Genomic DNA, 72089 nt, shown 5'->3' with positions numbered 1-72089 from the left:
ACCAGGAGAAACTCGAAGTCAGAAAATCCAATCTACACATTGTTTTTCATTGTAACGAGATCCTTACAAATATCAAATTTAATAGTCAATAAGTTGACATATGCTGTGATTTGCAGCGATGTCAGTAAACATTTTAAGATTCTGATTTCACAATTTCCAGAGTTTGGAAGCATACCATTTCTTTCTTTTTTCCCCAGGTCTCTGATATTTTAATTGGCTCTCGAAATGTTCTTGCGGCTAGCCTAGGCACCATGTCGATAAAGCTTAATGTGCAGAGCAGCCTGGCTCGCTCAAAGTCCTAGAGGCAAGTGCAATCAAGCTTTATGCTGAATATGGCAAATTTATTTTCCCTGTTGAAGCCAAGTATTTATGTGGAGGATTAGTTGGTTCCCTTCCTAAGGGAACCAGATGTTTTTATAAGTAAATGCCTGTTGCAGAAAGAACAAAAAAAACCTATTTCGATTGGGAGGTGGGGCAGGAGGGGAGACATCGCTCCTCTCATCCGCCAGGGACGCCATATGCCCTCATTTCAGCTCCATGTCTATTAACGCTCAACACCAGATACCAGATCCAAGATCAAAACTACTATTTTCTGTTGCAAGCCAGTTCTCACACCTTTTCCAGAACAAATGTCCCAGCCTCTTTGGCACATACCTTAGACCCTTTTCTTTTTCACCCCCAGGTCTCTCTTGTGCCAGATGGCACGTATCACCACCCTTCGGACAGGCTGAAAGGTCTTATCTTTGAATGATGAACAGGAAAAGGTAAAAATAGACCGAGTTGAAAAACATCACTTAACCTGAACCAGGTGTTGGGAAAAGAATGCTAGAAGGGACTATCCCGCTGGATATGGACATCACTTTTGGCAGCCAGTTATACGAACGGCCCCATTAGAAAGGAAGAAGGATTGGTGTTTCGCATAACTCTTGGGGGGGTAACATTCACATGTGGAGTTGTGCAATCTTGTGGGCCTGAGAGCAGTGATTACATGCTCCTCATTTCCAGGGAAATGAGAAGTAAAATGGTCCAGGAGAAGAGAGAGAATATCCCACCAACTTGCCTGTATGCTACAAGCATTCCAAAACTGCCAATTGATTTCATGCCCAACTCTTGCTACACCTAAGATTTGCATAACCTGGTCCTGGGGAGGTTTGGGGGGAAAACCAAGATTCCACCCCTGAACCCACGCCAAGCCTTCAATGACTGGAGACTGGGAAAACGGCCTTTTTTTTTTTTTTTTTCCCAATTTTAATCTAGTTTCTCTTTCCCAATAGCATTTAGAGGACAAACATGTTCTGTTCTGCAGCCCTGGAACTCACTCTTCATGGTAAGTCATTATCTGTGAGGACTTTATAAGGGTTATTGGAAGCTGAGCTTTACAGTAAGTGCAGTGTAATTTACACAATAAAATGCAGTCCCTTTGCTTAATTACTTACCTCACCTATTGGGAGTTTTAACTTGTTTCTCAGGTCAAGGTTTTTACTCAGGGCCATAACTATGGCGTTGACATGGCTATGAAATACTTTTGAACCCCTCCGAATAAGACTTCTTGACTACATCTAAAGAGTAACTCGCCAAAAACAATGCATGGTGTTTCACAATCCGAGTGGGTGTACTTCATCGAACTAACGTGTAAACAAAGGAGTGGTGAGTTAACAGCTCGGGACTGGGGGCGGGGGGCGGGGGGGCTTGCGAGCAAGCTCAGCTGCGGGAAACTAAGGGCAGCTTCGCTCAAATCCTGTGACAGTGCAGGACGTCGGCACAGCGAGGTGGCTGGGTCTGGACCAAGGGGAGGACAAAAGCCTCCTTTCTCTCTCCGGAGCTCACGCATGTCCATTAGCATGAGATGCCAAGAGGTGGGACTCCAGAGCCGATTCTGAATCCTCCCGCGTAGTTTTTATCCCAGACTTTTTGGTGTGTTGCTTTCTGTTTCAAACCACCGGAGAATGACAGGAAGTCCCAGGGAGGAAAGGGCCAATGCTGCTCTTTGATCTTGCCCTCTGGTTAATGTCAGGGTGAGAGCCCAGGAGGCCAGCATGACTTCAGAGAGCAGAACCACCCAGGCCCAACCAGACAAAGGAAAACAGAAACCTTGGAAGAAGAAAAATCGTATTTGAAGGTACTAATAGGAATCACTGTAACAAGAGCGATTCACACGTCTGCAGCTCGCGCTTGCCCACACTTGTTTAAACAGGGACCTCAGAGCCTAGCAAATGCTGCCCACTTTCCGAGGTGTTCCGGGAGTCCCCAGCTGATGTTCCTTAGGTATTTGTTTTCCGTTCCAGCCTCTGTGTTGATGATGTCCAGTTCCCAAGATTCCCTCCACGGTCTCCGTGACAGTCCCGGTGTCTGGGCTAAGGCTGTCCCATGCTGCAGCCAGAGCCACTAATCTGAAAGGGGCCAACCTGGGACCATCTTTTCACCTGGGCCTGAAAGTATCCCAGGTCTTCTGGAGCCCCTTCGTGAAAATACCTCCTTCTCCTTCTCCTGCATTCTTCTCTCTCAAAGAATTCAGACAAGACTCCCAAGGGGTCACACTGGTTCCTGTGGGAACTGGTATCTCAGACAGACGTGATTCTTTTCTCTGCCTTTCTTACCCCTTCTTCTCCCCCAGCCCTCCCTCCACTCATTTCAATATATCAGAGTGAACCCCCATAATCTGCATTTTAATGAGTCCCCACAGAGGCCAGAGACGACCTTCTGAGAGACAACACTTGTGTTCACGAAAAGCCTGGTTAGCCTGGTGGGTCAAGATGAGTCGGTCATATCTAGATCTGAATGCAGGCTCTACTACCCACTACGGCCTTCAGCAAGTGACTTAATCTCTTTGTGACCCAGTCTCCTCAGTTATCAAATGGAGCTAATAGGACTTAGCTCATAGGGTTGTGGTTAGAATTCCACGAGATCTTTCATTTATGTATTCCTTGTATAAATACTTTATTGAGGGCCTGTCTTGTTCCAAGCACTGTTCTAGATACTAAGAATACAGCACAGGAAAAAAACAAAATCCCAAACCTCTGTACTCATGGAGCTTAAATGCTAGTTGGGGGCACAAAGAGTAAGCAGAAAAATAAATTCTATAAAGCATAGAGCCTGATTGGGGTATGGAGAGTGACGGGGGCTGTCTGAGATAGTGTGGTCAGAAAAGGCCTCTCTGAGGAGGTAGCCTACGGACAAAGATTGCAATGTAAACTATTTAGCATAGGTCAAGCATAGAGGACGCAATCAATGAGACCATTCACAGTATAACTGTCCAGGTTCTTATCCTTGAGAAGCTCATGGACTATGTGCCTGGAAATATGGCACGTAATTTATTTTTAAACTCCATCTCTAAACAACATTAAAAATGTGTCAGCTCATTTCACGAACACAGCCACTCATATTTTAATTATTCTATCTCATTAATTCTTAGTCTCCCACCCCCGGTCACCTTTCTACTGGGCACCAGAGCAAGGCCCAGAGCTGGATATCTTGACCACTGGTCCGCATGACCCCACAAAAGTCTGTCAGTGCCTGAGAGGGGTAGCAGTACATTTTCCAGAACAGAGCCACTGTTGGCTCTTATGGAATCTAGACTGAAGATGAGGAAAGAAGGGATGGGGAAGGGAGGGAAGGACATTTAGGAGACAGCTCTGTCTATCACTGAGGAATGAAATTCTGTTGGTGGTGGGAAAGTCAGTGTGGATGCTGTCACTGTGGTATTATCTCAAATTTCTCAGGAACCTTTGAAACCTCGTATCGCAGACTTTTCCAAAGTGTGTTCCTGGAAACGTTTGTTCTGTGGGGTTCCATGTTCAAAATCTTTGGTAAAACTGCAGACTAAATTTCTCTCCTGGAGATTCACAAGGCATAGTAACAGAGTAGACTAAAGGACTGGAGAAGGTCTGTGGTAAATCTTTTTTTTTTTTTTTTTTTTTTTTTTAGGTTTTTACTTATTTATTTGACACAGAAAGCGAGAGAGAGCACAAGCCAGGGCTGGGGCAGCAGCCAAAGGAGAGGAAGAAGCAGGCTCCCCACTGAGCAGGGAACCCAACATGCGGCTCAATCCCAGGACGTGGGGATCATGACCTGAGCCGAAGGCAGACGCTCAACGAACTGAGCCATCCGGGTGCCCCTGTGGTAAAGAAATTTTAACTGACCTAAAATTCTCTGGCCACAGAACCGCTTTCTTTCTCATTAACCTGCACTTTTTATAACACGAATATAAAGTAAGGGCAGTAAATTTTAAACAACTTCTCCCAACTTACCCTTCTAAAGTCTTAGAAATAGCGCCAGAGTAGGCAATCAGTAAATATGGGGTGAGTGATTCCATATACAGGGGTCATGATAGGCGAGGCTGCGTCAAATACGCATGCAGCTTACATTCAAACTTACGTACACGAAGGAGTGCTCTTGCTTCAAGTATCACAGTGATGCTTGATGCTATGGAAAGGTTTTAGAACTCCTTTTGGGGGGATCCATTCTCAGAATTTAAAAATTTGGCGGTGGAAAGTAATCTTAAAGAGCATTCGAAGCCACCAGTTCTGAACCATGTTGTCAAGACATTGTGAAATTTGTTGAAAGTAATTTTTAAAACACACGATAGTATTATAGATTGTGAATGATGTTTCAAGAAACAAACCACAACGGTGCCACGGTTATTCCTACCACAATTACCCCCCTTTTACTGCCTTGCATTCCAATATTCTTTTTTGAGTGGGAGGAAGGGGTGGAGTTACAGCCAGCCTGCTGGGAATTGCCCATAACCCGCAGCCTCTCTTACTGGTGCCGAGGGACACACCCGTGGGAGTGTGTCATGCACGTAAATCTTATCTGTCTGTTATCTGATGGCAGAAGCTAAAAAAATGCTGACCTAACACAAACCCCACACTTTATGTACAAGAACATGGAGGCCTAGCGCGGCAGAAAACATGCCTAGACCATTCGGTCAGGAGAACAGTCTATAGAACTAAGAGCGAAGTGTTCTATCTTCTGGCCCTGGATGACTTAGTCTCTTTGGAAGACGCTGTCTCATGTCAGGTCCCTTAGAAGGAGGGCCTGAGGTGGGAATTATAGTATTAGAGATTTATTGACTTATGTTATGCATTCCGTAACATAAATATCTTGTTCACTCAATCCCCACGGGATCCTACCGTGTCACCCAGTAAATGGCCCCATATTCCGGTGTGGAATATACTACTTCCTAAACCCAACGAGGCCATCAAGCACTATGCCTCTTTCTTTGTTGTATAAGGTACAAAGCATGAGAACTTGACCTTTACCTTGGATATGATAATCCCAGCATGGATTTGATATTCTATCCAAATCATTGGATCCCTAAAAACTTCACCAATATGGCAAGTCCCTGAATTCTCGAAGCACACGTATCTTGTCAAGTTATCCAAAGAATTTGTCACCTCTCATCAGGTTTGGTTAATATGATGTTGTCAATATAGTGGACAAAGGTGATGTTCAGCACAATCATCAGGTGGTCTGCATCCCGTCGGACGACGTTGGGACAGACGGGAGGAAAATGAATGTGGTCTTGAGGTAAAATTGTGAAGGTGCTTTGTTGGTCATCACATACGCATGTCAACTGCTTCTGGCCCTCCTTTCTGATGGGTATTTAAAACCACATATTTGCCAGGTATAGTGGAATGCCATACACATGAGGATGTGTTCATCTGCTCTAGCAAAATTCAGCTGAAGTTGGGGGTATCCTCGGTGTTCAGCAGTACACAGTTAGACCCCATGATTCAGTTTTTCAGGGGCCAGACTGGTAAATTCAATGATGATAGAATGGGGACTACCACTCCGACATCCTTTATGTCTTCGAGGGTGGCAGCAATCTGCCATTCCCCCTACGAGCAGAGTGTCCGGATATACTAAATTCCACTGAAAGGTGTAGTTTGTGAGACTGACACATGGTCTTTCTTACTATAATTGCTTTTATTCTACAGGTCAAAGAACGAGTATAAATATTCTTCAAATTGCTAAGAATGTCCTTCCATTTATACATTTGGGAGCTGGGAAAATGACCACTGGGTGGATTCATGGGCTCCGTTTACCAACTGTGAGACAAACCTGGGTCAGGGCTCAACTTATTACCTGGCTTGCATATGTCTCTACTCTAAAAGGGGTCCTGATGGCACTGGGTAATCTAGTATCAGGATCACCTCTGAACTTGTATCCAACACACTTGAAAGAACTGGATATTTCCCTTTCCCCAGTGTATAATTACCTGTGTAAAGACCTACAGGTCTTTTTGGAGAAGGACCTGGTAAATCACTACAGTACATACTCATTTGATGTTTCCATTCCTTCTCACATGGGGATCCAACTTCTTGTGCAGTCAGTGGGTCCTGGATCTGAGAATTGACTGAGGTCTGGAGCTTGGGCAAGAAATCCTGGTTTTCTTTTGGAAGGTTTGACCTTAGGCTTCTGTTCATCCATTCTTGTTCTCTTTCGACTTCATGTGTTAAGTAAATGTTCTTATGCGCTATAATCTATCTTGGCTCTAGGGACAATATGACCTATTAGCCACCTTCACAGGTAACTTCAGGTTGACCTGTCTGGGTGCCATTCCAATGCTGCTGCCCATTGCAGGAATTACATCCACCCTGGCTGGCTTCTGACAGTCAGGCGTTACCATCTGGCCTCTGCTTTTCTGGGACACCATTATTATCATTGCTACTAGGGAGCCTGGTTCTAGAACAGCTTCTTCTGTTATCATCCCCGGCCTAAAGAGAGCAGCCTCTACAGAGCTTCTCAATAGTACTGGTACCTTCCCTCAGCCCCACCCAATGCGTTCTTTTTCATGTTGGTGAGTGGAGGACCAAAGGCAGCTTTGGGATTTTCAGGGCCATGTAGTTGACCTAGTCTAGCATGCTTAGTTCTCTGAGACTTTTCATCTCTTCCCTGTAGTCTACCAAGCAGTCTGGCATCTCTATCTCATGCAACCTACCACTTATTCTAAGATAGTAACAACTCCTACAGCTGAATATTAGACATGTCTCCTGAGGCCCTTAACCCATATTAACAAGTACTGCGTTATGCTCCCACCTCCCAGCATCCTCGTGACCCACTCCTCAGCATGCCCACCCAATTCCTGCTCATACACAGTAACCAGTTCTCGAGCCCTCTTTGGTGTATAACTTCTCTCTTTGCAGGCTTGGAACTTCCCCAGTGGCATTATGCTGAGATTTGACCCTAATTATAGGTCTGGTGGCCAGGAGGGAGCAGGTGGTAGATCTTAAGATCTTAAGAAGGGCCAGTCTTGCCTTATAAGGCACTAGCCTCATTTGAGGCTCAGTATTACCTTCAAGAAAAAAAGGAAGGGGGAATCTATCTTCTGACAAGGGGACATGGGGCCATTTATGCATGCTAAGGGGTTCAAGGTTGTCAAGTGCATGTCCCCAGATATCCGTATTCCAAGTATTAGGATCCTACTCTTTTCCTATCAGGGTCCTGTCTTTGGCATACGACAGTCACCTAAATTCTGAATTCCACCTGCTTTGAAGTCCTGCTATCCTTGTAATTAAGCTCTGGGCTTCCTCTTCAGCTTCACCTGCCCTCTGGCTGCAGAAGATGAGGTCTCTAAGTGTCACCCCAAAGGCTCTCGGCTTTAAATCGCTGACTTATAATTAATCCTTGCATTTCCTCTCTTCAATGAATCAAAGGCACTTAGCACCAGTCCTCCAATTCTACAATCTCGGATTTACTCTTTGCGCCATACCTCTCCGATGCCAGAGACATTGCACTGCCGAGTGCAGCCCCAGCCCCCCGCGAGTGGAACTCTTAGCCACCGGATGCTATGGCAAGCCAGACATTATCAATACACACCTCCTGCCAGGGAGGATCTTTGCTCGCCTCCAGTCCGTGATGGTCCCCATCTTTAGAGTCTATTTCTCATGACCCCTATCGGTACCAACGGTCCCCTGTAGACCTCCCTGAAAGCAGGGCCGAAGGTGGGGATTCCCATGAAAGTAAGTTATTGAAAAAATGCTCTCAGGAGAAAAGAAATGAGGAAAGCTAAGGAGGACAAGAGAAAAAGCCGTGTATGGATGTGGTCTCAGCTAAAGCGTCTGGTCCCACAGAAAGCTCTGGAGCACAAACTGTACCACATGGTTGGGTCTCTCTTGAGGCCAGGATGTCAGCCTTTCGTATGTCCATGTCAGTCATCGGCTACTGGCTGTCTCGGGGGAGGAGGGGGTACCTAACCTGCAGGCTTGCCTACTCTCGTTCAGAGAATGCTCTGAGGCGGGGGCAGCTGTTGGGTATTAGCCGCCTTTGCTCACAGCCCCTGGAGACGGGCGCACCAGCTGGGCGAAGGGGAGTTAGACAAGACCAACAGTGTCCACTACACGTAACTTCTGTCATAACTCCTGTCCTCTGAGAGAAGACTTGGTATTAGCAGACAGCCAAAAAGTTGCTTGGCTCCAACTTGGTAAATAAGCTTAGTAAGCAATATATCGTGTTGTGGGTTAAAACAACAACAAATCACATTTTTTAAAAAGTGTTAATAATGCTTTCTACAAGGAATTTCCTCTTTCCTCTGTGCCTTATAAGGACTTTGCAAGCACGTCCCATAGGGAGTTTGGATATTTTCTATCAAGTGATACTATTATCAGATCAAGTCTCTAAATGATAACTGATGTTGGCAGCACTCACTTTGGGGGCATAAGCTCAGGAATGTGTGGATAAAAATCGGGTTCATCTCATTAGATAGAAATAGATCACAGAAAATGAACAATTTATACTAGAATAAATTTAAATGGCCAAAACACATTTTAAATGGGTGTTCAGCTTCCCTTGAGATTAAAGCAAGGGGTTCTCTTTCCTCTATCATGTTTGCAAAAATATTAGTGAGGATGAAGTGAGAAAAGCAGTCTTGAAGTATTTGGGGTGGACGTGTGCATGGGTATAGACTTTTTGGAATGTAATTTGGCAGTATGTATCAAAACTGTGGAAAAATTGATACCTCCCCCAACCCAATAAGTTCATTTCCAAGAACTGATTACGAGGAAGTAATCAGGGATCCCGACAAAGCTGTGTGTTCAGGGATACTCATCTAGTATTATTTTATGTTCATGAAAAATTGAAATCTTAAATGTTAAAAAATTATAAAATGAGTACATAAATGCTGGAACATTCGAATGATGAAATACCGTGCTTTAGGATTACCTAGGTGTGGATTCCAAATCTAGTCTGTCTTTCCCTAACTTTATAACCCTGGGTGAGTTAATTAACATTAATTAATTTTCTTAAAATAGAAATTATCATAGCTCCTATCTCAAAGGGTTGCTGTGTGCAGTACTTAGAACGGGGCCCTGCTCCCAGCAGTGCTGGTAGTACTGCTTAGGAGATACGACATAAAAGATATGTTAATGTCTTATATAAATATTTATATACAATATATTAACTAATTGAAAAAGTAGAATACAAAGTATACCTATGATATGGTGCCAGTTTTTTATGATTAGCCATATTCATGGGCCAAAGGCTGGAAAAACTAAGTCTTTAAACCATAAACATTTTGCGCTCAGGACTCCTTTATGTTCTTGGAAGTTGTTGAAGATCACAGACAGCTTTTGCTCATGTGAGTTATAGTTATAGATGGTTATTATATTCAAAATTAACATTAGAAAACGGAAAAGCATGGTTCTGCACAAGCACGTTAGCTGTTAGAACAAGGATGTCATCGCGCGTCACATACCTTCTGGAAAACTCCGCTGTATACTCATGAGAAAGAGTGACGCGAACAAATAATGGTTTGGAATTATTATGAAACGAAGTCGGACTCTGTGGACCCCCTAAAACTGTCTCAGGGACCACTCTGAATATGTTACACTAAACCATTAACTCTGAGTATAAATCATTTCTATATTTTCTTTATTGTCTTCCCTATTTTTCAACCTCTCTATAATAAGCACACATGAATTTATAATTACAAAATGTAAGAACGATTTCGAAATACAGTTATGATAGTTACTCCGCAAGAACACACATTCAGTTGGATCCGAAATTCTTCTACCTAAATGGGAGTCCTGCATTTTCCAGAGCTCTGAGACGATTCTTTGCGATGTCCCACAGTGCAGGAACGAGTGGTTCTATGCGGTTAACCTTACTTTGGGGGCTTTTCATAGACACACAATCACCAAAGAAAACGCTCTAGAAACTCTCAGGAGGAAGCTCGATCATAGACGGAGGATTGGCTAATGGCTAGTGTTTTTCTTTTTCTTTTTCTTTTTTAAAGATTTTATTTATTTATTTGACAGAGAGACAGCCAGCGAGAGAGGGAACACAGGCAGGGGGAGTGGGAGAGGAAGAAGCAGGCTCATAGCAGAGGAGCCTGATGTGGGGCTCGATCCCACAACGCCAGGATCACGCCCTGAGCCGAAGGCAGACGCTTAACCGCTGTGCCACCCAGGCGCCCCAGCTAGTGTTTTTCTGACATGGCTTATGCACGGACCAGGGGAGTTGTTCCTCGTAAACATCTAGCCACGGAGCAAAGAAGCCTGTTCTGGACATCTTCACACATAGTGATTGCATGGTCTCCAGGATGGTCACCTTGTTTGCCTCATTCCTGGGCGCTCAGGGCAGAGCACAGCATGTGACACACAGGAGACATTCAAACTTTCCTAAACGAACCGATGTGCGAGCAAGAGCAGGCGACAAGCAGCCCACAAGCTGCCGAAGGCTGCTGGAATAATAGTCTCCATGCCGGGTCCTACGCATGTATGGTCCCCGTCCCAACCTCCGGCAACTCTCTGAGGTGGAGCTTTTATCTTCTCTGCCTTCCAGACCAGAGTACAGAAGCTCAGAGAGTATCAGTCGCCTGCTCAGAAACACCCAGCCAGGAAAGAGCAGAACCCAAATTCGAACTCTGGTTGGTCTGAGTGCAGAGCCATCGTCCTCATTCTCTACAGTACCATCTTCGTATCGGGCTGGTACGATTTCAGGGGCCAGAAGAGGCTCCCACTCCAGGAGATGCTGAGGGAAAGATCACCTGAAATCCTGATATTAAAACCCCACCCTTATGGGGCGCCTGGGTGGCTCAGTCGGTTAAGCATCCGACTCCTGATTTAGACTCAGGTCACGGTCTCAGGGTTGTGAGATTGAGCCTATGTCAGGCTCCACAGTCAGGAGGGGGTCTGCTTTTCTCCCCCTTCCTCTCCCTCTGCCCCTCCCCCTCATGCTCTCTCTCTCTCCCAAATAAATAAATAAAATCTTAATAAATAAAAAAAATAAAAAATAAAACCCTACCCTTAGAAATCCTTGCCTCTGACTGAAAGCTGTGAGATGTGGTTTCCTGAGTAGAGGCTACAAGGTGTGTGGGGCTAGGGGTTGGCAGGAGGAGGGAAGAAGGAGGCTGGAATAAGTTGAAAAAGGGAACTCGAGAGGTTGGGACCCACCACAGGTGTGGAGAAACCACAGCAACAGGCAGCTGGAGGAATTAAAGACCCACACAACCACCAGGTGGTTTCCTGGCAACTGAAATCTGGGCCAACAGGAGGCAGAGCTCTCTTAACAGGCCGAGCTGACACCAGAGCTTCCTGGAAACTGTGTTTGGGAAGGATGGAGGACGCGGATGGGCTCAGCCTTCCTTTAGCAGGTCCAGGTCCCTGCGAAGACCTCACTCACTCAAGATGGCAGCTTTTATCCCCCTAGATCTCAGCAGAACCTCAAGCAGAACCACACGCATTTGGCTTCAATGGAACACAAGCAAGATGGAGTCTGAGAACCAAAGTGTCTCCTGGTGAGAAGGAACATTCTCCATAAAGAAACTAGGGAGGGGATGGAAGAGGTAGAAGTGGGAGCCAGGCCAAGGCAGGTGAAAAAGTCAAGAAGAACGTGATTGACAAATCAGCTGAGTGACTGGAAAGGTTTTTTTTCAGGCTCTATAGGCGGAGAACGCATTAATTTGGTGAGAAATGTTTGCTGAGTGTGTAGCAGAATGCTACACGAGAGCCTTATTTTGGCCCTACTTCCTGTCCTTTGCATATGCCATGTCCTCTGTCTGGAATGCCTTTTCCACTCTTGCCACTTACCTCAAATTAACTCTTTAAGACCAAGCTCAGAAATTGTCCCCTCCAGGCAGCCTCCTATGATTCCTTCCACCCTCCTATCCTTAAATGCCCAGCCAGGTATGGCTTATGCTCCTGGGTAACCATATGTCCTATGCTGAGTAGCCATAATGTTTGCTCTGAATGAACTGACTCAAAGTAATTTGCATCTGTGACTATCTTCCTGGCTGATCTGACCTTCCTTGAAGGCCTGTGTCTTACTCACTTTTGTGTCCCCAGTGCTTGGCACTTAGTAGAGGCTCAGTAAATATTTGTTCCATTAATTTCGTTGATTCTCCCCCCCCCCACACCATTGTCTAATCATACACATTTAAGGGAGAAGCAACTCTTACAGCACAAAGAACCAAGTCTGGGAAAGAGAACAGAATTTTAGTCCTGACTCCACCACTTTCAAGATCTCTACCCTTCTGGAAGTTACTCAACGTCTCTGAGTGTAAAAGGTCACACAAGAGCTGGAGGGGCTAGGCAGTTGTCTGGGCCTTGGTAAGGAACAAAGTCTATCAATCGTGGGGGTTCCATAGTGCTCTATGTTCAACTCTGAGCTGCAATCCTTAGTGGTCCCTGAAGGGGACAGCAGGGAACGTGTCCTGGAACATAGCTGAGAATCCACCATGTCCCTCTGGGGCAGGCACGCATCAGGGCAGGCTAACGAGGGGGGGCTTTTGTCAAAAGTACCTCGAGGTGGAGAAGACTCTGAGATGGCCTTGCAGGGCAACAGGAGTGCCTACCGGAGGCAGCTCCCATGCAGCTGGCTCCTCCGTGTCTGAGGAATTCTGACCTCTGGGGTCCAGTTTCCCTCACCCCCTCCTCTCGGGACCATGGCCATCCTAAGGGAAGATGACCACAACCCTAGAAACCTAATGATAAAGAGTGGCTGAACAAGCAGACTTAAAGGCCAAGGAAGGGAAAAGGCGGAATGAGGAAAAGAGTAGATGGGTTTAAGGGGTCCAGGACCCATGGGGGCTCTGTGATTAAGAGACTGCCCAGAAGACGGTGGTTCCCTAAGGGTCCAGGAGAGAAGCCCTTCGACAGGTGGCTCAGTCAGAATCTGTTCCAGATTTCAAACCAAAGGTGGACTCTGAGGGACCACAGTGAGCAGCTTCAGGCCAAAGGAGAGAACAGTTCTATATCTCCTTCTGGATTCACCATTAGTTATCAGTGAAATACTTTGGGTAATGGGCTGTGCCTCCCTGCCCTTCCAATGTTAAAAGCAAAGTCAGGACGATGGATAAAGATGGCTAATTGTCCTCTTAGAAGGGATAGTTCCTTCTCTCCTTCCTCTTAAGCAATAGACTACCTTCCATATTTCGGCTGAACATGCAGCTACCCTGAATAAAGACTGCATTTCTCAGCCTCTCTTGAAGCTAAGCTTAACCATGAGACTAAGTTCTGGCCCAAAGGATGGATGCAGAAGCAAACGTGCAACTACCATGAAATGGTCTTTAAGGTAGAGGTTGTGTCCTCCTCCTTCCAGTGGGCTTGGAATGCAGATGTGATGGCTGGGGCTAGAGCCCCTATACTGGGCCCATAAGGTAGGACCTTCATGTTAATGATAACAGAGCAATAACCTGGAATTCTTGGTCTTTGAAGCCTGTGGAGCTGCCATACTAGCTGGCAATGCATACCACGAAAGGAAATAAACTTCTACCTCCTACTTCGGGTCTTTTGTTACTCACAGTCAAGTTTAATCTTAACGGATACAGGGGGCTCCACAATAGTTTCAAAAACCAGAGTCCTCTATTTCCCTGGGGAAAAAACCATGCAAGGTAATGAAATTGAGTAACATCCATTGAGTGTTTACTATGTCTGACACTGTCCTAAGCACTTTACATGCATTAGTTCATTTAATCCTCACAATAATTCCGTGAAGTAAATGTCACAATATTCTTAGTTGATAGATGAAGAAACAGGAATGAGGCAAATTAACTAGCTTGCTCAAGTTCACACGATGAGCAGTAGAACTGGTATCTGAACCCTGATAGCCGGGCTCCAAACCCAGACTCTTAACCACTGTGTTAACTAAAATTTAATCATATCAGAAGTCCAAATCCAATCAGTTTTGGTTGTTCCCTGTCCTGCTTAGGATCCCCCTGGCCTTGGTGCTCATAAACCCATTTCCTTCCCCGTTGTGACATTTATCACACTTGTGATAACTTGTTTTCATGACTATCTTCTCAATAGACTGACAGTCAATGAAGTCCAGTTCTGTGTCCATCCTGTTCATTACTGTATATTTGATCCCTAATCATTCCTGGTACTCAGTAAGTGCTCAACAAGCATTTGTTTACAGGGAAGGATAGAGGGAGAGAGCGGGGAGAGGGAAGAGGGAAGGACAGAGAGAAGACAGAGGAATAAGGATGGGAAAAGGAAGAAAGGGAGGGTGAGGAGGATGTATGGGAGGGAGGGGGAAATGGAGTGGGAGGGGGAGGCTTGATCAGAGCCCTTATTCCCCTGTCCCCCACCCCCAGCTCCCAGCAGTATATACCGGCTGAGCCCTTTCTGAACAATTTCAGTCCAGCAGCCCCAGGGCTGCCTTGAACCTGGCGAGCCCTCCATGGGGAGTATAGAAGTAGAATGTATCCATTAGTTCATCAGCAGATCAATAGGACTTACCATGGATCAAGCAACGTGCTCTGCTCGGGGGGATACTAAGGTGAGTGAGAACAGACAATGTCGCCGACCTTGTGCAGCTTAGAGCACGGGGGTGAACCTAATCAAACAGGAGGACAGAAAAATATTGGCCAACTAAGATAAGTACGCTAAAGAGAGAAGGGCATGCCCTGAAAATGGCAGAGTCTGGTATACATCTGGTGTAGTGGTCGGGGGCGCCGGGGGGTGAGGATGGCAGCAAAGCTCCATCAGGATGGCTTCCCTGGGGGAAGAAGTGATGCGTGCGCTACAGCTAGCGGGTCTGGTGAACTGGGGCAGCGTATGTCAACCTCAATATTATTGGCATTTGGGGCCAGTTAACTCTTTGTCTCGGCGGTGGGGGGTGGGGGGAGAGGGGGGCGGCTGTCCTGGGCACTCTAGCGTCTGTAGCAGCAGCCGTGCCCTCTACCCACTAGATACCAATCGCACCACCCCAACGGCCCAGCTGTGACAATCCAAGTGTCTCCAGACATTGCCAGATGTCTCCTGTGGGGCCGAATCACCCCCAGATGAGATCCACTGAACACCGGGAAGAGGCCAGGTGCTTGGGGAATGGAAAGGGGCAGGAAGGGGAAAGGTGCGTCCACAGGAAGAAGCCGCACCTGCAAAGGCCCAGGGTGGGAGAACAGGGCAGCCGGAGGGGCTGCCCATGCACTTGCAGGTGCAGGCAGGGCCAGACCCCGTAGGCTGAGAAAGAAGGAAATGAATGGTCTCCTCCCTGGTAAAGAATGCAGGGAGAGGGCGGGAGCCTACAGGGTTCGTGACAGGATCTCTTGACTCTCATCGCTGGGATCGCAAAAGAAAGAAGCCTCCATAAATCTGGAGCCCTGTGACAATATTAATGGAGCTGGGTTAGCACATGCCGTCCGTCCACCCAGCTCCCGAGGCTGATGAGGGTGACAGATGAACCCAAGTAGGGCATGCGGCTGTGCCAAGGGCTCCATTTAATCAGTCAGCTGACACTCCCCTGCATTTGCATTGCTAATGGCGATACCTAAGCCCCACGTGTTGCTGCACAAACTTGTCTGCGGTCTCCCCATCTGTGACTTCCCAAGAGCGTTGGCAGAGGGCAGCCAGGTGCTGGGAGGTTAGGTCGGAAACACATTTTAAAATCAGCCTGGGGCTGGAAGGTAGGTAAACTGTCCAAAAGCGCTGGGCACAGATGTGCAGGCTTGGTGTCCTAAAGGGTGACTCGAGGCGGAGTCACAGGGCCCCTGAGGCAGAGCCAGCTTGGAATGGGACACCAGGGCATCCAGCTCCCAGCTGCGTCCTTTGTTCTGGTCCTTGGGCCACCAGGCATTCCCCCAGGAATTCATTCGTTAACTAGTAAGTCAAAGTTCACCGTTTTGGATCTCAGTTTTTTCTAATACATGCTGAAATTTTTCTTTTGCTTTTTTTTTGGGGGGGGTGTGCGGTGGGGGGATGGGATGGGGCAGAGAATGCTGAATATCAGAATCATCTAGGAGCTTTTCAATATTTCAATATTGGGCTTGATCCCAGGACCCTGAGATCATGATCTGAGCTGAAGGCAGATGCTTCCCCGCCTGAGCCACCCAGGCGCCCCTCTTTTCTCTTCTTTTTAAAGTAGTAGCCATCCTAATGGGTATGAGGTAGCAGAACTCCTTCCATTTTGCACGGAGAAGGCATCTCCCTCACCTCCCTACGGTCCCGCCCTGCCCCCTGGTCACAAAGTGACTCTAGTGAGCCTCTGATCTTGACAGGTGTGTTTTACAATCCCACAGGTGGGCTGGCTGGGAGAGAAATGCGGTGCACCCGATTAGAAGCCTGGCTCTACCCCATGCGTGGTAGCCGTGTGACCTTGAGCAAGATACTTCCACTGCCTGTGCCTTACATTCCTCATCGATAAAACGAGGTCAACAATTTTATTGCCACAAAGATAGTTCTGATAGAATTGTCACAAGGATCTATAAAATTCTTAGACACAGTAAGCCTCCCATGTGAATGAGAGCTACTATAGTCATAGCTCTCCTCTGGATGTAGCTAGGTTTTTAAAATACACTTACCACTTTGGAATAATTTCAATTTGCCAAAAAGGTTGCAAAGGTAGGATAGACAGTTTCCATGTACCTTCACCCAACGCCCTCGAATAGTAACATCTTACACAATCGCAGTGCACTTGCTAAGTTAACATCGGCGCATTCCTATAAGCTAAACTGCAGACTTTATTTGCATTTCACTGGTTTTTCCACAAACATCTTTTTTCTGTTCCAGGATCCAAGCCAGGATAGCATATCGCATTTAAGGTGTAGCTATTCCTATTTGCTTAGTTTGCTTCGTTCCTGAGTCTGCTTTTTTGCCTAAAGAGTGTTTTCAAACGCTGGAATTTGAAAGTCTTTGAAGAGGGGGCTGCTTCTCTTGCTGCCGTAGTCAGTCCCCCACCCCCAAGACATAAGATGGGTAAGTGTAGCCTCCATACCTGGCCAGCCTGCCCTTAGAGATGTCTCTCCAATCCCCATCACCTTCTGACTTCCCGACACTCCTTCCCTGACTATTCCCATGAGGCTTTGCTCTCTATCAACTAACTTCTGCTAAGATGTTTATCTGTGAATTGCTTTACGCGGACTCGCTACCTGACTGTCCTTGAATTCTAGTAGAAGACCTTTGGAGATCCAGGAGAATTAATCATTCAGTTACAGTCTCTCAGAAGGGAAGGGCCAAGCCATCATCACCTAATCCAGAGGTTACAGGCTCTCAAGTCCGGGGCATGCAGGTGAATGCAGACTGCCCAAGCAGGCACATGACATTAGGGGGGAGGGGAGGGGGTGGCCCTGGCTGAGGGAGGCCCTGACTCTTCCTGCTCGCCTTCCACCCCGTGCTCCCTGGCATCAAAGGTCTGTGAGCCCAGCCGAGGCCACCACACCACTCATCTTATGCCATTCCCCTGGCTCTGCCTTCTCCCTTTCCAGAATGGAGGTAACTCAGATCCTCGGTAGTGGGTGGAAAGAAGGGGTAGAGAAACCTCAGCCACCCAGAACAATTTATTAAGGACCTTGTCTTTGCCCAGGGCAATGCAAAGTATGAAGCAGGGATTTGAAAGTGAAGAGCTGACGTCTAAATCCAGTAGCAGCACTATTTTCAATCTTGTTTTTGACTCAGAAAAAGACCAAAGGCTATGAACAATCACCTACCTTGTTTTTTCTTTTCCATCCTTACCTATCTGGATGTGCACACCAGAATCTCATGTAAGAGTCTCCGGTCTGGTATCTGGACATTTAGAGATGCCCACTTATTGACCAATAGCATGAATGAACAGAAAAAGGTGACAGGGCCGATTATTAAAAAATAAAATAAGTGAGAATTGTTTTCCTAAGTTAAGTCCTTGACCTTACTTATGCGCAGAGCATACAAGATGCCTCCAATTTCAGCCACACAGTCTCTGCCTTGTCCTCACCCTAGTGCCTACCTTGGTGTTACAGCATCATTGGGTAATAGAATGGGTCAGATTTTGAGTGTCTCATTTTGAGTGCTGGCTGCACCACTAACTTGCTGTGTGACCTTAGGCAAGTTACTCAACCTCTCTGTGCCTCAGCTTCGCCTGTGGAATGAAGAGAATTCTAGCACCTGCCTCCAGGTCTATTGTGAAGTTAAATGAAAGGCAGAGAAAACAAAGCATGCCCAGTGCTGGTGTGTATTTAGTGCTCCAGACGTTTAGCTCTTCTTATGTAAAATGTTCGGGAAAAGGTAGCATCGTCATCACCCAGCAGGCCGCCAACAGGGAGACAAGAGGAGAGAACAGGTAAGCATGAGCAGAGAGCTCTTGTGGAAGGCAGACATCGTGGGTGCTTTAACCCCTAAAGGGCTTGCACGCATAGCGCCTCGGTATTTCTGACAGGAACCCCGCAAACGTCTCTATCTGCCAAATAAGAAAAGTTCAGCCCGGAGAAGCCAAACGATGCATCAGCGGTCACACAGCAAAGAGACGTATAACTGGCCTTGAGATAGTGGGGTGGTTAAGAGTATGAACCCTGCAACTCGTACTGTTGACCTCCGTTTCCCCACCCCCAGCCCTGCATCTGGCAACCTGTTCTGTTTCCCTGGGTTCGGGTGTTTTAGATTCCACGTGTGAGGTCAGACAGTATTTGTCTTTCTCTCTCTGACTTATTTCACTTAGCATAATGCCCTCGAGTGGCAATCACGTTGCCCCAAATGACAAGATTTCCTTCTTTCATGCGGCTGAGTCATATTCCATTAGAGTCCAAGACTCCGTGCCCTCATATATCACATTTCCTTTATCCGTTCACGTTCACGGTGGACACTCGGGGCGTGTCCACGTCTCGGCTCTCGGAAACGACGCTGCCGCGAACGCGGGGCTGGGGCCGTCTCTCCCACGCTCGGCGCGGTGACGTAGTTAAATACCGTAGTGGGTAGTTGAGAGCTGCTAGGTGAGTCGGCATTTTAAGAGTTCTCACCACACACACACACACACACACACACGCACACACACGAATGTAACTACGTGAGGTGATGGATACCAACTGACCTTATTGTGGCGATCATTGCGCAATATACCCACGTCCGCCTGTGTTTTCTTTGGCAGCGACAGATTCCTGCACCAAACCATCCCATTGTGCATCTTAAACTTGTACGGTGTTACGTGTCAATCACACTTCAGTAAAGCTGAGGGGACAAGGGGATGAACCCTGGTGTTCAAACGCTGCCTGTCTGCCATCTCGGACCGGCTATGTGATATGGCGGGGAGTCTGGTAAGTTCCATGTCCCACTTACCTCATATGTAAAGTGGGGTAACGATAGCACCCCGAAGGGTTAATGGTGAAGACTCCGTGAGGAAGAGAGTGTGGCACATGGTCCCTAGTGATCGATAAATATGTGGGGGGAAAACCTTGAAAACTCAGACCCTCCAAGTCCAAACCTCCTGCTCTTTGGACACAGAATGAATCAGAAGCAACGCCCTCCCCCTACCCCCATTTTACAGACAAGAAAACTAAACCCAGAGAAATGGAGGGGGTTTTGGCTTCCGCTTAGGAAATGAAATGAGGAGAAAGAAAATTCAGGAGATTAAAAAAACAAAGCACCTGCAATAAAAACACAAAGAGACAAAGGAGCGGGGCCAGCCCCAAGAGGAGCTCGACAGAGCGTCCACAGAAATGCGCAGGCTGAGAAGGTTAGCAAAACAGTGAGCTCACTTCTGATAGATCACCGGAAAGAACAAGCCAGGCCGTCAGGCACCTGGGACGCCTGGCCCGGCCGCCCGCCAGCCTGCCCGCGGCAGCCTCGGCCTGGGCACCGTCCTCGCTCCACGTCCCTTCACCCGGCTCGGCTGTGCCTGGGGGGCATCCTTTTTTTTTTTTTTTTAAAGATTTTATTTATTTATTTGACAGAGAGAGAGACAGCCAGCGAGAGAGGGAACATAAGCAGGGGGAGTGGGAGAGGAAGAAGCAGGCTCCTAGTGGAGCAGGGAGCCCGATGCGGGGCTCGATCCCAGGACCCTGGGATCACGTCCTAGGCCGAAGGCAGACGCTTAACGACTGAGCCACCCAGGTGCCCCATGGGGGGGCATCTTGGTTGAGCCCCTTGAGAAGATTGGCTCTGAGTTCCCTTCTTTCCAGCTGGCTCCCTGTTGGCCCCAGTTGGCCCCAGTTCCCAGGCTCAGTCACACTGCCCCTGTGTAGACTGACAAGTTGGGGTGTTCAGAAGGAGCTGTCTAGAAAGAGAACACCTTCCCTGAAAGCTGGGGGCCAGGGAATCAGCATAGGCTGTACTATGTTCTAGATCCTTCCAGAAATATGGCTTCTCTTCTCCAGGCATCCTTGTACACTGTGACTTAGATTTTACACACACACACACACACACACACACACACACACACACACAGAAGCTAAAAGTCAGGTGGTGACAGAATAAGACAGATAATGCACAGGGGCGGGAGAAGCTGCCAGGGATGGGTGTGGGAAGGGCTCCAAGTTTTGTCAGCTCTCACCTCTTCGAATATTTGTCCTCCTTCATGAAATAAGGTGTGTGTGTCTCTCACCTACACACATCCCCCTACCCTGCCCATGAACGGTGTGGTGCCAGTCCAGTCACCCCTGCCGCTCTCGTGATGGGGCCACCTTCTCCCTTCTTCCCTGTGTATCCGGGTGTAGCTGGCAGGCTGTCTGACCTCCTGTCTCCCTCTCCTGCAGGTGTCCTCTGAGTGGCCTCAGGTGGGGGCCGAGACTCCAGAAGCTTGTGGGCAAAACGTGCAACTTCTCCCTGCTGGCAGGGGAGCCCGGCTCCCACTAACCTTGGCAGGTCCCAAACCAGATTTTCCCAGCCAGCCCTCACTCTGTATTACTTCATCCCTCTCCACAAGGGCAATTCATTAAACGGGCCATTCAGTGTGATGGGATCTTTATACTTTGCTAGAAGCTTGCATATAAATACACACAGCAGGAAAATAGCCTTTCTGTAAAACTGTAACCGACGTGGGCTTCTGAAAAAATAATCCTTTCCCGTCACAGACGCCTGGAGCACACAGCGTGGTCAGGACAGTGTGGTAGACTGGGAAGAGCATCTTTTGAAGAAAAACTTGGGAGATCTGTTTTGTTTTGTTTTGTTTTTCTAGTTTAAAAATGAGGGGTACCTGGGTGGCTCAGCCGGTTAAGCATCTGCCTTTGGCTCAGGTCATGATCACAGAGTCCTGGGATCAAGTCCCACATCAGGCTCCCTGCTGGGTGTGGAGCCTGCTTCTCCCTCTCCCTTGGCTGCTCCCCCTGCTTCCGCTCTCTCTCTTTCTCTCTCTCTGTCAAATATATAAACTAAATCTTTAAAAAATTAAATTATGTTACGTGCAGTAAAATGTACCGTTTCTAGCATTGCAGTTTGATGAGTTTTGACTAATGCCTACGTACATGGGACCACCACCACAATTAAAACACACACCTTTCCACAGCTCTCAAAAGTTCCCTCATGCCCCTGTCACAGGTTGAATTGTGTCCCTGCAGAATTCATATGGTGAACTCCTAAGCCCCAGCACCTCAGACCGTGACCTTATTTGGAAACTGAGTCTTTACAGAGGGAGCCAAATTCAAATGAGGTCATTAGTGTGGGCCCTACTCCAATAGGATTGGTGTCCTTACAAAAAGGAGAAATACGGAGACAGGCACACGCAGAGAATGCCAGGTAAACATGAAGACAGCCATCTACAAGCCAAAGATAGAGGCCTGGAATAGTCTTTCCCTCTCAGCCCTCAGAAGGAACAACCCTGCCAACACCTGGACCACAGACTTCTGGCCTCCAGACCCGCGAGACAATAATTTTCTGTTGTCACTCCATTGGTGGCACTTTGTTACAGTGGCCCTAGCAACGAACACAGCCACTTTCCAATCACCTCTCCCCACCTCAGCCCCTGGCAATCACCCATCTGATTTTCGTGCCTATAGTTCCCCTTTTCCCAGAAGGTCGTGCAGGTGGAATCATGCAGTACGTAGCCTTGAGTCTAGCTTTCTTCATCCCGCACAATCAATGCTTTTGAGATTCACCCATGTTCCTTTTTCTTTTTTTCATTCCTTTTTATTGCTGAGGAATATTCCATTTTGTGGATGCACCACAGTTTACTCATCCAGGCACCAGGGGAAAGACATTTGGGTTATTTCCACGTTGTGGTTATTACGACGAAAGCCCCCATAAATGTTCGCACATAATTTTTTTTTTTTTTTTGCATGTGAGTGTAAGTTTTCATTTCTCTTGGATAAACACCTAGGGGTGCAATTTCTTGGTCACATGATTTCTGTATTTTTTTTTAAAGATTTTATTTATTTATTTGACAGAGAGAGAGACAGCCAGGGAGAGAGGGAACACAAGCAGGGGGAGTGGAGAAGAAGAAACAGGCTCCCAGCAGAGGAACCTGATGTGGGGCTCGATCCCGGAACACCGGGATCACTCCCTGAGCTGAAGGCAGACGCTTAACGACTGAGCCACCCAGGCACCCCGATTTCTGTATGTTTACGTTTGTCAGAAGCTACCAAATTGTTTCTGAAGTGGCTGTTCCATCTTTGCATTCTTGCTGGCCACGTGTGAACATTTTAGGTTTCTGTGTTCTCTTTGCCACATTTGGTATTGTCTGTTGTTCTATTTTTCCCAACCTAGTAGATATGTGCAGGTATCTCATTGTGGGGTTTTTTTTGGTTTTTTTTTAGGATTTTATTTATTTGAGAGAAAGAGACAGAGAGAACAAGAGCAGGGGAAGTAGCAGAGGGAGAGGAAGAAGCAGACTCCGCACTGAGCAGGGACCCTGACATGGGACTCAATCCCAGGACACTGGGATCATGACCTGACCCAAACCAACTGAGCCAGCCAGGCACCCCTCATTGTGGTTTTATTTGCACTTCCCTAATCACTCAAGATGTTGAGCAGCTCTTCCTGTGGTTATTTGCCATCCCTATAATTTTTTCTGTGAAGTATCTATTCAAATATTTTTGCCATTTTTAACTGGATCATTTTCTTATCATTGGGTTTGAAAGGATAAGATTTCTTGGGGCGCCTGGGTGGCACAGCAGTTAGGCATCTGCCTTTGGCTCAGGGCGTGATCCCGGCGTTATGGGATCAAGCCCCACATCAGGCTCCTCCGCTATGAGCCTGCTTCTTCCTCTCCCACTCCCCCTGCTGTGTTCCCTCTCTCGCTGGCTGTCTCTATCTCTGTTAAATAAATAAATAAAATCTTTAAAAAAAAAAAAAGAAAGGATAAGATTCCTTTATCAAATATGTGTTTTGCAAATATTTTCTATCAGCGTATGGACTGTCCTTTCATTTTTCTTAACAGTATCTTTTGAAGGGTACAAGTTTTTAATTTTGTGCTGGTCCCATTTATTTATTTATTTATTTATTTATTTATTTATTTATTTATTTATTTTTGATGGATCATGCTTTTGTTGTTGTAGCAAACTCTTTGCCTAACCCAAGGTCACAAAGATTTTCAGAACCCATGCTTTTCATCCGACTGAGCAGCTGATTCTGACCCTGGACAAGTCATTCCGTTTCTCAGCCTTAGTTTACCCCTCTGTGAAATGTGGAGATTGAAGCGATAGGTAGTTTTCAAACTTTCTGAAAGCAAGGGAGCTGAGACTATGCATGGGACCCCAAGCCATAAACTGGCTCCAAGTGTTTCTGGGGCCCTGCCCTTTGGAGTCTCTTGAGCAGGGCTTCCTCGCCTTTCCTATGTTCCCCAATCACCTGAGGGCATTGTGAAAACATACAGTCAAACTCCTAGGTCTGGGATAAGGTTGAGATCCTTCAGCTCTCACAAGTTCCAGGTGATGCAGGCACTGCTGGTCCAGGGACCTCGAGTCGAGTAGCAGAGCTCGAGTCCTCTCTAGGACAAAATGGGAAGTCTACCTTTGTCACACAAGACTGAGGGTTTCTACAGCATGTTTCTCCCAAGGAAAGCAAAGCTCTTCCATATCTGTAATTCTCTTTCCCTCCTTTCTTTCTGTCCCATGATTACCCGCCAGTTCACTGATGGGAACACCAAGACCCAGGTTTGAGCCAAGTTCCCTAGACTATGGCAGAATCAGGTGGAGAAGAACGTTGCCAACAGCTGGGGGCTAGCGATCCGATAAGGTCTGGGCTATACTTAGAACTTGTTCTGTTGCATCAGAAACTCAAACTGGCTGAAGGAAGAGGCAGAAGTGTTTTGGCTCATGCAACCTAAAAGTCCGAGGCTGTGCTGGCTGCAGGCGTAGTCAGAGCCAGGTGTTCGAACGCTATCATAAGCAGCATGGCTCTCTGAAAATTTTCATTCTGTTCTCCTCCGAACTGGTGTCACACCCAGCCAGGTACCTCGTGTGCCGTCATAAGAAGACCCCTAGCTGGTCTGGGCTTCTATTCCATCAGCTTAGCACCACTGGCAGAGAGACGGCTCCTCTTCTCCAGTAGTTTCAGTAAAAGCCCAACATTTGAGCTTTGGTGGCTTAGCCCTGACCACATACCTGCCTGTCCACGTGACAGTGATGGTAGGTAGCCAGTGGGACTATGGGGTACAGCGATGAGGTGGTCCAGACCTAAAGCATGGGGGAGAAGCTTGGGGGTGAAGTCCGCTTCACCTGAAAACCACGTGGATGTGAAAGATGGAAGGAATGGTCCCCAAAAGAAAGGGGGATGTTGTTTTTGCCCGATGGGCAGACAGCAGTGTCCACTACCGCCTCTATGAAGTCACATGCATGCAAGTCTTTTTTTTTTTTTTTAAGATTTTATTTATTCATTCAACAGAGAGAGAGATAGCCAGCGAGAGAGGGAACACAAGCATGGGGAGTAGGAGAGGAAGAAGCAGGCTCCCAGTGGAGGAGCCTGACGTGGGGCTCGATCCCAGAACACCAGGATCACGCCCTGGGCCAAAGGCAGACGCTTAACGACTGAGCCACCCAGTCGCCCCGCATGCAAGTCTTTTCTTTCTTTCTTTCTTTCTTTCTTTCTTTCTTTCTTTCTTTCTTTCTTTCTTTCTTTCTTTCTTTCTCTTTCTTTCTTTTTCTTTCTTTCTTTCTCTTTCTTTCTTTCTTTCTTTCTTTCTTTCTTTCTTTCTTTCTTTCTTTCTTTCTTTCTTTCTTTCTTTCTTATTTTTTTTGTCTTTCAGGGGGAAGAGGAAACAAGGACCTGTAACTCTGGCCCCTCAGGAAACATTCTCATTGTGCCTTTGGTACCACACCTTCTCTTTAGCGCTCGGCATGCTTCAACTTCTTGAATTCCCTTCCCCCATTTCTCATGCAGCCCCCCACCTCCAACACCCAAGATTTTCATGCTACCTTTCTCAGTCTGATACATGTATTTCAATGCTAAAAATTTATATTCCTACCCCTACCAGAGTTTTTTGGACCTAAGATAAGGATTGCAACAGAGGGTAATGCTTGGCACAAAGTGGTTTTGCACTAAAGATGGAATTTCAGGCATGGGGGGCACTTTATTTTCCTAGGAGAAAAGGATCTTCTTGGTCTTGCCAAATTATCCAACTGGTTTTGCTGACCCACAATGTTGGCCAAGTTTACAGCCGTCTAGCCCTAGAGCAATGCCCTCTGTCTGGAGGTGGCAGTGGAAACAGGTGGAGTCACAGCTGGGCTGATTAAAGGCGATGGCAGGACTGTCTTGGGAGGAACCTCTGAATAGGAGTGCAGGTGGCGAGCCTTACCTAATTATCAATGTGACAAGCCTGTAAACTGAGACCTCGGGAGGGGAGCATTCTTACTTTGTCTCTGGCAGACAGAAGAGGCTGGTTGGGGCTTAAGAGCCATCACCTTCAGTCTTTCAGGCGTTTAGAAACACCCTCCCTCCAACTGTCAGTCTGCAGACAGGCCCGCACGACTCCCCGACAGGCTACAAAAGAACCGGTTCGGGCCAGAGATGGGGACTGTGTTTGTGCGGGATCTGGTTGATGGTCTGTAATGTCAGGTTAGGCGGATGGGGTTCTTTTAGCGAGTGACACAAATTCCACCATCGGTAACAGTACCCCAGTGTCAATAGTGTATGTAAATAGATCGTCTTGGAAAATGAGCCAGCATGGGCACGGTGTCCCAGTGTTCCCCCTCCTGAGTGTGTGAGCTATGAGACCACACTTGGCATCCGCAGGCTCCCCTCCCTCCCTCCCTCGCCCAGCGCACACAATGACCCCCTTATGCGCTGCCCGCCAGCCTCCCTGGGAAGGGCGCTTGGTGTGTGCGGAGTTTGCCTACAGTCCTACTGTACGTGCTAATAATTAACTTGAAATGGCATTTACGATGGTGAGATGTGCTGTGTGCTGCTCTCCCTTCACCCCCCAGCAAACAGAACGTGCTGACTCTAAACAGGTAGGACCAGTTGCTGCCCTCAAAGACACAGTGTTCTGCTATGGCATTAGCTGAGCATAACGAGCCCATTGAATCTGGCGGCAGGCACTTTCGTCTCGGGGCCGCACAAATCCAGGTGTTGGGCCTAGACCCCAGGGGCTGGTGGGTAGGTTGGAGTTTCTAAATGGGCTTTGTTCACTCACTGGAAGAGAAAACTCCAAAGCTGAGCACAGAACTCTGGGGACTGGGCATAAAGCTTCAAACAGATTCCCTCCATCAATGTCAGGGGCTGAACCATCCCTCTGAGTGGCTTCACGTTTAAAACAAGGCTTTCTCCCCTTCGGGCCCTTTTGTATAATGATCAGTAAGGTGGGCGGAAGTCAAGCTTTCCAAATTGCTGGGGTTGAGGTGGAGAAATGGCACAGAGCAATTAAGTAGTTTACTCAAAACATACAGCCAGCTTGGGCTAGAACTGGAAGCTAGACGGGTCTTTCCATTTTTGTGTTTTGGCCTCAGGAGCCAAAGGAGCAACTACCTTTGCTCAGGTCATTCTATTCCACACAAAGCTCCTCATGTTAGGAGTCCAAGGGTTTGTCTTACCTTGCGCTCTACTCCTTTTCCGGTAGAAGAGAAGAAGCAGTGGGTGTGGCCAACAGCGTAAGAGAAAGCAGGTTCCAGTCCGGGCTCTCGGACCCACAGCTGTGTGACGGTGGGTAGAGCCCTTCCCATCGTGGGACCTTGGTTTCCCCATCTGCAAGGAAAGAAAGCCAGGACAAGTGTCTCCAGAGTGGCTCATACCACCAATGTCCCGTGGGTGGAACCCTGCCATGAGCAGGTGTTCCCCGGCTACCGGGTGCCCCAGGGGAAGCGTGGGGTGGGGGGTGCTGTGGGATGAAGATGCTGGAAGGACTAAGGAAGCCCTGAGAAGCACACCAGTAATTTGGAGATTTTACCTTCCTTCCAGTGACTAATAGGAGCCCTCCTGAGAAATGATAAAGGGCTAATTAGGATCTTAGAGTCCATTTTATTGAATTCTTTCATTTGCAGGCCCTGGGTCGTCAGATGTAAAGACTTGGCCAAGGTCACAGAGAAAGGGGGCAGCAGATCTCCTGCTTCCCATCTGCAGCTCTTTCTATGTGCTCCGTAGCCAGTGACGAGACCAGCCCCCAGTGGGCCGCAGCGACAGCCAGAAACAGAAATTCCAGTGGACGTTGTCATGGTTATGCCGTGACATCAGTGACTGAGCTCTTCCCTATGCTACGCCCATTACCTACATGAGCTCATTCTTTGATTTAAAAGGTAATGATAGGTACACCTGAAACTAATATAATGTTATCTCTCGAATATATCTCAATTTTTAAAAAATGACCCATGATATGTGTGTTTTTATCAGGTCTATATAAAGATATGGAATGTTAAACTTACAGGATGATTTGCCTGAAGTCACAAGGTTTAACATTTGAACTCAAGCACTCCGGCATCAGAATCTGCTCACTGGACCACAGCACCGCACTGTCTTGCTGGGGGTGGGGGGAGGATGTGGGGGCCACGGGCTCTTATTCAGAGTTAGGGAAATATTTCATAATGATGGTTTTTTAAAAGTATTTATTTGAGAGAGAGAGAGTGAGAAAGAGCATTAGAGGGGAGAGGGTCAGAGGGAGAAGCAGAGTCCCTACTGAGCTGGGAGCCCGATGTGGGACTCGATCCCAGGACTCCGGGATCATGACCCGAGCCGAAGGCAGTCGCTTAACCCAGATGCCCATAATGATGGATTTTTTAAGTCACCCAGATGCCCATAATGATGGATTTTTTAAAATGACTTCAGCATTCCTGATTAGAGAACCAATTGGAGAACAGGGCACCCTTCATATGGGTTGGGTGGTCTTTTCTTGATTCACTGGGGGCAGGCCCTGGAGACAGAGACCTAGCTGTCCTTGTTTCAGGCCTGAAAAAAGGGTTTCTTCTCCTTCAGCTGTGTTGCTGGGATTCTAACGCCCTGCACCCAGCCAGTGGGCGATCCCATCCACAGTGAGAGTTTGTACAGAATCCTCCAAAGAGAAAGAAAGCAGTGTGGTCACTTTCCGGCTCCTGCTGCCAAGGCAGACAGGACATTAACTTCAAGACCCTTCCCCGTTAAAGACCTTGTTTCTGTGTCTTTGTGTGACAGTTGGGTGGGGAGATGGGGGCAGATGGAGAAACGAGTCATCACTTCCCAAAACGACCAGTGCAACTTGGAATGCTATTCTCTGCCTCTTACTGAAGAGACTCATTCCTGACATAATCCTTGGAATTGGAAATGGGGAACGGTGCCTATTTTCCAAATGGATGGTCCAAATCTGGCCCCAGGAGGCCCAGCCACTGGCTTCCCTCTCAGAACCCTAGGTGGAGGCAGAGAAGGAGAACGAGGTGCCTGGTGTGTCTCCAGATGCCTCCTTCACTCTGGGGTATCATGACATCGGGCCATAGAATATGCCCCCCGATGACGTTTGATTCTAGGAAAAATGTGTGACTTTGCCGAACTAGAACTAGCTGACCTCACGAGAGAAGGTAACCAGAGCCACGTGGCCCTCGTGGCAGGCCTGGGCTAGGGTCGCTTGTCTCACAAGCACTGACTATAAAGATGACCAGGGCTTGCAGAGTCCAAGTTCACAGGACATGGCCTAGGAGGGTTTTGACTTACCTTCAATAGACAATGCCCACACCAAACACCTCAGCTGGAATGCCCCTTCTTTAGGGGAGCCTTTCCATTACCTCCAGTCAAGCGACTCCCCTGTCACTCTCCCTAGTAGTTCTTACCACAATAGCTATTACGCAGTTCCTTGCACAAATACTTGTTACCAGCAGCTGCCTCTCCCAGCCCGTCAGCTCCACAGGGGACACTGAGTGTCGGACTCATCCACTGACACCAGCTACAGTGCTGGTATACAGTAGGCACTCAGCAAGCCCTCACTGAAGGAAGAGCTATGTAGAGAACATTACACCAAAAAATTGATAGGAAAATGCTAGAAACAGAAGTGATCTTACATGTTTATTTCGACCCTGGAAAGTGAGGCCAGGAGCCACAAAGTGACTTGTCCGAGGTCACCCGGCTGGGTAATCAGGGGGCCTGGAACTAGAGCCCAAGACCTTCTGCTTCAGTCTGCTCATCTAGGGGATTCCTGTAAGGTCTGCTCTTCGCTCAAACTACACGAGATACTAGCTCTTGCATGGAGCGCCCCAATCCCCCCGCCTCCAGATATGGCTGGGGCCTCTACACTTCTCTGCATCCCAAGTACCATTACTCTAGGACGAACCACCAGCTGCTCCTGCCTGGATTGCAGGAGCTTCTTGGATAAGCTCTTAATTGCCGCTGGCCCCGTCCACTCCCTCCTGCCACCATGGGCTCCAGGGACCTTTTAACGCTGTGCATCTTGGCGCATCATTCCCTTGCTTCAGTCAGACCAGGGTGCAAGGGCCATCACTCCTTACCAAGACCTTCAGGGCCTCCATAATCCGACCCAGCCTCCCTTCCCTTACTCTCCTAGCTACAGAGAAGCTGGCTTTTTCTTCTGTTGTTCCGACACTTCAAGCCTGCAGTTTTTCCTGCCTGGAATGCTTCCTGGCAGATCGACACATCATTCCTTCCACAGAGTATCCCCTCTGACCACCCTGTGTAAAGTACATGCCCCCATGTCCCCACACTGCTGTCTATCACGTTATTCCATTTTGGTATTTCCACAGCATATTTCACTCTCTGAATTCACCTGCTTCTCTTATTTCTTTTCTTGTGTACTATCTTCCATGTCACACCTTAATGTGACCCCTGTGGGAGTGGGAACATTGTCTTGTACACCCCTGCGTGTCCAGCACCTAGGTCAGCACCCATATGCATTTATTGAATTCATTGAATGAATGAGCATTTGCAACCACGTCTGTTTAATTGGAGGTACTCTCATGGATTTGTTTTTGAAGGAAGTGGCAAAGAGTTAACTCATAGAAAATCCAAAATGTTTGCTTGGAAAAGGAAGACACTGGAGAGGTCAAGCATTCCCACAATTGGCCAGCATTAGAATCACCAGGAGGGTTGGTAAAAATAGAGCTTTCTGGGACCCACCCAGCCCCCAGTGGAGAAAAACATCCAAGCCCAGTCAGGAAGCTGCTGGCTACTGACAGGAAGTGGACCAGTTTGGAAAACCACTGGGTGATAGGATCCAGAGCCAAGTACATGTTCCTAGCTTTGACCTTGTACCTTCACTTCTGGGAAATAATCCTAACCACAGAAAAGACTTTGTGTGCAGAGATATTTATCTCACCTTGCTTATGAAAGTGAAAATTTTAAAACAATGTAAGCATTCCAAAGTAGGGGAAGTGATTAAGGAGCCCATGATATAACCACTTGATGGACATTAAAATGAATACTTATGACCATGTTTCTTACATGAAGGGCATTCTTGCCTTTGCTCTAATCTGAATGTTTGTGTCTGTTGGTTCCCAACCTCAGGAGTTTCCTGGGTAAAATTAAAAACTGGTTCTTGTCCACAGAGCACAGGGAGAGATGGAAGAAAGAGGCAGACCCCTCCAAATTGGTAGGTGACAGGTTTAATACGCAAGGGAACTTGTGAATGAGGTCGTTTTGGGGGGCTGCAAGACGAGTAGCTCTCTGCACCTGCCTGACAGAATCTTAAAAGTTTATACAGAAGCCTTAATGGGATTCAGTCTTGCAGGCAATTCAGATGGTCTCAATAACACATCACCCTATCTCAAGGCTGTGTCCTTGAAACAGCTCCTAGACTGTTGGGCAGAATATACACGACAAGTCCAGGGAAGGGGCTAAGAAGCCTCTGATTGCTCAGGTCCAGCTCACAGGTCTACCTGCAGTCATGCCCTCTCCATGACCTCCTCCAACAGTGTCCCCACTCCAAGTTAGTATGTTGAAATCCTACCCCCAATGTGATGGTATCAGGAGATGGAGAGTTGGGGAGGTGCCTGGGTCATGAGGGTGGAGCCCTTGAGAATGGGAGTAGTGCTTTTATGGAAGACACCCCAGAGAGCTAGCTCTCCCTTTCTGCCACCTGAGAATACAATGAGAAGTTGGCAGTCCACAACCCAGAAGAGGGTTCTCACCAGAACCCAACCATGCCGGCACCCTGATCTCAGCCTTCCAGCCTCCAGAACGGGGCAAAAATGTCTGCTGTTTAGCAACCATCCACCTGGTGTATTTTGTTAGAGCAACCCAAACGGACTAAGACAGCCCTCGAGATTGTGAACTTGTTCACTTGCCATGATAGCAGGACACATACCGGCAGTGACCCCATAGCTTCCAATTCCAGCTCTGACGAGGTGTGGTCCTGGGCACGCTACGAAGCCTCTCTGTGTTACTGTTTCCTCTTCTGAAAATGGAGAGAAATAACAGCACACATATTAGGTCTTAAAGAAATATATATGAGGAAAGTGCTGGAAAAAATGATATTAAAATGCCTGCAGCCACTACGCTGACCTGGTTAGATAGGAGTGATTTTTCTTTTCTTTTCTCCATCTTCCATGAGGTGGTTCTATTATCTGCATAACTTACCAGACATAACAACAGTCAAATCTCCAGTACAATGCAAGACCGGGCATTTTCACAAGGGCTGTGGGGCACCATTGCAAGCATGGGGTAGAGGGTGGGGGTGGAAAGAAAGCAAATGCACCAAGGAATCTTTTCAAATGTAAAATCTTATATTCAAATATAATACATGAGTTCATAAAGATCGTAGCAGTCGCTCCTACAACAGCTATTTGCCCAGGCTTGTCCAGCTGCCCCGTGGCCAGGCCGCATTGAGAACCTGAATAGACACCAGAGCACACGCTCCTCACTCCGAACCACACTGTTGCTTTTAAAAGGCAGAATTTACAAAAAAGATGTATTCGCAACTCCTGTTCTCTCTCCTCATAGGTCAATCCAGCTGGGTGGGTTTTCGCTATTAGCATATTCATGCAATAATATTTATTGAATGCCTGCCTGCAGGGAACAGCTCTGCATGGCGCCCGGGCAGCTTTGCGTGCATCCACAGAGCCCATGCATGTACACGCACCAACCATGGCTTCTCCGGGTCTTGACAGAGTGCCCTGTGGTCCTCCCGGAACACAAGAACACGTGAGGCTTTCAAAGAGCTGCTCAGAGGCCATCTACCCTCACCTTTCTATTTCCTGTCATGGAGATCTTATCACCTCCTAGGTTCTAATGACATATGGGGCTTCCTGCCGTACCCCCTTTAGAATAGAGCGGCAGAATAGAAAACCACTTGGGGGCAGTCTAGAATCAGGTCCTCTGCAACGGGGTATCCCACAACTCCCTTCAGAGTCATCAGTCCTCTTTGGTCTATGGGGACAAGGATCATGGAAGGCTGGTTCCATTGGCTTCTTCTTCTTTGCTGTGTAAATATGGAAGTGGCTCGGTGTCCCTTTACCAGTCGGGTCACTCAGGCCTTGACTCAGCCTTACCTGATCATGTAAGATGCATCTGTGGGTAAAGCTTTAACGGCGCTTACGTCCTGGAGGAGTGACAGACCAGAAAGATGGGCAGAGAAAATAGGTGAAGCCTATCTGACAATAGAAGGTGATAGAGATTGTGGAAAAGAGTAAAACGAGAGGGTAAAGCTAGGAAGGCAGATGGCTACAGAAACCAGGCTGCCAAGCACTCCTCCTCCAGAATGTGAGATCTGAGCAGACTTGACGGGGCTGGGGATTAGCCAGAGGGATGTGTTGGCAGAGGGAAGAGCTGGAGCAACACACCTGGAATGTTCAAGAAAAGGCAGGGAGAAGGGGCACCTGGGTGGCACAGCGGTTAAGTGTCTGCCTTCAGCTCAGGGCGTGATCCCGGCGATCCGGGATCGAGCCCCACATCAGGCTCTTCCGCTATGAGCCTGCTTCTTCCTCTCCCACTCCCCCTGCTTGTCTTCCCTCTCTCGCTGGCTGTCTCTATCTCTGTTGAATAAATAAAAATAAAATCTTTAAAAAAAAAAAAAGGCAGGGAGATGACGCTGGCTGGAGTGTTGTGAGGAAAGGTGGGCACGGAGGAGCAAAGGGGAAGCGAGGAATGATTCTAGAGGCAGCCATGGGTCAGGTCCTGTGCAGCCTTGTGAACTCTTTGAAGACTTTGGCTTTTTATGAATATGCAGAACCATACGGAGTTTGTGTTCTTCACCTTTTCATTGTGAATAAAAGACACAGCATCCCACACAAAACAAACGTATAGCTTGGTGAATTATTATGAGGTCTGTACTCTTTTAACCACCTTCCAGGTCAAGAACGACCTTCACCGGTCTCCTCGGAAGCGCTTCCCCGGGCCCTGTCCCAATCAGCATTCCCTGCCCCTGTGCCACTGCGACCACCCTCCTGACTTTTCTGTTGATCGCTTGCCGGGTTTCTCTATGCTTGCACTCCTGGTCTCGAGAGTTTAATCCTAGTGTGTTTCTTAAGTCACTTTTAGCCTGTGTGTCCTCCTCATCCTTTTCTTTCTCTTACGGGTTATGTGTCGAAGTACTAGATGGGTTGGACCCATAGTTTCCCCCCTGCTGGATTTTGTTAATCATTGCATGGCTTTGAGCGGAGCGGGGCCATCATCTGACCTAGATTTTAAAAGGCTCATGCCGCCTGTTGTGCCGAGATTGTAGGAGGACAAGGATAAAGCAAAGAGATCTCTTAGGAGCTCCTGCAGAAGCTCATGAGAGACGATGCAGCTTAGACCAGGAAGGGGAGGTGGAAGAGCAAGAGGTAGTTGGACTCAGGGTGTATTTCAAAGGTTCACGAGCCAACAGGATTTCCTTATATGCTGGACATGGATTGGGAAAGAAAGGAGTCAAGAATGATTTTTTTAAAACTGATTGAGCTATTCGCATACTATCGTATGTAATTGACCCATCTAAAATGCAGTGGCTTTTGGTCTATGCAAAGAGCTGCACAATCATCACGGTAATCTACTTTTCGAACATTTCCATCAAAAGAAACCCTGTGCCCATTAGTAGTCAGTCCATTCCTACCCTGGTGATCCTTCCCCTTCCAGACCCTGGCCACCCCTAATCTATTTTATACCTCTATAGTTGGCCTATTCTGGATATTTCATATAAACAGAATCATACAAAATGTGGTCGTTTGTGACTGGCTTCCTCAGTTAACGTGGTATTTTCAAGGTTCATCCAAGTCGTAGCATGCATCGGTACATTCTTCCTTTTTATTGTTGAACCGTATTCCAGAGTATGGCTATACAGTATTTTGTTTATCCATTCATCTGTTGATGGACATTTGGGTTGTTTCCACTTTACGCTATGAAAAATGCTGATAGGAGCATTTGTGCTCAAGCTTCTGTTTGGACATATGTTTTCAATTCTCTTGGGTATGCACCTTTGAGTACCATATAGTAGGGTCATACAGTAACTATGTTTAACCTACTGAGGAAGTGCCAAACTGTTTTCCACAGTGGGTGCATCATTTTACATTCCTACCAGTAATGTATGTGGATTCCAATATCGCTCCATCCTCACCAACACGTGTTACTACTTGTCTCTTTGATTATAACTATCCTAGTGGATGTGAGGGGCACCTCATTGCAGTTTCTCTTTGAACTTCCCTAATGACTAATGATGCTGAGCATCTTTTCATGTGTTTATTGGCTATTGGAATATCTTCTTTAGAGAGATGTCTATTCAAACTCTTTGTCCATTTCTTAATTGGGTTATTTGTCTTTTTATTGCTGAGTTGTAAGAGTTCTTTATGTTCAGGTACATGTCCCTTGTCAGCTTTTGTTTTGTAAATATTTTCTCTCCTTCTGTGGATTATCTTTTCACTTTTTTCCCAGTGACCTATGAAGCACAGAAGTTTTTAGTTGAGATGAAGTCCAATTTATCTGTTTTGTTGTTGATGCTTGTACTTTTGGTGTTATTTTAAAAAACTATCATTTAACCCAAGTTCATGAAAATTTACTCTATATTTTTATCTAAGTGTTGTATAGTTTTTGAGGTCTGTAGTTTAGACTTTGCATGTTTAGATCTATGACCCATTTTCAGTTGTTTTTTGTGTAAGGTAAAAGATAAGGATCCATTTGGACCATTGATTTTTCAATCTTTGGCAAGTGAATATCCAGTTGTTCTAAGAATATTTGTCGAAAAGACTATTCTTTCGTAATTGATTTGTCTTCACCCTTGTTGAAAATCAACTGACCATAAATGTGAAGTTCCATTTCTGGACCCTCAATTCTATTCCATTGATTTATATATCTAACCTTATGCCAGTACCACACGGGCTTGTTTACTGTAGTTTCTGTAAGTCTGGAAATTGGGCCGCCTGTGTTCTTTTATAAGATTGTCCTGCTATTCTGGATCTCCTCTTTCATTCCTGACTTTAATAATTTGAGTCTTTCCTCATTTTTCTTCTTGATCATTGTAGCTAGAGGTGTGTCAATTTTGTTCATCTTTTCAAAGAAACAAATTTTGAGTTTGTTGATTTTCTCTAAGTTGGATGAAATTGATAAATTCCTCAAAAGATATAATCTACCATAGATTACTTAAGAAGAAACACGTAATCTGCATAGGGATATACCTAAAAGAATCTGAATTCATCGTTAAAACCTTTCCCAAAGAGACTCCAAGATCAGATGGTTTTATTGGTAAAATCTCCTAAACATTTAAGGAAGAAATTAAACCATTTTTTATGAATATTTGCAGAAATTAGAAGAAGAACACATCTGAAGTCATTTATGAAGCCCAGAATTCTCCAGATAACCAAAACCAGGAAGAAAAAAATTGTAAGAAAAGAAAATTACAGATCAAAGGAACACAAAAATCCTCAACAGAATTTTAGAAAGTCATATCCAGAACATGTAAAAAGATAATAAATACATTGTTACCAAGTTAGATTTATCCCAGGTATGCAAGTTTGGCTCAACAATCTCTTTTTTGAATCAAGTAATTAATTAACAAACTAAAAATAAGAAATCATAGGATCATCTCAATTGATGTAGAAAAATAATGGATGAAATTTTTTTTTAAGATTTTATTTATTTATTTGACACAGAGAGAGGCAGCGAGAGAGGGAACACAAGCAGGGGGAGTGGGAGAGGGAGAAACAGGCTTCCCGCTGAGCCGGGAGCCCGATGATGCGGGGCTCGATCCCAGAATGCTGGGATCATGACCTGAGCCAAAGGCAGATGCCTAACGACAGAGCCACCCAGGCGCCCCGTGATGAAATTATTTTTAAAAGGCTCTGCAAACTAAGAACAGAAGGAAACTTCTTTAACTACGGAGTACCTAGAGACAGCACCATACTTAATGTTCAATGTTCAATGTTTTAAGGTTTGTGTAAAATTGGTTTCATTTCTTCCTTAAATATTGGGTAGATTTCACCAGGAAGACCATCTGAGCATGGAACTTGGGGGTGGGGAAGGATTTTCATAAATAACTCAGGATTTTTAATAGATAAAGAACCAGGGCAAGGATGTTTACTCTCAGTTCTGTTACTTAACATTTTACTAGTAGACTGAAGCAGTGAAATAAGGCAATAAAAAACATATAAAATGCATACCAATTGGAAGGAAAGAAATAAAGCTATCTTTGTTTGCAGACAACATGATTATGGATGTAGAAAAGCATAAGAAATCTAACCAAAAAAGCCAAAAAACTGATGAGTAAGTTTAACAAGGTCGTAAGATACAAGATCAACATATAAAACTCAATTTAATTTTTAAGTACCAGCAAAGAACAACTGAAAATGGAAATGGAAACACAATCCTATTTATGGTAACATCAGCAAACATGAGCTACTTAGGACTGTATCGAACAAAATGTGTGCAAGATTTGTATGCTGCAAATTACAAAACATTTCTGAGAGAAATTATATGAGATCCTAGATAAATGCAGAGCCTTATCATGCTTGTGAACTGGAAATCTCATTATGATTACAATAGCAGTTCTCTTTAATTTGATCTACAAAATTCAATGTAATCCCAATCAGAATCCCAGCAGGCTATTTTTATATAAAAAGACAATGTGATTCTAAATTGTATATTAAGTAGCAAAAGACATAGAATTGCTGAAACAATTTTAAAGAAAAGAACAAAACCGGGGGGGGGGGGCAGGGGGAGAACAAAACTGGAGGACTCACATTACTTAATTTTAAGACTTTCTATCAAGCTACAGTAATTAAAACAATATGTTCCCAGCAAAGATAGATATATGGGAAAAAGAACAGAATAGAGGGTCCAGAAGTAGACTCATATACTTATGTAAAATCTATTTTTACAAAGATGTCAAAGTACTCTGTGCAGAAAGAATAACCTTCTCAAATATACACTTCAGGACCTACTGGGCAGCCACATGCAAACACACTGAACTTCCACTTCACTGTGTTCCATATACAAGAACTAATTTTGAGGGGACCACAGACAAAAGTCAGACTTAAAGCTATAACATTTTTAGAAGAAAGCATGAGATCCTTGTGATGTTGAGTTACACAAAGATTTCTTAGCTACAACAAAAAACACAAACTATAAAAAATGGATAAATTGGGCTTCATCCAAATTAAAAATTTTTTTCTCTTTGAAAGTATAGTGTTAAACATATAAAAATGCAAGCCACAGACAGGAAGGAATGTTTGCAAAGACCTGCAAATGTAAATGCTTGTGTAAGCTTTATTCACAATTGCCCAAACCAGGAAACAATCCACATGTCTATTAACTGGTTAACGGACAAACAAATTGTGGTACAGCCATACACGTGAATACTCCCAGCAAGGAACAAGCTGACGTTATGTGCAACAACATGGTTGGCTCTCGAAAGCATCGTCCTAAGAGAAGAACACCGTACACAGAAAGAGGGTTGTAGGACTGCACGAATCCACTTATATGACATTCTGGGAAGGGTAAAAATATAGGGACAAATATCAGATCAGTGGTCACTATAGAGGGGAATGGAGAGAAGGGATTGACCAGACAGGGGCACAAAGGAAGTTTTTGAGGCAATGGGTATGTTAAATATTTTTGACTTAGGTGTTGGCTACGTGACTATATGCATTGTCAAAACTCATAAAAATGTGCAGTTAGAAAGGATACAGTTTACAGTATGTAAATTGTATCTCAATACAGATGAGCACAGGAAAAAAATAAAGGGAATGGGGAGTGGAATTGTGGACATCAAAAAGAGACAACTCTCTTAAGAAGTTTTCCTGAAAATAAGAGCAATGAACCAGAACATCAGCTGACAGGGGACATAGAGTCAAAGTGAAACAAATATTTTAAAATTGATTTTCCAATTATTTGTTGATGACGGAAGCAAGAGCAGTGGGTTTGGTTGTCGATGAGACTAGCCCAGTAATGACAGAAGAGAATTACTGGATCAATGTCCTTGAATGGGTGAGAAAAGATGGGATGGGGAGCACAGTGGAGGAACTGGCTTCAGAATGGAGCACAAACAACTCTCCAGTGGTAACAGGACAGAGGGCACAAGACACGGGTCTAGATGCCAGCAGTTGGCAGACGCTGTGGTGGGAATCTGACAGGTTTCTCCTGATGGCTTTAGTTCTGTCCATGAAGTAGAAAGCAAGGTCGAGAGCTGAGAGAGTTTTCATTCTTACCGACTGCTAGCTCACCTGATACTGGCCACTTCTCTCCATCTCCACTAGACTATAAGCAGGAAAGGACCACACCTGTGTAGGATGATACGGGATACTTCGAGTGTGGCTGATAGATCAGGTCATTGGACCACTCGATGTCAAGCGATTCCACTTTTTTGTTGTTGATTTGTTTTCAGCTAAACCAACCAGTAACTTTGGGATCAGATTCCCCCCACCCACCAAAACCTATTTCTTCTTGATCAAGTATTCCCATTCCAGGAAATGCCACGATCACTGAAATTCTCTTTCCTCCCTTTATCCCCATCCCTCACTGCCTCCATCTTCTTCAGGCTGTAAGCAAGTCCTCTTTGTTGTTTCTTCAGGACATCTCAAGGAACTTACCCCTTCTCTTCATCTCTATTTCCCACTGTCTTCATCCAGACCACTGCACCACCACCCTTCACCTGGACTACTGCACACCTTCCTTAATTTTCTCTCGCTTAAGCTCCCTACACCCACAGAATCTATTCTCCCCTACGGCATTCACAGCTCTGTCCCCTCTGAATCTTGCCTACTTCTCAAACCTCATCTCATGCCCGCTCCCGTACTTACTTCTACCCAGTTGCACTGATCTTTACTCGTGTCTTTGAACATCCTATGCTCTTTCTGGTGCAGAGTATTTTCTCTGCCCTTTTGCCTGGAATGGTCTCTGTCTGCCCCTAAAATGGCTAGCCTTTTCTCATCTTTAAGATATCTGCGTAGTTGTCACCTCCTTAGAGATGCCTTCCCTGACTACTTCTTCTAAAGTAGGTTTCCCCCACCCAACTCTCATCACTCTAATCTCTTTTGTTTTGCTCCTGTCTCCATAACCTCTTTCAGCGTATTTCTCTGCTAGATGGAGATTGAATATACAAACAGACAATACCCAGACCATATGTAAAAATAGAACTTGGCTCACAAGCTGCAGCAACCTGCCCAGTAAACCAACCCCCTTATCTACAATAAACAAACCAGGAAGCCAGCCCGCTGTAAGTCAGACTTGCAGGAAGCCAGATCGCTATCTCTGATGACAATCCAGGAAGTTGAACAGTAACTTCTGTGACAATTGACCCCAACTAGCCAAGACTTGATTAATTACTGACAGCTTCCCTAATTTTTGTCCCTACTGCTAACTTGAGACTAATCAGAGGAAGCCAGATATGGACCCCTGACCAGTCTTCTAGGGAAATAGCTTCAAGGCAATTAGAAGGAACAAGGTAACAGGAGATGAGTGAAGAAGCCATGGAGACAAGAGCACCTGCCCTCAGATCACAGCAGGGGCTAGGGTTAGAATGCAGACTTTGGGGTAAGTCACCAAGTCCCTTGCTCCATTCAACCCTTTGGCACCATCCTAAAGAGTTCTGCTCCCTTCTCTCTTTTGTTTATGAAACTTTTGCATTTTGGTTATTTCATTAACTTCAGAAGCATTTTTTGAGAACTTAATATGTGTAAGTATAGGAAAAGTCGTTCACATAGTCTAGAGCTTTGACATATGTACTTTATAAGTTGGACAGAACTGAATTCAAATCTCTGCTTGATGTGGTGTTCTGAAGGAGATGGATGGATGTATCATCACTGCATCACTGAGAACTACAGCTCCAGCGCGATCTCAACTATAAAAATAGATGTAAAAATGCGCATAACTAATACACGGATGTGCATGCACTCACATCAAATTGTTAAAAAAAAAAAAACAACCCAGAATTCTGGGTACATGCAATTTTAATTTTCCTTCTCCATACTTTTCTGTATTTAAAATTTTTTCTATATGGGGTGCCTGGGTGGCACAGCGGTTGGGCGTCTGCCTTCGGCTCAGGGCGTGATCCCAGCATTATGGGATCAAGCCCCACATCAGGCTCCTCTGCTATGAGCCTGCTTCTTCCTCTCCCACTCCCCTGCTTGTGTTCCCTCTCTCGCTGGCTGTCTCTATCTCTGTTGAATAAATAAATAAATAAAATCTTTAAAAAAAATAATAAAATAAAATTTTTTCTATAATGAGCATAAATTACTTACAACATTAGGAAAAAAGTTGTTTATCATATTAAAATATATTGCTACGGATACAGCAAATTCCTTCTGAGAGCAGCTTCTGAGAAATAGTCTCTTATTCATAGGGTTTTAAAGCTTGTAGATTAAAAATATATTCTGAGAGACACGCAGTATATTTGGTTCATTTAATACCAGGCCAGCAGCTGCCAGTTGAAGACATGTTGGAAAGCTGACAATAGTTCTTTATTAAAAAGAAGTAGAAAGTTGCCACTTAGGTTTGGAAAACTTGTCATCGAGTTTTGCAGGGCAGGTCAATATCTCCTATGTGTCTACTGCTTTCTCTGTATCTCTGGACGGTTGGCAGTCTCTCTCTCTCTCTCTCCCTTGCAACCCTGCACATCAGGGGAAGGAGGGGCCTGAAACTCCTCTGTACACATTTCACTATCAGCTCATCAAGATCAATGCAGGGATGATTACTTAAACCAAGGTGCCCTCCCCAGAAGCTGCGAGAAGCTCTCTGATCTTGGGAGGATGTCATGAGGAAGGGCTTTTCATATTCAGCTGGCCTGAACTCCCAGAGTTTTTCCTATTGATATTATACCCCAAAGGATGATTTAGCAAAAAAGAATTTTAATCAATGTCTGGGATAGGGTCAGGATTAGTTTAAGTGGCAATTACTGAGGGCAAAAGGCAATGAGGAAGGCATCAGTTATAATTAAAATAGAGTTATCATAATTTAGATTTTTAAAGTAAATTTGGAAACTATCCAGCCCAAATCTTTCATTTACGAATGAATAAAGGGCAAAGAAAGCCCAAAGAAATTATATTTTAACTGAGGTCATACAACCGATTTTTGCAGAGCTGACTGGTACCAAGGTTTTGAATATTGTTATCTTTCAGGCACATAACACTGCTTCCTCTCCCCAAGTTAATATTTCTTATGAAAAAAAAATTGACATCACAGGTATAATTTTTAATGTTAATTTTTAACATTATTTATAGCCAATAGTCACTGTTTTAGTCTTTTTAAAAACCCTATACTTATGTGGGAAAAAAGCAATGGAAGATTAATGTTTATAATCTGAATTTCATTTAATTGCTATACCCTGTATAGTTTAGATCATAAGACCCTCCATGGACCAAGGTACTCAGATGTCATTTAGAAGCAGAACGCTCAGTTCATCATTTTGTTTTTACTGATTCATGAATAACCCACTTGAAATTCGAATTTGCAAACTGTTGTCATCATCACAAACAGGATTGAGTCTAGAGTTTAAAGTTTGGGAAAGAGGGTGACTGATGTGGCACTAGACAAGGAGTTGAGGAGGAGAGATGTCTTGTTTTCTTTGGCAGAAATTGAGAGATGTCCTTTTTCAGAAACTAATGGCACTGAATTGGATTATCTCCTATGTTTTTGGGCCTCATATGCGGGAAGTTCTAATGGAGACTGGTGTGGGGGGGGAAGGGGAGGAGGGAGGGAGGGAGGGAAGGGAAGGGTGCGTACTCCGCGCATGGGCACACACGCTGTATGGGTAGACATGGCAGCTGCAGGTTTGTTGTCTTTTCCTTTCCATCATGTCTCTTCTCTTTGGCATTACTGTGGTCACATGCAAACCACAGTTGGCAAATTTTCTTTTATTCTTTTGGCGGAGTGGGAACAGAACAAGTTATATCCTGTTGGTTTGGCTCTGAAAACCTAAATCATCAGGGTGGAAGCTTGGTGCAGTTCTTGGAATCCTAGGTACCAAAATACCTACTTAAGGTAGGTTGCTGATAAGGTTTGGAAGAGAGAGGAAGGTAAGGAGGAAGAACCTGATAGAAGTAACCCCAGCTGCCTGGCTAATCTCACACCTCTGGGTCATATGAAAGTACACGCCGTCTTTGGGACCAAATGGTGTGTTAGGTTGCCAAAGCCAAAAAATGCCTTCCCCTTTTGACTTGTTTGGACTCAAAGGTATTCCTTGAACATCTTATGATGAGGAAAACAAATACAGCCATCATTATAACCCAATGTATACAAACAACTCCTTCCTTACCAACCAGTGAGGAGCTCATGTGCAGTTTTTCTAGCTTAAGGGTACTTTCCTTACCTCTCTTCCTATCTACGGGAACATGGAGGGTTAGTTCCATCAGCAACATACAAAGTGAAGCCCGATGGGTCAGGGGGTGTCTCGGGCACCAGAACATTCTCAGAAATCCAATTCAAGAATCACAAAGGGTATCAGTCTTAAAAGGGTATCAACAGAGAACTGACTCTAATGAGAAAAAACCAGACTGAGGCTGCTGGTGGGAAATGGCCCGCTTAACGTCACATGAGTTTTCAAGGCAAAGCACGATTTCAGCTGGACTCTTCAAGTTTCTGGTTCAACTCTCTAATGACCACAGCATGTAGATTTGGGGAAAATACTAAGAACACTTACATAAAAACTCAGATATTTTCCTGACACTTCTGGGCTGCCTTGACCTGTTTGTTGGTCAATAACCTTGAGGCACAGACATAAATCAGAACAACTCAGGTGAACCAGTTTAACCTGAAGATATTATTCAAGGCACTCTGCATTGATTACTAATCCATTATATTAACCCAACGAGTCAGATACTGTTATTATTCCCATACTGTAGATGAGAAAACTAAGGTTCAGAATAGCGGAGTCAGGATTGGAACCCAAGCAATTAATTCAAGAGCATTAACCAGAGGGCTGTGCTGCTTCTGGAAAATGCAGAGAAAGCATTTAGCACAGTGTCCGGTGTATATTACACATTGATTTATTATTGATCAATACACGTTGCTCAACCAATGCTGATGGATATAGCTGTTTTTTGTATTTAGTTAGCAGAATGATTTGCTTATGTACATTTTTAATTGTGACTGTGATGTCATTAGGAAATACTACATCTATTGTCTCTTGAGCTTTACTACCTCCACTGTCCTTTAAGCTTTGGTAGAAAAGCACTGGCTTTGCAAAGAGACTCTCACTCTTGATAATCACAGTGGAATCACAGCACACGTGACTTAACCCATAGGAATTCAACTGCGTGTGCTTGGCAAAATGTTAAAATCCCGCGCAACACTGTAAAAGTGAAATTTGCATTTAGAACTTCCGTTAGGTACTGTAAGCTGCTGAATGCATGACACATTTATACAGAGATATTGACTTGTGTAGAAAACCAAATACACAGTATCTTTTGGGGACTGAAGTGTATTTTCAAGGGAAATTTTGAAAACTGTGACTTTCACTGTACATGCTACCTTTGCAGCCTAACTTGTGTGCAAGTTGAGGGTCCCCTTGATCCACACACACATATATTGTCACGAGTGGAAGTGAATGGGAGAGTGGGGAGAGCCAGTAGCAGCTTCTCCTACTATTAATAATAGCAAGTAGTCAATGATTATTTACTTCCGACAGTGTGCCAGGAGCCATGGTCAGCCCTGACATAGATCGTCTCATTTGATGCCCACAGCAATCCTTGAGGCAGGTGTAACGGAGACCGTCCTTGTGCAGATGAAGAGTAAGGCAGACAGGCAGAAGCAGGAACCCTTACTGAAAGCCTGTTACACAGCAGCAAGGGTGTGCCTTCTCTCTGATTTTCATCAGAATCTTGTAAGGTAGGTTTTGTCCTCCTTTCACAGGCAAGGAACTAGAGGCTCGTGGGGTTAGGTAGCTTGGCCAAGGTCATGTCATTGGCAAGTGACTGAGGCAGGTTTGAAGCCCAAAGTCTTTGCTCATCGCACCACACGGCCCGCTCATCAGGGAGACATCAGCTCCCCGCCAAGTGATGCATTCGCAGTGGCTTTCACTTATTCCGTGAGCATAATGAGGCATTGGCTTTACCCACCATCATGGTGATCATGTGATCTCCTTCTGTTTGCCCCCTCACCTCTCTTTTAATTGGCAGGGATTTTGCGAAGATCTTCATCAAGTTTATACACTTTTTTGACCTTGAAAATAGGACACAAAGGAAACTCCTGGCTGACCATGACGTTGGCCCTAGTAAGGCATTAATTTGCCTAAAATCCTGAAAGTTACTGGGCAGTGAAAAGGTGGCTTCTTTCCCTCTGTTTTTCTTGGTCAGCTTGCTTTCTGCCCAGAAAAGCCTGAGGCAGAAAAATGAGACAGTCTGTTCCTTCTCAATAGAAGGCTTTCCCACCTGGTTGCAAATGCCAGAACTTGAAAGTCTTTCTTCTGCTTTAGCCTTTTGTCCAGTCCACCAACAAAAGTGCTCCATCTCTAGACCATCCACACCCTTCCACTTAGCATCCTGGCATTTGTGACATCATCCTGTGCTGCCTGGGTGGGCAAGGGGGGGTTCCCGATCTCTCCCTGTTTGCCCGGGACTTTCTAGTACTGCAAGGCCAACCCCGAGGGAACGCTCCGGTGCAGGCGACCTGCACCCTCCCCTGGCAGGTTGACCTCTCCACTGGCCTGGGATCCGTAGTAACCTCCGAACAGGCCCTCAGTCCCCTGGTTTGCTTCCCTTGGATTCTTTCTCCACCCAGTAGCCCCCAGCAACTCTTTGACATCATAGATGGTGGTGTCACGCTCCCCTACTTGAAATACCACCTTCTGAAGAAAGTTCAAATGCCTTACCGCAGCCTACAAGTTACTGCCTGATTTGGCCCTTTGCTATTTCTCTCACCTCAATGCAGTTCCTGGTCCTCCTCCTTCACCAGGCTGTTGGGTGTCAGTTTCTCAACTCTGCCAGGCTCTTCTCCCCCGACACCATTGCCCTTGCTGTTTCCTTGGCCCGGAATGTTCTTTCTTCAACTCTTTGTATGTTCACACCGTGCAGTCATGTACATGTGTGATAATCTGATTAATATCTTCTCTCAGCGTTATGGCTCCTGGACTCCCCAGTTGATCACGTAATCCCCACTGTCTAGCACTGGGGCTGACGCCTCATCGAGTCACATGAAATATTCACAGAATGAATCAATGAATGGGCGAAAGAACAGATGAGTGAGTGATGGGGTGGCTCATGGGATGCGCTACTGAGGTTCCATGATCTGAAAGGACACAATGAGCAAGGGTCCACGAGGGTGGACAGGAGACAGAGGTCAAGGCACGAACAGCTTCACAGGCCATGCCAAAAGCCGTTTCAAGGACCACGGGGAACTTCTGAGGGATTAGGAGCCAGGGACTGACATAATCCCATATATATTTTGACACGCTGAAGGTTGGAGAGGTGGAGAGAGGCCCCCTCAGCAAGAAGTCCCTTTAACCTTGGGCAGCTGCAGGAATTAGGGTGTGTGTTGGTGGTGAGGCTTGCGGAGCCAGCTGGACATTATTGTTCTCTTGATTAATTTTCTGGAAACAATCAGGCAATTATGATTCAAAGGCTTCTGTAGCTCTGGCCCATAACTAATTGCATTTTAAAAATGTGTTTAATCACAAACCAGTGACTATGTAAAGGGCCTTATTGATGACAAGATTGGCTTCCTATAGGAGCAAGCCAATGGTGCCGTTTGTCCAAGGTTGAATTTTACAGCGTATTGCGTTAGGCTCACACGCAGGAGCTACGGCTTCTAGCCTCTAGTGTATAGCACTAGGTCCACACTCAGGGAAGCAGTGGCTTCTGTCTACTCTTGAGTACCTTGTAGCCAGAATTCAATCCATTGAAAGGGGGGTAGAAAAGCAGGTGCAGGGGGAAGCCAGTGTTTCTCTGTCTCCATGGGAGCTCCTTAAAGTCAGGCACTGTATTTTGTCTCACTTTTGAACCCCTCTATAGCACCTAGCACAATGTCTTTGATGTAGTCAGTGCCTAATCTTTGAATTTAATTCAGGGTCCATTTCGCCCCCAGAATTCTATGATTGTATGAATTCTTGCCCTAGTGGTCTGTATCTGGAAGTTTAAGACTCTCAGCATCGTGCTTCCTAAGCATCCAGGAAGTTTGCAAACTGCAGAAGCACCAGCTGGCCGGGGCCTCCATCTGAGCTCAGGGGTCGTCTTCAAAGAATAACAGCGGTTTAAGTCTGTCCTTTATCTCGCAACTGGGCTGGGCCACGAGCCCCTACTCTGGGCTTCTCCAGCATGCTTTTCATACCTTTATCATTGCATTAACCATGTTATATTGAATTTATATTTATTCACAGGTCTCTCTCACAAGGCTGTAGCCTCAGTGGGATACAGGGCTTGGCACACCATCCGCATCCAGTGTAGACACTTATGGGGGCTTCTGACTCATCTGCTACTTGTAAGTAGCTTAGTGATGTAAAGGCCCGTGGGACAATTCATTGCAGCAACTGAAGTGTCCCTTGGTCCTACAGGACATTCAAGGCAGGATGCTATTCTCCTGTCCTTCCATCTTTCTGCCTTTATCCCCATCTGCTCGTCCCACCAGCATTTCAGAATCAGGATATTCTTACCCTGAACCTGCCACGCCCTCTGAAACCTGTTTCTCACTTTGTTAAAGGCTCTGCCACCAAAACTTTACATGACGTTCAGTGTTTACCTTTGAAAACTGCCCCCTGCCTCCAAATAGTTGACCGGAGACTTCAAGATCACCTCCAAAGTCTCTTTCAAGTGTCCTGGCTTTCCTCCTCCTCCTGATCCAGGCTCATTATTTATTTTTAACACTTTATTATTGGAAAAATCTCAAACATGTACAAAATACACAGAACAGTATAATGAACTTCCTGTACCTATCACTCACTTTCTACAATTATCAGTATTATGCCATCCTCCATCCCCCACTCAATTATTGTTACTATATTTTTACAACTATTTTCTAAGAAAGGTAAGATGTATGCAAAATTTACATGGCACAAATCTTTGCCGTACAATTCGAAAAATGGAGCTATCCATTTAACTCATGCTTCTATCATGATCTAGAACATTTTTATCTCCCAGTTTCTTTGTGTCCCTGACCAACCTCTCTGTTCCCCCAAAGCAACTCGCTGTTCTGATTTTTGTTCTCAGATTAGTGTAGCTGTTCTAGAAGTTCATATAAATGGAATCATACAATATGTAATCACTTGTCTCTGGCTTTTTTCACTCAGGATAATGTCTGTGAGATTCCTCCATGTGTGTCATCCACCAGTAGTTAATTTTTTAGTATTGCCAAGTAGCATTTCATTGTATGAATAAACCATAATTTGTTTACCTATTCCCCTATGCACATGGACAAAACTACTAGGAACATTGATGCACAGCCTTTTTACGGATCTATGTGTTCACTTCTATACAATACATCCTAGGTGTAAAATTTCTGGTTCAGCACCTTAGTTTTTTGTCTTGATGGCTACAGTATTCGCTTAGCTGTCATGACTGCCACCTGGTGTCAGCCCCCAAATCTGCCCACCAGGCCCAGCTCCTTTTCCCAAAGCAGAACTCCATCATGTCAAAAATCCACTTAGGAAGCTCCAGTGCCCCCCGCTTCTCCCCACTGTCTCCTGAGTAAAGTCAAGCCCGCCTGACCTGATCTTCAGGACCCCCCCCACAATTCCCTCTCAACTCTCTTTCTCCACATTTACTTCCTGTGTCTTCCTTGATGCTTTCCGGGAGCTGATGACTTCGTCTCATTGACCTTAAGCCCCTGTAGGACTGTTGCCCAGAGAATCCCATCATACTGGACTCTGTCATCCATGGCAGTGTCTGTCTGACAGTGGGACTCAAAATTTTGCTGACTGGATATCCAATGCTGCATCGCGTAGAGCTCATACCTCTGACTGCGGGCTCAAGAACACATCTATGATGTAACTGCGGCTTTCACTCTAGCCTTCTAGAAGGTAGGGGATGAAACAAGGTGATATTTCTCTGGATGCTAAGATTCTGGGATTCTGGAAATATTACCAAATCCACTGGATCCAGACACTCCACGTGGCGCATGCCACTGATCTACCGACCACAGGGCGCTGAAGGGTATAATGGAGAGAGCAGAGGAATAACAGGCTGCTGTTCCAGATGTTACATACCTTACATAAACCATTCACCATGCGCCCTTGGGTAGATTCATCAGCAGAGCTGCCATTGCTCCTGCTGGGACACTGGCGTGGAGAGGAGAAGTGACCTTGGTGATCACTAAAGTCAAACACAGAAATTCCCCAGTGAGATGAAATTTCACAAGTAAACTGGGTCTGTTGGCTTTTTTGTTGTTGGAAGGCCCTTTGGCCCTTTGTGTGCTCCCCGTGCCTTCCGTGATCCCTCAGGAGAACCCGACATTCCTCCTCGCCCCAAACTGTTGAGACCAGCAGCCAGGCTATAGTTGGAACACAAAATTCCTGCGAGCAGGACCTCACCCACTGGTGGTAAAAGTTAGTATCCAGCAACGTTTTTGCCTGAAGCAGAGATCTTTGCTTGAGAGCACACCATGGCTATAGGGCACTCCACAGGTTGTAGACTATTCACCTAGCAAACAACAGTTCTAGAATTGCCCGGAGGCATACCACATTTTTCTACGGAGGCAGTAAAATCTCTATCCCCACGTCAGAGACATCAGTCACCTTCTAGCTCTATGACTTAGTTTTTCATTGCCTCTATTTGCTCATCTCTAACAGGAATGAAAGCAAAGAAAAATTCTTCCTCTACCCCTCAAGGTCTTTCAGCTGGACTGAAAATTAAATTTGCATGAGACAGCTTAACAGGAGAAAAACCCAAAAGTTTATTATGTGCACACAGAGGTCCCATAATAAAAGTAAGACCTAAAGAAATGATCAAGACAGGTAGTTTTGATACATTGTAGACAAAGAGACAATACATTTGTGAGGAATTGACAGGATAATAAAAATGGTTGTTCGGGAGCTTTCATTAGTAAGGAATTCTAAGCGAAATTTGGGCTAAGGTAGCAAATTATGAAAAAAAGGAACAAGGGGTGTTTCTACAGCTTCCTGGGCTTAAAAATCCCTCTTTGGTGATAAAAATATCTTTTTACTTCTTAGTATAGAGAGAGTATTTTTCACACGGGCGATTCCTTTCCTGCTTTCTGGGGGACACGGGAGGATCTGAGTGTGCTCACACTGGCTGTTTCTTAAGTAATTTTCATTTAAAATAATCCATATGCCAAAGTGGCACATTTGGCGACAGCCTGCCCCTGGCCGCTACATGGGAATAATAAAGTAATAATGACTTCATAATGCCACTAGCCATGTCCTAGGGGACACAGGTAGCCCTGAGGAATGTGGACCCCACACTATGTTCTGCAAGGTTTTAAGGTGCTTACCAAGTCCACCAAATGATTTCATTTCCTCACTTGTAAAAACACATTCCAAATGGAAGTAGCGTCTCTAAGCGCAAGCAGCCTCTGTTCTCTGTTTTCTTGGAAATAGAAGTTTTAAACTAGAAAGCTCGTTTCTCTGAGTCTCCCGTCCCTGACATCCCATCCATGGTTGGCCTCCGTGGGTGACAGCAGAAGTGGGCAATGGACTTCTTGTACCATCTTGGGAAGAGGGAAAGGGACCTGGCAAACCCTCAGGAGGGCAGAAGCCTGACGCTTGTGAATATGCCCTTCACCGTGAGTGAAGGAGCGAAGAGAAAGACGGAGCAGCCGAACAAAAGCCAGAATTGTTTGAGACATGGACCCTTTTCAGAAGTCTTCAAAGCCACCCTTTCACCAAGCCTGGCAGGGGTACAGTATCGGGCCTGGGTGCCCGCCAAGCCTGGCCTGAACTTATTCTTGCTGAACTGTTTGTTGTCTTTATTTGCCAAGACTTAACTAATTGAGCTTTTGTTGGTCTGGCTGCCCCTCCGGAGAACTGGAGCTATTGTTATCTGCTGCAGGAGTCCTTCCATGGAATGGGCCGAGCACTTGACCCAGGTTGTGGCTCATTCCCTTCCCCTCTTCGGGTTGCTCTTTTTCTTTCAGGCCTGTTGTTGTTGTGTTGTTTTATCTGTTCCATCTCAGAGTAAGTGTTTGGAATGAGCTGGTATGAAGTTCACTGACCCAGGGAGAGGATTCCTATCGGGAGGTCAGAAAGTTCCCCAAAAAGGCCTTCATGGAGGCTTCCTTCCCTGATTTTCCCACCATGACTCAGTGAGAGGCACCTGTTCTCAGCTTCTCCCACACAGGGCATGGAGGCTATGAACCAGGGGTTCTCAAAGTGTGGTCCCAGGGGCAGCATCAGTTTCCCCTGGGAATTAGCTAGAAATGCAAATTGTGTGAGCCCTGCTCCAGAGCCACCAAATCAGCCATCTGTATTTTCACAAGGCTTCTGGGTGATCCCGATGTACAACGAGGTCTGAAACCAATGCTCCGGGCTGGGGGTCCTCCCCTTGGGCACTGCTGACAATTTGAGCCAGATGGTTCCTTGTAGTGGGGGTCGTCCAGGGCCCTGTAGGATGTTAGCAGCATCCCTGACCTCTGCCCACTGGATTCCAGCAAACCCCCACCCTCACCCAATGTGACAACCAAAATGACTCCAGTCCTTGCCAAATGTCCTATCTGGGAAGGAGGCAAAATCATCCCTGGTTGAGATAAAGGACAAACTGCTTGTGGTTCCTCTAAGCTCTTGCACGCTCTGTAGCATGTTGACAAACACCTGCCAAACTGTCCGCATGGCTCCTCAGCAGCACTACTGAGGAGCACAAAAAGAGTAACCACTTAATAGCAGATCTTGTTTTTCCATCTTGATGTATCTTCCCCTGGAATCAACCCCCAGGCAACAGCACGTGACTTTGACTTTGATTTAAGAGCGAGTTCTCTGGCTCATCTGGCTTTGTAGTCAAGGAAAACACAACAACAACAACAAAACCTTCACAGTTTGAGCTCTCCCCATCCTTTTATGTTTGTTACCCCCAGGAGAGAGAGCGAGATGAATTGGGAGATTCAAGGATATACCTTATGTCCAGAGTGGAATGAGTGGTTCATCTGCTCATCCACACCTTCACCTCCAAAATGAAAGATTTCCTTGTGCATTTCTGGACTTTGCCGGATGCTCTTTCTGTAGAATTTCCATCCTTGGGTTCTTAGTGTTGCTGCATTTGTGATTTGCATTTGAAGGGAACCCAAACCAGGAAATTTGCTATTCAGCTTTATTCCCACCATTGTCATTTCAGGCTTTTGACAATATTTCCACTTGAGGAAGCTGGGTTTGGCAAAAATCAGTTGGGACTGAGTCAGCCAAACCTAAAGTCAATTGCTCAAACAAACTCCAACTAAAGGTCATAGTTAATTTGCTCATTGGGTTGGACTCTACTGAGCATCTACCATGTGCCAGCACTCTGTTAGGTCCTCAGGAGGTAGCGAGAGAAACATAGGGCCTCTACCTGGGGACGGTTCATTGTCAGAGAAAGGTAGAAGCCATTTCAAACAGAATGCAGGGTCCTTGACATGGACGTGGAAAGCGCAGAGCCCGCTGGGAGTATGCTTCACTGTGGAATCCTCAGCGTCTGGCACATCCTAGGGGCTTACTAAATATTTGTTGAATGAATCTGAGAGGGGAACCATTCTACATGGACTGGGAAGATTAAAAAAAGATCTAGCCCGACATTATGCTACTTAGGTTGTCCAGGAAAAAAGCAAACTTGAGTCGTGCAGAGGAATGGGAAGGGTATCTCAGTTAGAGAAAGTAGCAGGTACAAGGACAGTGGATGGAAATATGTATCATGCCTTGGAGAGACTTTAAGAAGTTCTGCATGAATTGTCCGAAGAAGTGATTATTCTGGTTATATATTGCTCTATAACAAATTACCACCAAACTTAGTAGTTTAAACCAATCATTTTGTTTCTGTTGTCATTTTGTAGGTAAGGAATGTGGAAGGGCTTGGCTGGATGGTTCATCTCTCATTCACTGGCATGAACTGGGGCAAGTGGGGCTGATGATCCACTTCTAAGATGGCTTCTTCATTGACATTTCTGGTGTCGTCTGTTCCTTGGCTTCTCTCTCTCATTATCCAGGGCACTCCATGTGGTCTGGTCTTCTCAAGGCATGGCAGGCTCAGAGCAGTTGGGCTTCTTACATGGCAGCCAGCTTCTTCCAGAGAAAATATTTCAAGAGTGACTGCTCTAAGAGACCCAAGTGAAAGGTGCAAAACTTCTTATGACCTACCCTTGGAAGTTCTAGAATCTACTTTTGCTGTATTCTAAAGATCAAACAAGTCACTACTTCCAGCCCAGATCCAAGACAAAAGAGACAAAGAACCTTCTCTTAATGGGGGAATGGCTTGCATACAGAAGGAGAGGAGAAATTTGATAAAATGGTGCCATCTTGGAGAAAAGCTTCCTCAGCGGGTACCAGGCTAAGGGGTGAGCAGTCTGCCCTGAATTGTGTGAGAAGCCATGGAAAGGTTTAAGCATGGAGTTAAAGCAGTGGTATGATCAGATTTATTTTAGAATTCTCGACCTCTGATAGCTATGGAAAATGGGGTGACATGGGACGAAACTAGGGACAGGGAGGCACGATGTGAGATGTCGGCAGCCTCAAAGAGCAAAAGTGATTTTGGGGGGTAGAGGGCTAATGCCTGGGTGATGGACAGGGCTGTCAGATAGTGAGACTAGGGAATACTCAAGTTATCTGAGGGCTTCTGACACCTTTTCCCACATAACCCCAAACAGCTCCCTTCAAAAGGAGAGAAGAAAGGTATCATTTTTCATTCCAGGAACTGAATGTGGGTAAATGGCAGCTGGCAACTGAGCTTGCCTTCAGAGGCTTAATGGCCACACTCTTTCAGGTTTGTTAGGAGCTGCCACTGAGGAAAACAAACAGGGCTGGTGTGAAGACCATTAGAACAGGCCCTCAGAACAAAGGCTCCATTTGGCAGCTGTTGCTCAGAGCTGAGTGAAATAAACAAAAGAGTTCGTTGAGCAAACATAAAAGGAGCCTAATTGATGCAATTAAGGTGAAATTAAATAAAGGAAGGTTTTAGCCCGAAGTTCATGGAATATTTTTCACAAGGTTGTCACTGGAATAGTCATTTGGGGCTTTTAAACAAAGAGAAGCACAGGATGTGGGAAATTGGCCCATTTGACCCTTGGGAGTGGACCAAGTCAAGTGTGGTGATGTGGCTCCGCGTGTGCAGTTGTTTGGCCCGGGCTGTCCAATCTTGGGGTGGGTTGGGTAGTAGGGTGAGGTCGGTAGGACTGAAGAGGGATGGGACAGACGCAGCCTCTATGGGAACAACTCCACGAGACCAAAATCTCTCGGTTATCCCATTACTCTGGTGTGTTTACTTCCTAACACCACTATCTGGGATTATCTTGTTCATTGCACGCTTGTTTACTGTCTGTCCTCTGCATTCAAACACACACGTGCGCGTGCGCGCACACACACACACACACACACGCATGTGCACACTGTGGACCTCTGGGTCTTCTTGGAACATAGCTTTGGAGATGCCTATCCGGCGGGGTTAAGACCCCAAATGCTGAAACCCACAAGCCAACATTTGTTCCAAACCACCGCCCTGACCCCTCTAAACTGTCCCATGGGAAACTTATGCTTATAAACTTATAAAATCAACTCAAACAAGTACATTTATTTAACAAATAATTACATAGTACCTACTATATGCCAGGTACAATTCCAAACGTTTTATAAATATTAACCTCATCCTCCTCATGATCCTATGAGGTAGGGATATTCTCATCTTCATTTTATAGATGAGGAACAGTGACCGAGAAGTCAAAGAGGTTATCTGAGCCAATACATGCAGAGCCAGGATTTGAACCCACGCCTGTGGACTCTAGTGGCCATACTCTTTAACCCTACACCAGAGCCCCTTGATTATAGTCTAGGAAGTAGCTATGGGAGCTGGATGATGAAGTCCACTGGCTGTGGCTAGTGGGATCTGAGTCCTTGGTCTGCTTCCTACATAACTATACTCTCACCAGCACTGACTGCTAAGTGCAAAGCTCATCCTTCTGCCCTAATGGTGGATCGGAGGAGAGACATCCAGAAAGTCTGAAAGCACACACTGAGCAACTGATATATTGACAATGATTAGAAAGGGGGCCTTTCAGAGTGAAGCATGAATACATGATGAGAAAGTTCCAGCCCTTTACAAATAAAGGTATAAAATGTAAAAAACCTGACCAGAGGAAAATTAAGGGATTAAAAAAGGGGGGGGGTAAACTATATGGGTAACAGGAAAAAACACAAACGTATGGGGTTAAAAAATGTTTTTTAGAAATAATTCCAGTTTAATTACTTCATTTCACAAATGAGGAAAGTGAGGGGTCAAGAGCTGTTAAATTTTAATGTTCATTAAAAATGCCCAAGGAGCTTTGTTAAAAATGTAGATATGAAATATGACCCCTTACCTCCTACCAGACATCATAGATCAGGAAATACCTGATTCATGAATTCCAGTGTGGTCCAGGAATATGTTATTCACAGATATAAAGACAAGAGTTGGTCTTTAGGTGACTCTGATGCAGGTGGCCCAGGAATCACACTTAGAAATACACACCTCGAAATACACCAACTTGGGAATGAAAGACTTTGTTCGAGCCTCGTATCTACTCAGTGACAGGTCCCTCCAAGCATCTGTTTGGATTATAGGGTATCTTTTAAACACTTTTTACAGATCCAGAGCCACTTTTAAGAACATTATCTATAGTATGTATAACTTAGTCAGCATACCATTATCTAATTCTTTTTTCTATGTTTATGATTTAGAAGAAAGCTCAGCATACAAGTTATTGAAGTTCAAGGAAGTTTCCCATAGTTTTTGCCATGTTATGAACAGCACCAAAAGGGTGAGACAGAAAGCATGAGCACATGAGTCAAACCCTTGTTCTCTGACCTATCTGTTCTCCCACAGAATTAATCTGAAAGGGAAGACATCTATTTCCAGAAGTGGGGCAAAGGGAAAATGATAGCCCAAACTCAAGTATTATAATTTGTTCCACTTAGAACTTTTTTGGAATCATTTTTACTTTTTTATGACTTTACTGAATTTAATTTACATACCATAAAATTCATTTTAGGTAAGTGGACGTCCCAGTGAGTTTTAGTAAATTTTATACAATCGTGCACCACAATCCAGTTCTAAACACTTTGTTCACTTGGAAGTTCTCTTGTACTCATTTGCATTCAATCTGCTCCCAGCCCCAGTGGCAGGCAATCACTGATCTTTCTGTCTCTATAACTTTTCCTTTTCTAGAAATGTGCTGTTAAAGAAATCACATAATAAGTAGTCTTTGTATCTGGCTTTTTCACCTAGCATAATATTTTTGAGGGACATCAATGTTGTTGCACATATCCTGTTTTTGTATTGTTAGGTAGCATTCCACCATATGGAGACTCCACATTTTGTTGATTAATTCACCAGTTGAAGGACATTGAAATGTTTTCATTTTTTTTTTTTTTGCTATTTAGAAAAATGCTGCTTGGTCTAACTTATATGTGAAACCTAAAAATGTTGAATATTGTACATCGAGAGAGTAGAAGGTGGTTACCAGGAGTGGGGAGGTGGGGGGATTTGGGAGGATGCTGGTCAAAGAGTGCAAAGTCACAGTGATGCAGAACGAATAAGTCTCGAGATCTATCGTGTAGCGCGATGACTACAGTAACGAACGCTGTACTGAGTGCCGGGAATTTGGTAAGAAAGTAGATTTCAGGTGCTCTCATCATACACAAAAAGATTATATGAGGAAATGATATGCTAATGAGCTTGGCTGTCATAAACATTTCACCATGTATACATATATCAAATCATGTACGCCTTAAATATATATAGCATTTATTGAGAAAAGAAAGGGGAAAGGAAAGGAAAGGAAAGGAAAGGAAAGGAAAGGAAAGGAAAGGAAAGGAAAGGAAAAGTGACTGAACCATTGTGCATTGTCACCAGTGATGTGTGAGAGTTTCAGGTGTTCCCTTGCCTCATCAGCACTTTGTGTTATCGGTTGTTTTTTTTAAATTTTTGTCTTTCTAGTCAGTTTGTAGTGCCAACTCCATAGTGTCGTTTTTCGCTGATGGGACACTACGTTCCGCATCTTTTCTTGTGCTTGTTGCAGCCCATGTGTCTTCTGTGGTGAAGTGTTTGTTTCAAATCCATTGGCCATTTTTAATTGGGTTGTTTGTCTTAATATTGAGTGTAGAGGTTCTTTACATATTCTAGATACAATGCCATTATAAAATACATTATTTGTACAATTTTCTCCCAGTCTGTGGCCTGCCTTTTCATTTTCTTAATGGTGCTTTTTGAAATGCAAAAGTTTTTTATTTTGATGGAGTCCAATTTGTAAATGTTCTTTTCTTTTCTAGATTGTGTTTTTTGATGTCATCTCTAAGAACTATTTCCCTAGCCCAAGATCACAAAGATATTTTCCTGTTTTCTTTTAGAAATTTTATACTTTTAGCTCTTAAGTTTAGGTTTGCATTGGTCTTTATGCCAATATGGCACTGTCTTGATTGCTGGAGGTTTATAGTAAGTCTTGAAGTCAAGTAGTATACCTTAGTCCTTTTTCAAAATTCTTTTGGCTATTCTGTGTTCTTTGTAATTTCATATTAATTTTGGAAATAAATTTCCCAGTTTATACAAACAAAGCTTGCTGGGATTCTGTAGGATTTTGTGTTGAATCTATAAATCAATTTGAGGGAAATTATTATTTAAATAATAATGAGTCCTTCCAATATTGCTATGAAAAGGGTATGGATTTCTATTTATTTAGATCTCCAACTTCCCTCAGCATATTTTTTTGGTTTGAATATCTTTCACTGCTTATGTTAAATTATTACTAAGTATTTTTTTATGCTATTATGAATGACACTATTTTCTTAATCTTATTAAGATTTTTGGATTGTTTAGTATTTCTTCTTGAGCCAGTTTTGATAATTTGTGTCATTCTAGGAATTTTTCCATTTTTTCTTTGTTGTTCGGTTTATTGGCATAAAGTTCTTCATAATATTCCTTATACTATTTTTATTTTTAATTTCTATAGGTTCTATAGTGATTGTAGTATAATGATTTTATTCCAATTTTAATACTTTGTATCTCCCTTTTTTTCTTGGTAAATCTTGCTTAAGGTTTATTAATTTCATTGATCTTTACAAAGAATCAACTTTCAGCATGATTTTATTCTGTTGTTTTCTATTTCATTGATTTCCACTCCAATCTTTATTTTGTCTTTTCTTCTATTTACTGTGGATTTTATTTACTCTTCTTCCTTTATTCCTTCCTTCTTAGAAGTTTCAATTGTTGATTTTAAGTCTTTCTTTAGAATATAAGCATTTTAATGCTATGAACTTTCCTCTCAGCACTGCATTAGCTGCGTACAATAAATCGTGATATGTTGCATTTTTCTTTCAGTTAAATATACCTTCTGATTTTCTTTGTGATTTCTTATAGACTGAGACATTTACAAATGTGTTAATTTCCAAATAGTTGCAAATTTAAAAATTTTTTTCTGTTGTTGATTTTTAATTTAGTTACACTGTACATGGATACTTTTACATTTATTCAGATTTTTTTATAGCCTAGAATATGGTCTATCCTGGAGAATGTTCCATGGGTGCTTAAAAGAATCCACTTTGCTACTGTTGGGTAGAGTGTTTTATGAAAGTGTGTATGTTGGGGTGGAAGGTGGGGGAATAAAATGATGAATAAGACATGATTCTTGCCCTTTAAAAGTTGAAATCTTGCAGAGCAGCAGTTCTCAACTCAGGGCAATTTTGTACCCCAGGGGACATTTGGCAATGTGTGGAGACATTTTTGCTTGTCACAACTGGGGGTGTGCGCTACTGGCATCTAGTGGCTAGATGATCTGCCAACCGTCCTACAATGCACAGGATACTTCCAACAGCAAAGAGTTATCTGGCCCAAAATGTCAATGGTGCCAAGATTTAGAACGTCTGTTGCAGAGGATATAAAGGCATTTTTTATAACTTAGAGGTTGACACAGTCATTTTCATGGTACAACAATTATTGCACTGTGGCTGAAATCAATCAACCCCTTAGCAGTTGCCACATCTCTCATGTGTTTATTTGTTTGTCTTTCCCATTAGACTGTGAACCTCATGAGTGTTGGGATCCACCCAAATCTTTATGGTGGTTAAAAGCAGAGAGAGGATCTGGAGTCAGACAGACTTGGATTTCAATCCTATATCTATATTCATGTTTGACTATGTTTGACTTTGGGCTAATTCTTTGACCTCCTTAAGCCTCAACTTCCTCAGTGGTATAATGTGAATAATGTGCCTCCAATAGAATTACTGGGACAACTAATAAACTAATCAAGGGAGGCAACTGGCACAGTCCTGGCACATACAGATATTACCTTATTATTGTTACTGTTATCTCCAGCACCGAGCCCAGTGCCCTGAAAATATGTGTGAATACATGAATGAGTGACTGAGTCACCATCTCTCACCTTCCTTCCTCCCTCATAGGGCACTGGCTCTACAGAGCTATTTTTATGGTTTGAACACTGCCCCGTCTTACTCCTGGACCAAGGCTTAGTTTCCACAGAGAAGGTCATGTACGCTCATAGAAGATGGGCAGGAGCCCAACAGGACAAACGAGTGCAAGACAAATACAGACTGACCTCAATTCCACCCTTGAGACCCCTTTCAGCCCCATACGAAATAGTCATATGGGGAGGCAGCAAGGTTCTTGCCCCGAAAAGCTCCATGATGCTGTTCAACTGGCATCGCTCTGCATCATCTTTCCTAGTTTTGCTTCAGAGAAGTAGTTCTTTCTTCTTAATGTCCAGTCCCTGCCATGATATTCTCTACCCCATTCCTGAGTCTTGGACACTTCCTCCCCACTGGGAACCTCTCCCAGATATGCCCACTGTCTGACAGGCAACCCTTTTTGATCAATGATAAAGACTGTTGGACCCCTCCCTAAGCACCTCACCTCCTGTCACCATCTACTTCTGAGAGATCTGGCAAAGATCACATCTGTGAAGCAGTTTGCTCATTTTTAAAGTGGTGGGTAAGGGCAAAGCTTTAACATCCTGATTTCTCCCTGTGTTTGCTTGTAAGGAAGGAGTTTATGGTGAAAGAAAAGACACCTCAAGCTTCTGAAGAGCCCCACGGTATATAAAGCAGGATTCACATGGTACCCAAGAATCACTAACAAGCCAGGAAGACAATGAGTAAAGATGAAGTTTAGAAGCAAGGAGGGGTCAAGTCCACTTAACACAGAGTACATGAGTCCATTTCACTATCTGGTTCTTACTGCGTCCTGAGTTTAGCAAACATCTCAGGCACAGACAATATCTGGAGCCATCCCCCTTATTGAAATTGATTTATGGGTCATTGACTGATGTCCTTAATATTCACAACCAAAAAAAAAAAAGCCATTATTGCCTTTATGGAGTTTCTCTCTGTATTTATCTAGAAACTTGCCTTCCCTAATGACAGTATACATCAGAGATCAAAGCTAAGTAAGAACAAAGTGGTCCGAACCTAAAGAAGATAAAGATAAGAGTAGCAGAGAGCATTAAGGACAGAGTGGTGGTCTTATTTTCCAAAAATCTTGAAAAGAATTTCCATTTTCTGTTGTTTTAACATTATAATTTAGAACAAGTAGGTCTACTTCGTTAACTCCAAACATAACAAGGAAAATAGTAAAAACTAACAGTTTTTCTAAAAACTAACATTTTTGAATGTTGAATACATACTGGATACTTTTCTAAATCCTTTAGACGTATAAATTAAATTTATTCACTCATTTAACAAATATTTTTTGACCACGTATTAGGGGCCAGGCCCTGTGTCATGTTCTGGGAGTATAGCAATGAATAAAGTCCTCAAAGATCTCTGTCTTCATGGACCGTCCACTCCCTTGGGGAAGTCCATATACAAGTAGACTACACAGTGTGTTAGACGGCAGAAATCAGTGCTATTGAGACAAATAAATCTGGGCAGAGGAATAGAGAAAATTAGGTGTGGAGTGCTACAATTTTCAATCAAGCGTTCAGTGAATGCTTCACTGCAAAGCTGTCATTTGACCAAAAACTTAAAGGAAATCTCACAATTAATAAGACCAAATCCAAATAGTGTCGCTGTAGGGTGTTCTTGTTTGTTTGTATGTTTTTTACTGAACCTTGGACCAACACCCTGAGCTCCTAGGAAATCTGTATGAAGCTCCACATTGTGTAAAATGATTGAGGCATGGCCAGGCACCAAGCAAGCAAACATGAAGTCGGTCACGCAGTCCCTGGTCCCATTTTGTGAGGATCTAAGAACTGCTGATTTTCCAGGCTACTTGGTGGAGCCAGAGGTGAGCCTCTGAGGGGATGTTGGCATCATGGGCATCTGGAGGGGTTTTCTGTAGACCCATTTTCCCCAGATGGATCACAATGTGTCTCCCCTTCCTGTAATTGCCCTATTCCCCAGAATTGGAATTTCTTACTGCTAGATCTGGACGCTAATCATCAGAGAGCCTCCTTGATGTGAGAAAAAAAAAAAAAAAAAAAAAAAACGAAGGCACCAGGCCTTCCAAGGATCCGGGAAGCCCCAGTCCCTGAGCCCATGAACTGCTTATGACTTTGCTTCGGCCACTTTGTCTGCCCTCAACCTAGGCTCTTGTTTTCCAAGTTCTTTCAGACTCCTTCCCCAAGTTTCTCAGCTATGTCCCCTCCAGCACCTCCTCACTGACTGCCCGAAGCAAAACCAGCTTTGACAGACGTGCATGAGTCATGGTTACCTCAGTTTGACTTTCAATCTAAGGGTCCTCTCTCCCTTATAGCTAATTGTGTTTTAAGACTTATTTTTAACTCTGTGAGTGTAATTTTAAGTATCAAGGGGCCAATAGGCAAGTGAGGCCCTTGGGCAGCTTTTAGAATATTTCGTGTGGTGGATCACATTGGCATTTTGTCTTCTTTGATGTGCGTGATGGGATTGTTTCTCTATCATGATACAAAGGAAGACCCCAGTGCCCTGATCCTTTGCATGTGAGTTGGACAGAAGTGCTGGAAATGTACCTGTTTTCAAAGGGACTAATTGGTGCTTTGTGGATTCACTTCTAGGTTTCTCCTATAGCTCTGTGAGTCAGGGTCAAACTCAGTTTTTCTCAGCCTTTCCACCAATGAGGAGTCTTTAAATAAACGTTCCCCATTCTCTATTATTTAAAAGATTTTGCCTCTCAAACATTTTTTTTTTCAGTAATAATCATAGTGTATGTTCCTGGTATGGAATATATATTCAATAAGTAGCTCAGTATAATGGATAGCTCTTACTTTTTGTCTTTTCAGCCCCTTTCTTTCTGGGAATTACTCCATCTTATATGAGACGTAGTCAACAATAGGGTTCACTTCTCCCACCTCAGGCTGGCCAACTGAGTACCTGATCCCTCTGGTCCAATAACTGATTTGGAGAGGTTATTTAACGCAATGCTGACAAATCAGAGCAATCCCCAGGAAGCTGTTGGAATTGTTAGGTATGCTTTCTTTTCTGGGATGACTAGTGGTAATAATTGCGCAAGTCAAGAGCTGCCAGTGATCATCTTTGCTATCAACTTGCCTGAGAGTAAAACCAACAACCAACACAGACAGATAAAGAGAGGGGAATGGTGACCAAATACTCCAGTTTTCCCAAAACTAAGGGGTTTTCCAAGATGGGGGACTTTCAGTGTCCTACAGTAACCAGAATGGTTGGTCACCCTAGGCTAGAGCCCTAATGATATCATTTGAACACCTGGATTTTGATGGGTCTGAAGACAGTCTATCTTTGTACTGCTTAGTCGTGGGAATCAATAAATTAACTTCTTTCCTTTAGCAAGTCAGATGAGGTTTCTAGCACTTACAGTTTCTTGCTTCCCAAATAAAAGTGAAATTGCTATTAACCTGTGTTGTTTCATTACAGTTTCCATTAGATACAGTCACAAAAGCTCAATGACCACCATTATTTTTAAATTGATGGGACCCTAAAAACTCAGAGTACCCAAATTGGAAACACTGACATGATTCCCTCTTCTCCTTTTATAGATGCTGAATGTAAGTTTTATTCTACCACTGATTCTTATAGTTTAAGTTTCACATTTACTTCCCTGTAGAAGGAAGGAAGGAAGGAAGGAAGGAAGGAAGGGAAGGAGGGAGGGAGGGAGGGAGGGAGGGAGGGAGGGAGGGAGGGAGGGAGGAAGGAAGGAAGGAAGGAAGGAAGGAAGGAAGGAAGGAAGGAAGGAAGGAAATTGAGGGAGGGAGGAAGGAAGGAGGGAGGGAGGGGAGGGAGAAAGAATTGAATAAACTTTCCACAAAAATCTGAGAAAGGAAGACCAAAGTATTTTGGAAGAAGGATTTTAGAAATAGAAATGGACTGGTAATAATTCAACCTTTCCTTCAGAATAAACATGTATGGACTTTTCATCAAATAATTCAACAAACATACCTCCATGCAAGGTACAGTGCATACGGCAAATAGTTCAATGGACGCCCAGGGTCCTGGGGAGTCCAGCTGAAAGCAAGTAAGTCAGGGAGGGATTTGAGAAATGTAGGCTCCACCCGAGGGCATTACCACCATTTTATTGTTCTTCTATCTCTTTCATTATTGCTAAATGCTGCTACTTATCTGGCTATTTCCCTAGGTAGGGCAAATATTCCAACAGATGTGAACCGTGATAACCATTACTTACAAGGGAGAAATAGAACATCTTCACCATAGTGGGAGATTTTAATGCATATACTTTGATAACAAATAGAAGAAGCAGACAAAAATTTGGTATGGATATAGAAGTTTGAATAAAATAATGAATAAACTTGACCTCATTGAAGTATATAGTATATGGTACCAGATAGCCACAGAACACACATTCTTCTGAAACATACACAGAATGTTTACCATATGTTGTTAGGTCATACAGCAAGCCTCAAGAAATTTCAAATGGTTGAGCTAATATAGAATATATTCTCTGAGCACAGTGGAAGTAAGGTTGTAAACATCTTTTTAAAAGAAAAAAGAAAAGAAATAAAAGATAAAATGCCCAACTTCTTGGAAATCGAATAATAGTTTCTAAATAACACATGAAACAAATAGAAATTAGAAAATAGTTTTAATGGAAGGATAATAAAAGCAATATGCATTAAAACTTTCAAGATGTAGCTAAAAAGAGTGTTTAGGGAAATATATTATCTTAATGAGTATTATAGAATATAAGAATGGCTAAAGCAGTGATCTAAGTTTTCATATAAGAAAGCTGGAAAAACAAATTAAACCCAAAGAAAGTAGAAAGGAGGAAATTTTTAAAAATTAAAGAAGTAGAAAGTAAAAGTACAGTAGAGAAAATTAACACAGTCAAATGTTGATTTTAAAAAGATTAACAAATTGATAAATTTCTAGCAAACTAAGAAAGTAAGAGAAAAAGCACAAATTATGAAATTGGGACTGAAAAGGGGGACATCACTACAGACATTAGAAAGACAATAAGAGTATCTTATGAACCGCTCTGTTTACATAAATTTGACAATTAATATGATGGACAAATTTATTGAAAAACACAAGTTAGAAAAACTAACAGAAGAATAAATTAAAAATCTAAACAATCCTATGTAATAAAATTGAATCAATTATAAAAGTCCTTCTTTCCCATTAAGAGAACTTTGTTTTAACCTAAGTTGGTTCACCAGTTTATGCTTCCAAACAATAAGCAGCAAACAAATCTAATCAAATCTTACAGAAACTCTTCTAGAGAATAGAAAAAGAAAAAATAATTCTCACCTGTTTTTAGGAGTTCAGAATAACTTTAGACCCAAAATCTGACAATGAATTTATAACAATGGAAAATCACAGACTACTTTCTCTCCTAGACATAACTGGAAAAATTCTGAACAAAACATTATCTATTAGAATCTAATATTGTATAATAAGGATAATACACTATCACCCAATTGGGTTTATTGCAAGAATACATGTATAGTTTAACATTTGAATATGAATCCATGTAACTTACACACTGATTAAAAAAAAAGGAGGAAATCACATGATCATCTTAAAGATACAGAAAAGACTGATAAATGTAAGACCAATTCATGATAAGAAAAAATCCTCAGGGGCGCCTGGGTGGCACAGCAGTTAAACGTCTGCCTTTGGCTCAGGGCGTGATCCTGGCGTTCTGGGATCGAGCCCCACCTCAGGCTCCTCCCCTAGGAGCCTGCTTCTTTCTCTCCCACTCCCCCTGCTTGTGTTCCCTCTCTCACTGGCTGTCTCTCTCTCTGTCAAATAAATAAATAAAATCTTAAAAAAAAAAAAAAGAAAGAAAAAATCCTCAGCACACCAGGAATAAAATGAAATTTTCCCAATTTATAAAGAACACCTAAAAAGCCAACAGTAAACAACATAACCAATGGAGTTATATTGAAAGCTTTCCCCATGAAATCAGGAATAAGACAAAGATGTTACCAAATTTCAACACTACAGGCAAGAGCTATAGCCACTGCAGGTGCATTTCTATATGCTCGCCACCAAGAAATAAAAAATGAAGCTTAAAAATATCACCACTAACAATAGCATAAAAAAATCAAGTACCTACAATCAATCTAATGACAGGTATTTAAGACTTCTACATCAAAACCTATAAAACCTTATTGAGAGAATCAAAGAAGACATAAGTGAAGGAATATAACTTACTCATGAACTGACTCTATATTGGAGACATGTCAGTTCTCCTCAGATACATCTATAGATTGAATATAATCCCAAATCAAACATCAAATTAATTCTGAAATTTATGTGGAAATACACTGGGCCAAGAAAAAACAAGGCAATCTTAGAGAAAGAGAACGAAGATGGAAGCCTTACCCTACCAAATACTGAGACCTATTTTTTAAACAAACTGGTAATGGTAGGAGAGTAGCAGAGACCAAGGGTAGAGAATAGAAAATCTAGAAATAGTCCCATATATAATTGTCCAAAGATGACAAAGATGTTACTACAATGCCAAGAGGGAAAAGATGCTCCTTTCAAAGAGGCATGCCACATAAAAAGTCATTAGAGAACCAGATACATGGATACAAATAAATCTTTCTCCAACTACAGACAAAAATCAGTTGCAGATAAATTTTTAGATCAAAATATGAAAAGGTAAACAATAAAGCTTTTCGAAGGAAACAGAATATAATGTCTTCATGACGTTGGATGAGCAAAGATTTCTCAAATATGGTATAAAACTGCTAATCATAGAAGAATGTTTAAGTCAAAATACCTTAAAATTAATAACTTGTTCAAAAAAGACACCATGAAAAGTGCAGGAGACAAGCCACCGAGTGGTAGAAGGATTTGATATACACACATACACAAATACTTCTTTTTTCATATGTAACAAGACTGCGTATCCAGGAAATATCCACATCCCCATATCTGGGTCTAACAGAAACCTCCTATCCAGAAAAAGGACTGGTTTATACAAATTAATTTTTAAAAGACAAATTTTAAAAAATCAAATAGGCAAATGACTTGAATAGGCTATTCTTAAAAGAAGATATCAAGGTGGTTAATAAAGACAGGAAAATGTGTTCAATATCGTTCGTCATCAAAGAAATGTAATTAACATAGCCAAGTGACTCACCCACATATCCATCACCGGGAGGGCTCCCTGAGCAGCGAGCAGCTCATGCAGTCACAGAGGGCTCCCCTTAAAAGGACCCTGCACTTGATTTAAAGCTTCACTGTTGCTGTCTTGAAATTTCTAATAATTTTAAGTAAGGGGTTCCACATTTTTATTTTGCACTGGTTTCCACACACTGTATAGCCAGTCTTGCCCTCTATAATGGCTTAAATCAAAAGACAGACATCGGGGAGGATGCAGAGTGGCTAGAAAGCTCATATATGTCTAGCAAGTGTAGAAAGTGCTTCAATTACTTTGGAAAACAGTTGAACGACGTCTGTAAAAGGGAACGTAGGTATCACATGTAAGCCAGCACTTCCACTCGTAGCTGTGTCTCCAACAAAATGTGTGCTATGTTCACCAAAAGATACGCCCAGGAAGAGTCATCGTGGCACTGTTCGCTATAGCCCCAAACTGGAAACAATCCCCTGTCAATCAATAGTAAAATGGATACATGCGCTTTGGTATATGTATATAGAATACCATACATCACTGAGGCAACACAATAATATGAATGAATCTCACAACAAAAATCCCCATAAGGGAAGCCAAACACACACACAAAGTATACAGTGTATGATTCCAATTATAAAAATTTCCAAAAGATGCAAAAATAGATCGATTGCTTTTAAAAGTCGAAACACTGGTGAGCGGTAGAAATCAGAAGAGGACTTGGGAAGGAGTGCTGGGTGCGGCATTGCTTCCTCATCTGGGTACTGATTACACGGGACTGTCCACTTGGTGAGGTTTCATTCATCTGTGCAGTGGATTTGTGCACTTTCTGGTATATATAAATGTCGTAACTCAACAAGTGGTTTTTTTGTTTTGTTTTGTTTTGTTTTTTTAAGGCCGAACACTTGCAAATTGCAGGGACCCAGGGAAGGCTGCCCTCAAAGGCACTGCAGTGACATATTGATTATTTTGAATTGAAGCTACTTGGGAAAGAACAGGTACAGGGACACTTAGGTCCCCTCTGGTCTCCCCCAAAAGCAGCGAACAAATCTCCATGTGCAAAATACCTTCTCTGTACTAAGAAGCCAAAAGACATCCTCACGACCAGAGAGAGTGACTTGGAAGTCCAGAAAGCTATAACATAAACCCAGTTACTCTTATATTAATCTCCTATGTCAGCTCAAATTCTGCTTGGAATTCCTTACTAATTAAAGCTCCCAAACACCTGCCTTCCTTATCCTGTACATTTCTCACAGATCTCCCGTTTCTTTGTCTAAAATGTCTAAAAAACTGCCTTCCTTGGTCACTTCTTTGGGTCTCAATTCGATTAGTGGACCTCGGTGTGTATGTAATTCAACTTTGGGGTTTTTTTCTCCCATAAACTTGTCTCCTGTAATTCTTAGCCCAGCTAGAAGACCATGGGTGTAGAGGAAGAATTCTCCCTCCCTGACAAAATCGAATGCTTTGTTTTCACAATCATTTTCTCTGCCATACACGTAGTTTAGAAGACAAAATCTGAACATCCAATCTCGGGCCTCTGCCTTCCCAGGCTCTTTGATCTCAGCCAAGTTATTTACACTCTCTGTGCCTGAGTTTCCCGGTCAGTAAAATGAAGATAATAATAGAGCTCTTCTCAGAAGGTCGTTGAGGAAATGACATGAGGTCACAGGTGGAAAGTGGTGAGAACAATGGCAGGCACTTAGGGAAGTCTCAACAAATGTAAGTTGTTGCTGTTTCTGTCCATTTTGGCCCAACCCTCTTCAGACAACAGATGGCTGGTGCTTGGGGAAGTAGAAATAAGAAATCATAATATATTTTAAAAAATCATCTTGCTATACATCCTTAGAATCCAAGACTTGATTTTTATGAAGTCTTCTTAGCCTTTGCGCTTTGGAGATACAAACATTCAGATGGACAAGAAAATAGGAGCCCCGATGCTTGTGCCTTGGGGGAGTTTCCTCCACCATCAATCCATCAGTGGGGTCCTAACCGACTAAATCCCAGATTAGAATGAAGCGTGCTTTCCCATGGTCTCGTCTTCAGAAAGATGGCCCAAAGTAGGCAATTTAGAGGGAAGAAGCTCTCTTGTCCTTGGTGTAAGTGCTTCCTCAATGCAGTATTTTTGCTGGGGTAATTCTGCCCCTGGGATCGCACCCTTTCTCTGCTCTACCTTTTGGGAATTCCAATACCTTAAAAGCCAGCTCTGTTCTTCTCTTCTTGGACATCTGCCAAGCTAATCTCCCGACATCGAAGAGTATTATGAAAGTTAAGCTGCATGAAGAGGAGTAATAATTCTGTCCTACCTATACGGCTCAGGGTCAGTACGGCCTTTATAAATTTGTGTGGTTTTTTTGGCAGCTACCAAATACTTTTTCTGGCCGCCATGACTTTACCCCTGTGTTACCACATCATTCAGCTATTTATCCAGTTTAGTGGAGTTGGCTGAGGAACCGTGCCAAAAATTGTTATTAGGAGGCTAATCTTATTTACCCCTAAGCAACTAAAGGATTCTCAAAGTGGCTCTCTCTCTGAATTTTTTTTAAGCCTTAAGAAAAGTCTCATTTTTCCTTCTCTTGTTGAAGCAAGATAAGGAAACAGAGTTCCAAAGCAGTGAAGTCACTCGGAGTTGACGATGGGGCCAGAACTAGAATCCGCCATAGCTCTCTGCAACTCTCAGATTTTAAGATCTGAATTTAGGTGAAAGAACAATTATGAAGTGAATGCAGAGGTGAGAGTCAGCGGTCTGTCTTCACTGCGAATCACACAGGAGTGATTTTTTGTGCGGGATGCTGCAGTGTGTCCTATCCAGGCGAGGGGACGCAGGTCCCTCTGGACTCCCCTGGGTGCAGCCTGGATGAGGCAGGCAGAGCGTCACTGGCCTGACAAAGGAAAAGTTCTCCCTAAGGTGCTTTAAACACCAACATCATATCCTTCCATTTGAATCCATCTTCAAAAGCTGGTTAATAAAGACTGTTGAGCTTCAGGGGTCAGACTGGAGTTGTGTGAGATTCCTTGGGCCTGTCAACAGGACGCTGTTAATAATTCCAGTAATTTGATGAGCATGCCTGAGGGGCTCTGGGCTGCTGGCGTCAATATCTACAAGGGGTGGAGAGGGAGTGTGTCTCTCGCCAGCGGTGCATTGATGTCATGCCAGCTCTGGTGACTCAATTTCTCTACATCACGGTACTTTCCTTTTTTTCCCTCCTGAGAGGTCTGAGACTTTCCCTTCCTTATTCATCCCCACTTCTTTCTGTATTAAAAAATGTCCAAAAGGTTCTCTTGATATTTGTTTCTACTCCAATCAGCAAAGATTTCAAATCCGAAAGCGTGTAGATTTCCTTAAAACTGAGGGGAAATAAAGCTCATCTTTGGAACCATCCCTTCTCCCTGTCCATAGATGGGTTAGAATGAGGAATGTTGGTCCTGTTTTGTCTTCTGGAATATCATTCCATGCAATGGGGGAGAACTGATCAACTAAATCCACATAGAGGGCCAACAGGTGTCCTAGAGCACGGGCCCAAAGGCAGATTAAACCTTGATTTATTACAAAATGTATAACTGTCAGCAAGCACTGAACATCCTGTAGTCCCCGTTTTCTCATCCGTAAAATAGATCTACTACTACTACTACTACTACTACTACTACTGGCTTCATAGAGTTATTGTCAGGAATAAATGAGGTCATGGATATAAGACAAATGAGTGAATGCTGCCACTTTGTAAGCATCTGTGTAACGTAACTTTTACAGAGTAATTGTTAATTCTTCCTGAGATGGTTGGGTGGGAAAGGAATAGAGATGTTTCCATCTTACAGGGGCAGAGTAGACTGTGTTAGAGGAAAGCGCTTTCCATTAATGAGCCCATGTAGCCTCAGATGAGGAGAAAAAGCTCACTCTTCAGATTCTTTATTCTTTTTTCTTTGACATAGAGCCAAAACCTGGCTGGAGCTTTATCCCCCCGCTCATGCCAGCTCCAACATAAGTCCCCAAGGGCCCAACTCAACCACTTTTCAGCTCTGAAGCCAGATCACGTTCCCCGTTTCCACTGTTTAAATGCCCAGAGAGACAACTTCTGCTCTTATTTTTCCTAGGAATTGGCAAGACCTGATTCTACACGGCCCTGCCGTGATGAAGGGCATTTGCCTATGGATTCAGGAGCCCGAAGTCCTTCTCAGAGGCAGCATAGCACAGTGTCTAAAAGCTGGATGTGACAGTGTGCCGTGTGTCCTGGCTTTTCCACGACATTTTAGGGTATGCATATAGTCCGGGATTAATTAGTACTAGCACCCATTTCCACTCTCAAATCTGTCCCAATCTGAGTTTTTAAATATGATATCACCTTAACTCTAGAGTCAGAATGTCCAGACTCAAATCCTAGATCCACTACATACCATCTGCATGGCAAGTTACTCCACTGTGCCTCAGTTTCCCCTGCTGTAAAATGGAGATGATGATAATAACAGGAGCTACCCTTGAAACCGTCATGAGATTTAAATGTGTTAACACTGATAAAATGCTCAGAATTGCACCTGTCACACGCTATGCACTATGTCGGGGTGAGGCACTGTTAAACTCTTACCGGTGAAACACTGGATACCCCAGCCCCATTTAAAAATTTATTAAATGAGAAGTGTGACATCTGCTGTCCTTATATTATAGAGTCCTTTAGGGGTCAGAGGAAATATTGCAGTTAAAACATATGAAGCAGTTTCTGATTCATGGCATTATTGTTTTTCTGGAAGTTTGAATAACACCAGAAGTAATAGAGTATGAAAGAAAGAGCACTGAACAGATTGTTGCTGTGGATTCCTTTCCCGTGTTCCTTTTTTTTTAAATTACTCTAAGTTTTTTAATAGATAAGACATTTACAAATTCTATTGACGTCCACATCCCACTCCCATTCTTCTGTCATTCCTAGACATCATGCCAGCATCTTCGTCTTTTCACAAGTGTGTATTTTTGTGAAATACGTAGTTTTGTGTAGTTCTGTGTTTTTAATGTTCATTGGTTATATATGACACTATTTCTTAATATTTTCCTGTGGCACTGTATTTTTAAGGTTCATCCATATTTTTATGTGAACGTGTAATTTTTTGCATATGACGCCTGCTTAATACCCTACGGTGTGGGCCATGTTTTATCAGTAATGGACACTAGGCTGCCCCCCAACTCTCTGCCACCATGAACAGCACTGCAATGAACAATTAGCTCACCGATCCCTGTATTAGTCAGTTTTGCTGCTACGATAAAAGCAAACCAAAATACCTCGGTGGCTTTACAACCACAAAGCTTCCTTTCTCGGTCACGCCACACGTTCCAGCTGCTGGCAACAGGCTCCTTCCTGTTCCACGTATCTTCATTGCAGCATCCAGGCTCAAGAAACAGCCCTTATTTGGGACAAGTCCTCCTGGCAGAGAAAAACAGAGCAAGAGAGTTGGAGGACACAAACAACTGCATTTGAAGCTTCTGCTCCAACTGGCGTACAGAATTCCCACTTCTGTTTCATTGGCCAAAGCAAGTCACAGGACCGAGCCTGTCCGTCCCACCCCATCCCCCCACCCCAGGCTGAGAAGTACAGCATTGTACTGAAAATCATTTGGATATGGGTGGAAGTCCTTTTATGGGGAAAGGGGAACAAATAATTGCAAA

General features: G+C 44.1%; 1 long non-coding RNA gene across 1 annotated transcript; it reads right to left on the bottom strand.

Annotated features, from left to right (window-relative positions):
• Positions 1 to 27082: 27082 nt before the first annotated feature.
• Positions 27083 to 71874, bottom strand: LOC148107855 (uncharacterized). The gene is made up of 3 exons (XR_015721510.1): positions 71706 to 71874; positions 31762 to 31851; positions 27083 to 27233 (listed from the first exon to the last, which is right to left on the bottom strand). It is a non-coding gene; the product is annotated as an uncharacterized LOC148107855 (long non-coding RNA).
• Positions 71875 to 72089: the final 215 nt, after the last annotated feature.

This window comes from Ursus americanus, chromosome 24 (assembly GCF_024610735.1).
Source record: "Ursus americanus isolate L20-20 chromosome 24, mUrsAme1.1.p, whole genome shotgun sequence".
In the NCBI taxonomy this organism is placed as follows: domain Eukaryota; kingdom Metazoa; phylum Chordata; class Mammalia; order Carnivora; family Ursidae; genus Ursus; species Ursus americanus.
The sequence above is the reverse complement of the archived record's forward strand: the minus strand, read 5'-3'. Positions and strand labels throughout refer to the sequence as shown.